Below are 65737 nucleotides of genomic sequence, written 5' to 3' on the forward strand. Positions count from 1 at the left end.
AGATGCATCTCTTGATTGACCTCATACACATACGAAGATGAATCCCCATATCAAATTTTGACAAAATACGAATTTCTCATCAATTTACACTGAGGAATGCGTAAAAAAAGTCTATTAGAAGATGCATTTCTGAATGCTAAAGATAGTTGTGATTTTTCATGTTAGCGTGGAAGCACCAATAAAGATGAGAAAAGTAAGCACCAACGTTTTTTTTTAAAGGTTAACATGTCATGTCTTTTTGCATCTCTTCTCCTACCCAATATTATAAAAGTATACAATATTTTTTTTGAAAAAAATACACTAACCATGTATTAAAATGACATTAACACCCATCTAATTTTAAATTATACAACAACTTTCCCTAAGTAGATATACCACCGCCGGAATGTTTTCAACAGAGTTGAGCGTTGACTTTTATGTACTCTTCATCACCCATCAACAGTATCCTCATTTTCTTCTTTGTTAAAAAGCAGTATGTCTCATCTTCCTTTTGTCGCTCCTCCTTCCTCTCCAAGTTCCGGACCCCAATGGATCTACGACGTTTTCATCAATTTCAGAGGAAAAGACACTCGTGCCAATTTCGTTTCTCATCTCTATGCCGCACTCTCAAACACTGGAATCAACGCTTTTCTTGACGATCACAATCTTCAAAAGGGAAAGAAACTTAGACCAGAATTAGTGCGAGCAATTCAAGGTTCTCAGATATCCATCGTTGTTTTCTCCCAAAACTACGTTAAATCTAATTGGTGTCTTGATGAACTCAAACTAATCATGCAATGCCACGCTATGGGTCATCAGCTTGTTATGCCTGTATTTTGCGGGATTACCCCTTCGGATATACGTCGATATACTGACAAAACTATTGCACGAACACTCACCGACGCTTCTCATTTGGCTGGTTGGGATATGAAAAATTACAGGTATAATAGTATATATATATATATATATATATATATATATATATATATATATATATATATATATATATATATATATATATATATATATATATATATATATATATATATATATATATATATATATATATATATATATATATATATATATGTCTCTGTCTATTTTCGTAATTAGACATATTATGCAACCTCTGTAGCACGGACACATCTGAAATAAAAGTGTCCACCGACACCATATAGCATGGACACATCTGAAATAAAAGTGTGCACCGACACCATACTGATACTTATTGAAGAGTAATTTAATATTTAGAAGATGAGCATCAAAAGTTCTGATGCGGTTGAACTTCGGATGGTTACTCAGAAGATAGTGTTGACCAGAAGTTCTATCTTCCGGGTCCTGGTAGCTTAGCTATTTAGTTAGTAAGGATATTTTAGTATTTCTTAGTATTGTACTGTTTGTACCTTAAACTTGTTCACTAAGTTTACTCTATTAGGGCTGATGTGGCAAAATTTTCTTTTGTATAAATAGCCTTGTAGTAGCTATCATTTAACAACACAAGTAGTAGAATATACAACATTTATTCTCTCATTCTCTTTGCGTCGTTATTCTTTTCGTTTATTCTCTTTGTTATTATCTTTGATTCTTGAGCACCAACAATACTTGTAATTTAGTTCAATTTATTCATTTTTTTCCAAATTATTTTAGCCATTTATGTGTCTGCGTCCTGTCCTTGTCTGTATCCGTGCTTCTTAGTATACAACTTTATCACTTTATTTCAAAAGTTAATATAAGTGTTCTCCTATTATAGATTGTTTATAAGGTTCTTTGCTATACATACACAGTATTTGAACTTGATTACAAATTGAGTCAAATGTCAGTTAATCATTCAAAGTTGGTCAACAAAAGTCCATGTTTGCTTATATTTGAGATCTAAGCAGTATGTTTTAAGCTTTTAATCTTTCATTATTTATGACCATTTTTGTCTTTTGAAAGAGATTTATTGTTGCAGTAATGAAAGCAGTGTTGTGAAGGAAATTGTGGCCCATGTTTTGAGAAAACTAGACAAAAGATACTTACCTGTCCCAGATTTTCCAGTTGGACTAGAATCCCGTGCGGAACAGTTGATTCGGTTTTTAAGACAGAATACAAGAGGAGTTTGTTTAGCAGGGATTTGGGGAATGGGAGGGATTGGGAAAAGCACCATTGCTAAAGTTGTCTACAATAAACTCTATTCTGAATTTGAAGATCAGAGCTTCCTTGCTAGTATTAGAGAAGTTTGGGAGAGAGATAGGGGGCGAATCGATTTACAAGAACAACTTCTTTCAGATATCCTCAAAACAAGAAATATAAAGGTGCATAATATTGAGTGGGGAAAAGCTATGATCAATGAAAGACTTTGCACAAAACAGGTACTTGTTGTACTCGATGATGTGAGTACGCGTGAGCAATTAAATGCACTATGTGGAAGTCGAAATGGGATTGGTCCAGGAAGTATAATAATCATCACAACAAGAGACGTGCGTCTACTTGATTTTCTTGGAGTTGACTTTGTTTATGAAGCGGAAGGATTGAATGCACGGGAGTCCCTTGAGCTTTTCAGTCGGCACGCGTTTAGGGAGGCGAGTCCAACTGAAGGTTTCTTTAGTCTCTCGGGAGATGTAGTTTCCTATTGTGGTGGACTACCATTAGCTCTTGAAGTCCTTGGATCTTATTTGTTCAAGAGGAGAAAACAAGACTGGAAAAGTGTATTATCAAAGCTAGAAAAGATTCCCAATGATGAAATACATGAGAAACTAAAAATAAGCTTCGATGGTTTAGAGGATCGCATGGAAAAGGATATATTTCTTGATGTGTGTTGTTTCTTTATCGGTAAGGACAAAGCTTATGTTACAGAGATACTAAATGGTTGTGGACTTCATGCTGATATTGGAATAACATTGCTGATAGAAAGAAGCCTCATAAAAGTTGAAAAGAATAATAAGCTTGGCATGCATTCTTTGCTACGAGACATGGGTAGAGAAATTGTTCGTGAAAGTTCACCTGAAGAGCCTGAGAAGCGTAGTCGATTGTGGTGTCATGAGGATGTAGTTGATGTATTGACTGACCATACCGTAAGAACTTCATTACATTGCATTTTGAATTTTTTTTATCATCTTTCATAATCTTTAAAGATATAAAAACCAATTAGCTGAAAAATAGTGGGATTCATTATGTCTTTGTTAAAAAGCAATATAAGAACAGTTTATGTGTGTCACTCTTCTCTTCTCCTATATACAGCTTAGGCTTAGGTCTTTCTATCTATTGCTTTGTACATTAGGTTTTCTGTCCATGTTAAAAATCTAATCTAATATACTAAAATTTTCAGTCATGTGTCTTCATGTAACAACTTGTGTTTTTGGAGAAGTTAGTTCATGAGAATCATGTCATTTTACATATGAAACAACTCACGCTGTACTTGTTACTTTTTGGTTACCAAAAATGAAGGTTTCCTTTTTATGTTATTTGTGTCACAGGGAACAAAAGCCATTGAAGGATTGGTTATAAAGTTGCAAATGACCAGTAGCCTTTGCTTCGATACTATTGCTTTTGAGAAAATGAAGAGATTGAGATTGTTGCAACTTGATCATGTACAACTCATTGGAGATTATGAGTGTTTTCCGAAGCACCTGAGATGGCTTTCTTGGCAAGGGTTTCCTTTAAAATACACGCCAGAAAACTTTAATCAGAAAAATCTAGTTGCTATGGACTTAAAACACAGTAATCTCACACAAGTTTGGAAGAAGCCTCAGGTACACATCACTAGAGTTTTTCTTTTCAAATTAATGGATAATGAAAATAGTTATTCTTGCCACTGTTTCATTTTGCATCTTATCCTCTAAATTTTATTCAGAACTTTTATTTTCTTGTAGTTGTTGCAGATGCTAAAAATTATCAATCTCAGTCATTCTAAGTACTTAAAAAGAACCCCTGACTTTTCATTCTTGCCGAACCTAGAAAATCTCATTATGAAGGATTGTCGAAATTTGTCCAAGGTGCACTCATCCATTGGAGATCTCAAGAATCTTCTTTTGATAAACTTGAAGGACTGTACAAGCCTTAGCAATCTCCCTAGAGAGATATATCAACTGACATCAGTGAAAACTCTCATCCTTTCCGGTTGTTCAAAGATTGACAAGTTGGAAGAAGACGTGGGGCAGATGGAATCCTTGACAACACTGATTGCAAAAGATACATCCGTAAAAGAAGTTCCCCATTCAATACTACGATTAAAAAGTATTGGATATATATCCCTATGTGGATACCAAGGATTATCACGTGATGTTTTTCCATCTCTCATTAGGTCTTGGATGTCACCAACAATGGATTCCTTAACTCACGTTCCTCCTTTTGGTGGCTTGTCAATGTCTCTTATTTCCCTGAACTTAGAGACTAGTAATTTGGGTTTGGTCTATCAATCAGAAATACTTAGCAGCTGTTCAAAACTAAGAAGTTTTTCTGTACAATTTGATTCAGAGATTCAACTGAAAGAAGAATTCCGAAAACTTCTTGATGATCTATATGGTGCAGGTCTTACTGAACTGGGAACATCACATGCATCACAAATTTCAGATCTTTCCTTGAGATCTGTTTTGATTGGAATCGGAAGCTGCCACATTGTCATGGATACTCTTGAGAAGAGCTTATCACAGGTTCCTTCTCTGACCTCCCACCTTGTTTGATATTTATCACTACTTACGAGAACATGGAATTACTTTCCATTTTCATTTTCATCTTGAAGTGGTAAAAGATTCCTAAATATACAAATTTATTCAAATATCAAGCTGAGAAACAAACATAAATCTTAAGGCCAGACATTTAACATAGAAGTGAAGTAACTTTTTAGATCCTTATTATATCTCATTGTTCTTTAGCTTTATCTTCATTGCATTTATTTGTTAATATCTATATTTATCACAATTTTTAGCTTATTTATACGCATACCACATGCTTAACTTTAGATGGATAGCTGAATAACTATTGAAGTTATACGCGGGCTTAATCCTTTGGTTATAAATGGAGAAAGAGGAACAGAATAAGAAAATTATATTTAGTTGTGAATGATATAATGGATCTTCTACCTGCACAATACAAACCACTAGCTCAACAATTTTTTTTTAAGATGTTGATACTAGGCCTTATATATCATCAGACGCTCTTCAAAGAAGTGAATACAAGTAATAGTAATGTGCAAGTAGAGCTAGTTAATGAAAACTCTTTCATACAGATTGATAAGGCCATATAACCCACCACCCAGAGAGAATTTGTAGACAAACATATATCTGTTATTATAATTGTTAATGTAATAGATGAGTTGTAGGAAAGTGGTAAGGAGCTATATGAAAGGAACTATATTGCATGTTTTAATTGATCAGTTTCATTTAATATTTTTCTATTACACTATTTTGAGATTTTGACACAATAAATTGCAGGAAATGTCCTTTTGAAGAGCATAATTAGAATTACATAAATAACTAAGTATATGTTCATGATACAGGGATTAGCAACCGATTCTAGTGATTCGTTCCTTCCAAGTGACAATTATCCTTTTTGGTTAACGTATAAAGGTGAAGGATCTTCGGTACTTTTTCAAGTGCCTGGGGATAGTGGTGGTTGTTGCATGAAAGGAATAACTTTGTGTGTTCTTTATTCATCAACACCTGAAAACTTGGGAACCGAATGTCTCATTAGTGTCTTGATCATTAATTACACAAACTTCACTATCCATATTTACAAACAAGACACCGTTATGTCGTTTAATGATGAAGATTGGCAAAGCATGGTATTAAATTTAGGAGTTGGTGACAATGTGGAGATTGTTATAGCTATTGGGAATGGATTGATTGTTAAGGAGACAACTGTCTATCTAATATATGATCCTTCAAATGGTATTGAAATTGAGCCATCAAATATTATGGAGGTCGACCCATTGACCGACACAAAAATAGAGTCATTACAAGAAGTGGAAGTGCAACCATCACCTAATGCGAGAACGGAGCCATCATCTGAAGTGGCACTGCAACTATCACCTAAAATAAAAATGGAACCATTACCGAAAACAAATAGAAAAATCTTTACAAGACTTGCAAAGAAAGTGGGAGAATGTTTATGCTTGAACCAGAATTGAGTTCTCAACAATTTTTTATTGGCAAGCCTATTGTCCTAATATAGAGCTCTCTTGAGATCTCCACAATTCAATTCCATGAATGTGCTTCTTTGAGGAACAACTTGGGAGATGAATTCATAGCTAATTCTAGTCATTTGCGTAATAGTTTCAGTTATGAAATGTATTATATTTAAGCATTAAGAATAGAAAGTATATATTGTCTTCAAGCATCATTGAGTCAATGAGTATTCCTAGTCTAAAGACAAAAGGATTCTTAAACTCAAACATTTAAAGATTAAACTTCCATTCAACCAACTAATCATAAATCATTCTAAAGTTGATCAAGTGATAGAAATCATTAAGCAAAGAGATAAGAACACGACTTATAAAGGTTGATTCAAATAGTTGAATAATATAGAATGATCGATCAGCTTGGATTTTACAATAAAATCGTGCATATTTCAATACTGTTGTGCACCAAATATAGAATGTGTCAGCACACTGTCTATTGATAAACATGGTACTGATGCTATTGTTGAAGGGTGAACTGCGCTTGAAGAAATATGCAATTGTTGAAGTGACAATGTCTAATGTGGTTTCAAAACTTACCAGTACTATGTCACATTGTCACTTAGTTGAAGGATGTTTATGATTCTGATATGATTAAAATGCACCGCTAAGATTGACGCTTTTGAGTCATATAGCTGTTAAGTTGCTAATGTTAAAGTCAATTCTTAGTTTAAGATTGCTTGTATAGTTTACAGATGGGGTGTTTGTATGGTGTTATTGTCATTTTGGATTTTTGAGCTGAAGCCTTACATTGTTATCTAAGGTTCTACATATTTTATGGTTTTTGTGTGATCCACTTTGTTTAGAAACAATATAATACTACCATTTTCCCCTGTATTTTGTCGAACGAATTTGGTAAATCAGCCACTGATTTTTTGAAGGATCTCTCTGATTGGATTTTGAAAATTTGCTTTAGAGTATGAAATTTGTTGTTAAAACGATTTACAACACATAAGTTAATCCTCTTTGGTTGTGCAGATTTTTAACTGGAGAAAAATTATTGCCTCCACCACTTAGTTACTTACCTTCGTGTTTATGTCATGGCAACTATCTAGCTGTTGTGATCTATATATGCATGAATGCTGATGGAAATGTAGCTACAATCAATCTGAAAGGTGTGGCCATAGGTGACTCCTGGATTATTACATGTGTGTATTAATTGGATCATCGAGTAAAGGAATTGAGAGTGTCTCTTGAATTGATTTTTGAATTGGTGATATACGCAGTTTCAAAATGCATGATTTAGTACATGATCTTGCAATTATCCGGAAGTGACTGTTGTTATTTGGATAGTGCAACAAAAGTACATGTACTACGAAGTCCCATGCATGTTATGTTGAAAAGTGATGCTATTAGTTTGCTGGAGTCATTGGATGCAAGTAGGACATGAACTTTAATTTAGCTGTCTAACTTTTCAGAGAGTTGGAATGAGAAGGAATTGTTTGTCATTTCAAAATTCAAAAACTTGCGTGTATTGAAGCTATCACATTGTTCTTTAAGTAAGTTGTGTGATTCAATTGGAAAATTGAAGCACTTAAGATATCTTCATTTTACGGTATTGCGAAGGATTGGAAAGTCTTTTCTGTTCCATAAGTAGTGTTGTTTTCTTACAAACACTGATATTGGAGGGTTGGAGGGGTGTAAAGAAGTTGAATTTTCTACAAAAGATATCTCAAAATTAATCAATTTGAGACATTTCGATATTGAAAATTTTAAAAATTAATCAATTTGACAATTTGAGATATCTAAATTTAGAAAATTGGAGGTGGGGGACAATATAATAGTGCCATTTTTTAAAAATTGGTTTTCTTCACTCACAAATATTGTTCAAGTCTCTCTATGTCAATGTCCATATATGAAGTATCTCCCACCAATGGAGCATCTCCCGTTTCTTAAGTCATTAAGTATATATTACCTTCATGACTTGGAATTCATATATTATGAAGAGCCTCTTTTATCTGAATCATTTTTCCCATCTTTGGTGAAACTCAAATTTGTTGGATATGAAAAGTCGAGGGGATGGAAGAGGATGAGGGATGATGTAAATGATGTTGATAACTCTTCACAGTTATATAATATCTCCTTTCCTTGTCTTTCTCAATTATTATGAAACACAATGATTTCTCTCTCAAAAGACATGAGAAAACCGATAGTGAGTAGACAGGAAAATAAATGCAATTCTGCCAGCAGCTTCGAAGGTGCCAAACAACAATATGAAGAGAAGAGAAAGCAAGAATCAACAAATAAGTAACACCAAATCAAGCAATGATGGGGTTAGGAATATAGAGAACTGAACTTTTAACAAGAGTTTCTGAAGGATATTGATTGAAACAATCAATAACGGCATGAAGTCTCCTCTCGGTATATAAAATAGTACAATTAGTCTCATTCCCAGAAAAATATTGCAAAACACATACAACAAAGATAGTACCATATGAGGACAAATGTATGCCGAATCAAAATTTGTTGAAACTTCTACATTAGTTCAAGCACAAACACTGTCTCGTTCTTTTTGCAAGTTTTGTAAACATATATTTGTTTTTATTTACCTTCTGAGATGGATCCCTTCTCAAATTTGGTGATAGCTCCATTTTTGCATTAGGTGATGGTTGCAAACTTGCAATTTGTCTTCCTGAGATGGCTCCATTTTTGCATTAGGTGATGGTTGCAATCTGTCTTCCTGAGATGGCTCCATATTCATGTTAGTTGGCTCAGTTTCTGTAATAACTGAATGGTTATATATTAGATAGGCAGCTGTCACCTTAACCGACAATCCACGCCCAAAAGCTACAAATATCTGTACATTGTCACCGGACTCTAGATTTGATGTTAAACCCGGTAATAAATAATACCTATTACTTTTTGCTTGCCGCTTTACCGCTTCAGCATATGTGCACGTAAGGAACTCTTTCGTAGATGCATTTACAGAAGTACCTTACATTAAAAAAAAACGAGTTTCTTCCGTAGGTACATCTACGGGACTACGTAACGTTTCATATGTTCCGGAGATGCATCTACGGAACGTTCTGAAAGCTCTAAAACACAAAAATGGCGTCTGGTCACTGTTGCAAAGTGTTAAAAATCCCATTTTGGTGGTTTGATCGTCCGTTTAACACATCAAACAATAACTACATTGTCTCTAAACTATGTTTCTAAAAGTAACTAATGATTTCTATACCTAAAAATCGATTTAAACTCTATTATGGGAAATACTCTAAAATAACTCAAAAATTTACCGATTAAATTGAGTTTTGAAGTTGTTGGAATGTGTTGATCTTTGATGTTGACGTTAACGGTCGAACTCGAGAGAAAAAAAACAAATTCGATGGAAGTTTGATTTTTGAGGTTGAGAGTTTTGAAATGAGAAATGTGAAGAATGGGGAGAAGAAGAGTCTGGCGCGAAGATAACATCAAATGATTCTATAGATGTATCTACGGAAGCTTCCGTATGCGCATCTACGAACAAAACAAAATTTAAGAAAAAAAGTACTTCCGAAGATATATCTACGGAAGCAGGGGACGTTTTAGGCAAAATAATTTATTTAAATAAAAGAGTGAATAAATATTTTTATAATAGTTAAAATTTACAATAAGGACAAAAAATTATGAGTGTGTGGTTCTGGTTCATGATTCTGGTCAAGTCGTTGGCAATGATCATCATGTTGAAAATGAATAATTGAAGGAATCATGTTACTACAAATTAATCTGAACCTGTTACTCTATCTTCACCATTTCTTCTTAATCTCAACTTCATCCACCCTCTCTAATCGAATCAATGGATTATATACACGACGTGTTCATCAACTTTAGAGGGAAAGACACACGTCAAAGTTTCGTTTCTCATCTCAATGCCGGCCTCACAAATGCAGGAATCAAGACCTATATCGACAACCAGCTTCACAAAGGAACCGAGCTTGGACCAGAACTGTCACGAGCAATAAAAAGCTCCCGTATATCTATACTTGTTTTCTCCAAAAACTACACTGAGTCTAGTTGGTGTCTTAATGAACTTCAAAAAGTCATTGAATGCCACTTAACTCGTGCCCAAATTGTTGTTCCTGTATTTTATGATGTTGAACCTTCCGTTGTGCGCCACCAGAAGGGTGCTTTTGGACAAGCTTTGAGAGCTACTGGAAACTAACATTTGAACAGTTAAAATCACTATGTGGGAATCCTAAATTGTTTTGTCCGGGAAGTGTATTAATCGTTACAACCAGAGATATACGCCTACTTAATTTATTTAAGGTTGATTACGTGGGTACAATGAAGGAGATGGACGAAAATGAGTCCCTTGAACTTTTCAGTTGGCATGCTTTTAGGCAACCTGTTCCGATAAAAGACTTCCATGAACTCTCAAGGAACGTAGTTGCTTATTGTGGAGGATTACCAGTTGCTCTTGAAGTCCTTGGTTCTTACTTGTATGAGAGGACAGAAGAAGAATGGATAAGCGTCCTCTCAAAACTAAAGAGGATTCCCAATGATCAAGTGCAAGAGAAACTGAGAATAAGCTATGATGGTTTAAAAGATGATATGGCAAAGGATATATTTCTTGACATATGCTGTTTCTTTGTTGGCAAGGGCAGAGCCGATGTTACAAAGATCCTAAATGGCTGTGGACTTTATGCAGATATTGGAATAGCTGTTCTCGTAGAGCGGAGCCTTGTAAAAATTGAAAAGAATAACAAGCTTGGAATGCACGGTTTAATAAGAGATATGGGAAGAGAGATTGTTCGAGAAAGTTCAACAAAAGAGCCTGGAAAGCGTAGTAGATTGTGGTTTCGTGAGGATGTTCATGATGTTTTGACAAAAAATACTGTGAGTGCTTCCTCTTTATAAATGTGAAACTTTTGATCGTCCTCCATAATCTTATCGAGATCATAGAACCTTTTTTTTTTGAATCGTTTGCTCTTACAAGTCTTGGATTAAAATTCTAGGGTGGTTTATTTTATTGTTTTTGCTCTTATAAGTCTCGTATTAAAATTCTAGGGAATAGAAACTGTAGAAGGATTGGTTTTGAAGGTGCAAAGAACCAGTAGAGTTGTCTTAAGTACTGATTCTTTCAAGGAGATGAAGAAACTGAGACTTTTACAACTTGATCATGCCATCCTCATTGGAGATTATCGGTATCTTTCAAAAGAACTGAGATGGATTCATTGGCAAGGATTTACCTTCAACTATATACCCGATGATTTTTATCAGGGAAGTCTAGTTGCTATTGATGTAAAATACAGCAGTATGAAACAAGTGTGGAATGAAACCAAGGTATGCTATATTGCTATTTTCTTTCCAAACTCAAAGTTTGATGACAGTATTATTTGCTCCCACCTCTCTAATTTTTCTTTTGAACATTTATCATCTTGCAGTTGTTGGATAAACTGAAAATTCTCAATGTTAGTCATTCTAAGTACTTGAAAAGCACTCCTGATTTTTCAAAAGTACCGAATCTAGAAAAGCTCATTATGAAGAATTGTCCAAATTTGTCCGAGATACACAAGTCTATTGGAGATCTTAGGAATCTACTTCTGTTGAATTTGAAGGACTGTACAAGTCTTGGCAATCTCCCAAAGAAGATCTATCAATTGAAATCATTGAAAACTCTTACACTTTCTGGTTGTTCAAAGATTGACAAGTTGGAAGAAGACATTGTGCAGATGGAATCCTTGACAACACTGAACGCAAAAGATACATCAGTGATTGAAGTTCCGCGTTCAATACTAAGATTAAAAAGCATTGGATTTATATCCCTATGTGGATATGAAGGTTTATCACGTGATGTGTTTCCTCGTCTCATTTGGTCTTGGATGACGCCAGCCATGAATTCCCTACCCTGTATATCTCCATTTGGGGACAGTTCTTTGTCACTAGTTTCCTTGGATGTATCAAGTAATAGTATGGGCTATCAACCGCCAATGCTTAGAAACCTTTCAAAACATAGAAGTGTTTGGATTCAATGCCGGTCAGTGATGCAACTGACTCAAGAATTAAGAAATTTTTTAGATGATCTATATGATGTAAGTTTTACCAAGTTGGAAACAGCATCACATGCATCACTTATCTTAGACATTTCGTTGAAATCGCTTTTGATTGAGATGGGAAATTGTGACATGGTCATCAACACTCTTGGCAAGAGCATATCACAGGTTCCTTCTCAATCCTCTATCGTTTTCCGATCTTTAAGCGAACGTCGGTTTTATGATTAGTTAAATGCACTACTAATTATGAAACTAACTAAGCATATGCTCATGGTACAGGGATTTACAACCAATGATTCAAGCAATTTTTGCCTTCCAGATGACAATTATCCTTCTTGGTTAGCCTATACATGTGAAGGACCTTCAGTACTATTTCAAGTTCCTGAGAATAGTCTTAGTCACATAAAGGGAATAGTTTTATGTGTTGTTTATTCATCAACATCTGAAAACACGGCAACTGAATATCTTACTAATGTCTTGATCATAAACTACACAAAATGCACAATCCAAATATACAAGGGAGACACAGTCATGTCTTTTAACAATGAAGATTGGAAGGGTTTAACATCAAATCTAGGACCTGGTGACAATGTGGAGATTTTGGTAGCTTTTAGGCATGGATTGATGGTTAAGGAGACTGTTGTATATCTAATATATAACCATTCAGTTACTGTGGAAACTAGTTCATCAATCAACGTGGAAATGAAGATATCGCCGGAAGTGAACTTGCAGCCATCATCCATTCTGAATATGGAGCCATTAATTGATATGAAAACCGAATCATCACGGAATCCAAATGAGAAAATATTTTCAAGACTTACAAAGAGAATGGGAAAATGTTTGTGCATAAACCAAAATAGAGGCCTCTAACAATTTTTGATTGAGTATGCCTTTGTCATCATAAAATGAGGTTGTTCTAACTGTTATGTAGCATTCTTTGGTTAATGTCTTGTTTCAGTTGATCAGATTCTGAAAGTCTTTGTAAGAATTCATTTCTCATTAGGCTTTGAAGCGTAGTGAATGATTCTGTATTTCTAAGGTTTGGTGTTATTGTGGGGAATTTCAATAACACTATTTTTCAAAGACTTATAAAAAAAAAAAATCCAATTATTGCATTTGGTCATAAAGTCAATCTGTTTTTCGACACCATCAACCTCGACATCATTTTAAATTACAAGTAATATATATCTATATCTATTTTCACTAACTTATATTTTGGTTTTTCTTGTTTTTGTAATATTGATATCATTTGGAAGGAAGCTTTAAGAGTCTTTCAAACACCATCCGGAAGGCCTTCTAAACTAGTGTAAATATTTGCTTGATTATGTTTCGTTTACATGCAATGACTTTATATATGGTGTACTCTGATATTATCAATCCAGAGAAATCAAGTGTTGTTGGTCCAGATGCGAATATACTAGAGGTTGGTGAATTGATTGTTTAAATCCCGATATCGTTAAAATTGATGATGTTGGGAAATATTTTATCACTAAAAAGACGTTTACATTGCATGATAGTATGCTTAAATGAGTTTGTACAAAAATTGTTAAGTTAGGGTTGGATGTAGTTATCGAGAGATCTGATTCTGACTCTAATAAAAAACAACTTTACGTTGTGATGAGTTGTGAAAGATGTGATCACACCAGATCAATGGAATGTAGATGTTCTTTCAGGTTGCTCGAGAACTATAGGACGACAAATGTTTAGAAATTTATGACCAACAAAACTTAAAATTGGAAACGTCCATAAATCACTACGTAAGATATCAAATAGCATCAAAGTTATATTTTGAGAATTAGAAAATGGCAATTTAACTTGTTTGCCTAAAACACAAGACTCAGAAATAACAGAAGAACTAAAAGGTTCGCAACATATAAACTTATTTTTGCAAAGGGAATTCAAAATAGTCACGCCATGATGACCAGGACAGCTGTGTCAAAGACTCAACGTAAGACTGGCAAAACTGGAGGGAGTGGTGACATGATATAGATCGTCACGATTGTCACATCTCATGGGAGGGATCCTCGTCAGAAAATTGAATACAATAAAACCAAAAGGGTCAAAGGAAATAGAGACATTATTGTCAGTGGTGAGCCGTCTCACAGAAATTATATTTTTAATAATTTCCGGGGCATGCACGACATGGTTTAAGTAAAGGGGTGTTTAGCAATGATTTCTGACAAACAACCGCTAGTCCTCCAAAGTGTTTAAACAATCTGGTTACTCGCAGGATCGATTAGATTGATCCTAGGACATAGTCAAACAGTGTTTCAGTGATTTGATTCATATTCACACTAGTACAAAAATGTTAATTTACACCCGTTTTTTATTAAATTTACACCCATTATTTTTAATAAAAATCGGGTGTATATCCATAGGGTGAGACATGTCTAACGAATTTACACCCGTTATTTTTAACAAAAATCGGGTGTAATTGGGCGTAATTACGTTTTTAATTACACCCTGTTTTAATAAAAATTGGGTGTAATTAGGCGTAATTACGTTTTAGTTACACCCTTTTTTAATAAAAATCGGGTGTAATTGGCCGTAATTATGTTTTTAATTACACCCTATTTTAACAAAAATCGGGTGTAATTGGACGTAATTACGTTTTTAATTACACCCTATTTTAATAAAAATCGAGTGTAATTGAGCGTAATTACGTTTTTAATTACACTCTATTTTAATAAAAATCGGGTGTAGATACGTTATTAATTACACCCTATTTTAATAAAAAATCAGGTGTAATTACGTTCTTAATTACACCCAGTTTTAATAAAAATCGGGTGTAGCTACGTTCTTAATTACACCCCATTTTTATAAAAATCGGGTATAGATATGTTCATAATTACACCCTATTTAAATCTATTTACACCCTATTTCATATACACCATTTAGTTATATTTCATTTTCAGTCATAATATTGCAAATACTATAAAATCATACACATAAAAATCATATTTTAACTAAGTCAAAATATTTTTAATATTAACAAAAAAGTATACAAAATCATGTCGAGTCATAATATTTCAAGTATTATAAAATCATACATATAAAAATTATATTTTAACTAAATCATAACACTTTCTTCATATATAATTTTACGCCATGCTTGACGGTTAGCTTCGGTGTTCTCTAGTCCAATTGAATCCAACCGCTTTCCACATGTAGCATTGGATTCATCCATGGCCAAAATACCACGCCCTGAAGAAGCAATTGTTTTCTGTATGCAAAAAAACAAGACACAAGAAATTATTAAAAATATTGAATCTCATTGGAATTAGAAGCCCACCCTTTAAGTATGAACTTAATTAAAAATATTCACACTAGATATGGTTGTAAAGTCTTACATACAATTGTCTTTTTATTTCAAACTTGATTTTATTTTAAAATAAAAATAAATATTGAGTTTTATTTTTATATAAACACATGTCCATGAGTTGAAAATTTTGCTACACTAGTATATAAAATAAAAGAATAAAATGAGAATCATGAGAAGATACAAAAACATGAATCTAGAACAAGGTTAGAAAGCATGATATCAGGAAAAATTTCATATCCTTACAAGACTGTACGTGATAGTTTGCTAGAAAAGTTGCACATCCTGCAGTTCCTGCAGAGAATACATGAGCCTGGAAAATCACCAAGCACGTAGAGAAATTTAGATGGAGAATGTTTCATCCAATAAAGCATAAAAAAAACTTTTAAAAAGAATGTTTTAATATTAAGATACTTAGATAGAGCCCTTCCAAAAAGCAGTGCTGCCTGTGCATAAGCCTAATACCGAAAACTGAAATCAATTGAAGCATGGGAAGCCATGTGTCTCAAGGCCAAAAATTAGATAGGATGAAATTCAATAGTAGGATACTATGTTTGAAGAAATTAGATAGGATGAAATATTACCAGAGCGGTATATTCAATTGAAGCATGACGAGTACTGACTCAGATGATCTACCACCGTCTGAAAGGCTCGTGTGTTCGAAGTTTGTCCATCGCCAACCGCTCCAAACTCCGTCACTGAGGCACTGTAAGCTCTGCAACTCACAACACAGTACTCAACATAGTGCTCCTCAGCCGGTGTTTTTCGGCTCTCAACTACAAGCTTAGGAAAGCAACCAATAGAGAAAGTAACAACAATAACACATCCATAGGAAAGAAAGATGAGAAATCAACAATGTTGAACTATATATATATATATATATATATATATATATATATATATATATATATATATATATATGTGTGTGTGTGTGTGTGTGTGTGTGTGTGTGTGTGTGTGTGTGTGTGATAGTGATTATTAAGCATTATATTTTGCACTTCCTCACTCCACCCACCCAACCACAAATTATATTGCTTATTCTGTCATGTGATAACATTAACAGGAATGTGATAAAGTTGCATTTAATTGGTTAAGATTAAGCAGAATTTACTGGACGAAACTATTGCATTTTGGTTGGAATTTGTTAAGTTGGTTTAGTCTTGACATGCATCTAGTGCTTAAAAGTATATGAACCTTTCCATTCCAGCATATGCATATCTTTTTTAAATTCATTTCCATTTTGGTGGAGCATGGTCATAATTGATACTTCACTTTCAATTAACCATATATGTTAATTCGGAATATGAGTTCAAATGGATAGCTTAGCTAGTATGGCTCATAAAATTGCCACAAAGGCTGAACTTATACAAAGCTTTTACTATTTCCTCAATACCCTGAACTATATCCTCCAATTTCTTGCACTATATCCTCAATATCACTTATTTATCTGTCAAACTTCATTTAATAAAGTCATTATCCTTTGTGCTATATTACAGGAGGTTTATTAAAAAGTGACCTTTCAGAATAACATATAAATTACTTGTAGTACATACGAAGTACATGTTGTAAGGATTGTATGAAGTCAACTGTTAATTGGCAAGACAAAGTCAAAGCTTAGTCCTCATTTTTTCAGCTAATGAACAAATAATTTTAAATGAAACAATCTTAGTCATTACACAGCCAAACTTGATGAAGTAAATAAACAAAAGAATTAAGAGAATCCAAATACTCAACTTGATATTAAAAAAATCATTGTTTAGCTGTAACTGATTTGTCAGATTTAGCTTAGAATTTAAATATAAAAAATGATGGGTTTTGATAAATTCTATTGCAAATAAACATCTTTTGTAGTATTTCTTCCAGAAACAGCCTAAGTTTGCTCACACCTATATTTGTCTTTCTTGATAAAGAAAAATAGACTAACATATTCAATGACTTTTCATCACTCATACTATATTGCTCTTTTTATAAAGCTAGTTTGGAATGAAAACTACAATACCATCTCATATAGACACAAAATGAAAGAAAAACTCTATCAAGAATGAAATCCAGTAATAATAGTGATAAACAACATAGTAGAATGCACCTTTAGAGACATTCAGTGATATTATCATCTCAGTCATTTGAGATTAAAAGACCTGCATTTTCTCTGTATAGAAAACAAAATAAATCACTTTCATTTCTACTAGTGTTTGCCTGCTCTTAGTAAATAATACAAACAGAATAATTTCATTCTTACACAGACACGGACGATCCGGTAATTGTTCCAAACAATCCTGATAACAAAATGCCAACTCCCTAACAAACATAAATAAGATGCATGAGGAATTATACTTAAAATTGAAAGTTCTACTTGATAGCTTGGTGAAAAATCAACATTTATATCAAATCAATTATGAAATTTTACCATTATTACAATTATCATTTATAAAAGCAAGATTTAGTTGTGTCTGTACCTGCCAACCGATACCTCGACTAAGAATAGAAGGCGGTAATGGTGTTGCACTTGCATGCCTATATACGGCAATGAAAGCTCCAGTAGACTGTGAACCGCAAGAAACACGTGAGTATATAACTTAATTTTACTTCAACATAAGTAAGCTTCATTGCACTGATAAAATATCCCATAGTTCCGGAAAATAATAATAACGGAATGTACAATTTAAGAATAATTTCTTCAAGAATAACAATTAAATAGAAACCAAATCTTACACCAATTAAAAAAGAGAATATCTTAAAAAAGAAGTCACCTCTACAAGAGCAACAAAAGATGCCATCATCATGGCAAACGCTTCGCCTGCATCAAATGTAGGTGCTCCCCATTGAAAGGGGTATGGAACTCTGATCCTGCAAAATCAAAATACAAGAGAAATTATTCTCGATAATTATAACTGACAAAACTAAGCCTCTCGAGACTTGGACATGCATCTATCAAGAAATTAAAAGGGTAGGCGGCAATCAGATAAAAACACAAAGTAAGAGATTATGCATTGATGACCGGATAATTCAAGAATGATTATAAATAACAAAGATAGTAAACTAAAATACGGTAAATTGAAAACGGATACATACGCCAGCATCAACAAACTTGGAACCAAGCAATGGCTTCATAACATGAAGAACAAACAGCTGGCTTGCAATTTCATTATCAAAAGATGAAATGAGTTCATCAACATCTTTCCAGAGGTACCGTTCCTGAGCCGTCAAAGCAGAAGGGTTGGTTGAAGTCTCAGTCAGTGAATCATTCCTTGAAGCTTTACGTATACGCATCACTTTCCCTATCTGAAAAAAAAACAACAACACACAATTCATATTTTTCCTTCAATAGTGAAGTTTGTCCACACATGTTATCGCTCAATTGCGGCGAAAATTTGCTTCCATTTTTCAAAGATAGAGCCGTTTTGAGATACTGCATACACATATTGAAAAACATAGGTGACACAGAAGAGGGTATAAATTATATTGCAGAAACAAAGGGATGCATATCTTCTATTGCTGAAATACTTGAGACTGGAAGCAATGAGGAGCAAGAACATGCACTTTTTGTTCTTCTATCTCTATGTTCATGCTCTAAAATTGTGGATTATTGTAAGTTAATTTTGGATGAAGTTATTGCTCCTCTTTTCTATATCTCACAGAATGGAAATGATAAAGGAAAAGAAAGTGCCTTGGATTTACTTCGTCTTTTGAGAGATGCAGAGTATGTTGAGAATGAAAATAACAGGCCCTCTCAACCAATTACCAACAACACTTTTGAAGATTCCAACAGTCACACAGAAGGAAATAGATCATCAAAAAGATCACAATTTCTGAAGAAACTAGGATTGTTCTCATAAACCAAAAGGTGAACATGGATTTCTCAAAATATTTGAAACGTTATCATGTGAGCCTTCAAATAAATTGAAATCTAAAGTATATACCAAGATATAAACTTAGAAAAGAAAAGATATAAATATTATCATGTGATTCTTTCCCTACAAAACCCTCAATCCAAACACATCATAAGAACTTAATTAGCATATATTACGGTATAAATTAGTTTTACCGTGACGTTCCTTCAATTTTTATTGTCAAATTATCATTTCTAAAATAGAGTTATAAAAGTGGGTATTGTGGCAAAAAAAATAGTTTCTGTTTTGTGCAGTCAGCAAGGCCCGCAAAGAAATCTCAATTACAAGCGCCGAAAGGGAAGTCACACCGAACAGGTGAACCCTCACTTCCCCCAAGAACAGGTGATCACACCCTCCATCATATCTCTCACCGTTGATATCTAATCGAACGGTCATCCGCAAAACTCAAAAGGCGTCGGATTACACGAGGACGGTTCTAATGCCCATACTATATAAAGATCGGATCACGCCGTTTTAGGTATTCAATTCGTTCCTACTTGCATATTACTTCTGGCTCAATAACTAACTTAAGGGTTGGAGTGTTAACCTAGCAGGTCTACCCCTCGCCGCCGTACCGAAAGTTTGACCCACCGTACCAAGACCTCATTTCAATACTTCATCACACACTTCTTCCAAACAGAATAATTTCAATGAAAGTAAGTGTACAATTGGTTTAGATTGAAGTGACAGTGCAGATGGTTTAAATCCAATTTGTAACCCAAACAAAATATGCTTAAAGAAGTGCATGAACATGAATGAAGTTGTTGAAGCGTTCTTGATGCAGTCGCATATGTGAATTTAATTCATTATTTACATTACAATCAAACAATGCATATGGTTTAAATCCAATCTGTAACCCAAACACAAGATAACATTCACATACCATGGCTTCGAGATATCGAAGTCGTTCCCTGCACATTTCCTCTCTAGCCTGCAAATCAAACAACACATTTCAGTACCCACCAAACTTTTATTCAATTTATTGGACATTTAACAAAATGGGTCGAGTTTTAATGATAAAATGAAGCACCCATTTTCAAATTATGTGAGGAAATTCAACAAACACATAGAGAGCATTGTTTAGAGAGAGTATTACGAGTTGTAGATCGTTGTAGAGAGGCTTGGAGATGAGAGATCCATCGGAGCCAAGCAGTGGCGCTCTAGCTGATCGACGACATGTGCTACATCGGCGGGGAGGTTTTGGCTGTGCAAACCCTTAACCATTGATCGAAACGGTGTCGTTTTTTGTTACACGATTGTTGCAGTGTTGGTTGGTGGTACCGAGTCGAAGATGAAGAGAATCAGACGGTGGTGGCGGTTCGGGTTGTGACGAGGTGATGGAATCAGAGGGTGGTGGTGTTTCGGGTTGTGAAGAATGATTCAGGGTGGATGTGAAATGGGGATTTGAAACATTTGGAGTTGACACGGTGAAATTAAGAGCATAAAAATGGTGATTAGGGTTCAATGAAAGGAGAAAGAGAAATACAAATATTAACTTTTACTATTTTACAGATAATAAAAATTAAATTTATTTTACTTTTCCTATTTACGCCCGTTATTGAAAAAAAAGGAGTAATAAACACTTGATTATAATATTTTTTTTAATTTACACCCATTTTTTAAAAATAAGGTGTCCATGATTACTTGTCAATACTAAAAATAAGACTTTATTTACAAATTTGCCATCTTATGTCTTATTTACACCCGTTTTTAGTATAATGGGTGTAAATTTATAAATTGTATTGTCATTTTTGCACTAGTGTCAATAATCTTTCTAGTTTGTGAATATATACAACTTTCTAGTGTAAATTGCAACAAGTAAATGACTTTAAAACGAAATAAAGTAAATGCATAAATAACATGACTTTCAACTTTAAATATAACTTTGCATTGAACAAATAACATGAAATGTAAATATGATGTTCTTCACACATACATTGTTTCAGCAAAGACTCTTTTCTCTCACGCTGGTACTTCAAGTATTTTTGTGAACTTTGTATATTGATTCGAACATATCAATCTAAACAATAGCACTCCTATTTATACTATTTCGACCCCAACGGTCTCTACATAGATTTCTGCCACGTTCGACGTTTCGAACGTTTACTTCGCTTCAGATGTTCTCACGCGTCCGCTAGACAAAGCCGTTCCATTTGAATTTCAAATCTTTCCGCTTCAGCATTTCGACTATGTCAGTGCTTCCGTCGAAGGATACTTGTAAAAGATTACAAAAGTTACTCTTGGTCGAATAACATCACTTCCAAAGAGAAAAACCCTTAAATAACCCTATAAGAACTATTTCTTTATTATAATCCAATACTCCAAAGTATTACAATTCTTTAGTCGAAATCTTCAGCTAACAAATTGCCCCCGAGAAATGGCTATTTCGAATTCATGCAGAGATATGCATTTCTTGTGATTTTAGATTTCGACTGCTTTTTTAGTTCTACAGTAATAACTATCAATCAATAGTGGTTTACCTTCTCAAAACGTCTCATCGAAACGTGCGTGCAGTTATTATTCATCATAACTTCCCACTCCCGAGGAAACTAAATAGTCATTTTACAGCTGTCCTTTAAAACGACAGGCACGTGATCCAAGACTTCTGACAAGTGTAACCTACTCTCGCAAGCTAACTCGATAAAAACCCACCATCACTTTCTTCTTCTCTTTTTACGCAAACTTTATCCATTGAAGAGCGGTAGAGTCAAGAGTAATCCACTGTTCATACTCGGAAGTAGAGACATCTGTCGGTGGTTTCTTGTCCGTAGAGGGAACAATATGATATAGAATCCGATGAGAGAGGGCATAGATACGGAAGAGCTCGACCCATTTGCCATATTGATCTTTTTCCATCTCAAGAATAATAGGAATGTGGTTCTAGATGTTTGAAACAACGAGAACGAGATGAAACTCCATCTTTGTGACTGTTGATGAGGGAGGAGAGGTTATATGTGGTGTGGTATGTATTATTTTTTATTTTTCAAGAGGATTAATTATTATAACTATTGTTTTTAGGTGGTATACAGTTGTCACTCTCTTTTTAAGAGGTGCTTTGCTTTGGAAGTGCTTTCTTTGACTTTTCAACACTCTTTTTCCCATTATTTATTAGTTAAATATTTTCTGGCCCCACCACTTCTTCTCATTTTCTTCTTCTCGTGTCATCTTCTTCGTGCTTCTTCTCATCTTCTTCTCTTCTTCATTTTAAAAATTAGGGTTTTTTCTTAAAAATCGAAAAGAAACAGATGCACCACACTTTTAAACCCGGAGCCAGGAAAATCCCGCGATCCGCGACTCGGGAAAGCGCCTGTAGCGTCCCTTACACCATCTCTTCCACCATCCCTGCATCTCGCGTGGGTGGGGGACGCACCGCTCCAGGGCGCCGCTATAGCGGCCGTCGCGGCAGGGAATGATAATTCTGGGGATCAGTTAGTGAGGAAGATGATGACCTTGAATTTGAAAATATGTGGCATGTATTAGATATGGGTGACACTTTAGGGAGATACATCTCTGGAATCTTTCGGAGATGCATTTCCGGACATTCGAGTTAAATAAATAATGTCTCATTTGCAACGTCTTTGTTAGTGTAATTTTAAGTGTGTTCGGAGATGCATCTCCAAATGTTAGGGATATTTTTGGATTTTTAAGGATGTGGCGGTTCAGGAGGCCGCTGAGAAAGGCGGCGATGGCGCAGAGATAAGGGTTTATTTTAGAGAAAGGGATCCGTTAGTGAGGAAGATGATGACCTTGAATTTGAAAAATACGTGGCATGAATCAGATATGGGTGACACTTTAGGTAGATACATCTCCGGAATCTTTCAGAGATGCATCTTTGGACATTTTTTCGAGTAAAATAAAGAATATCTCATTTGCAACGTCTTTGTTAGTGTAATTTTAGGTGTGTCTAGAGATGTATCTGCGAACGCTAGGGATATTTTCGAATCCTGCTAGAGATATTTTCAGATTTTTAAGGATTTGGGATCCCCCCACCCCCAAGGGTTGAAAGAGATATCAACTACCCTAAAATCAATGTTTGGGGCTATTGTTTTCAGATAAAAGGGTCAAAACCAAAGGTTACTCAATTTGTAGAGAGATAAAAAAACAATTATTTTAGCTTTAAAAGGTACAGAAATCAACTTGTGTATCAGGTTTATACTTCCTCAGTTCCATAATGAGTGACCCAGCACACTATTTCACACAGTTTAAGAAAAGTGCATAAAAATAAGAGAAAGAATATTGTTTTTACTGTAGTACCCTTATAATGTATTGGAAATTGTGACATCTTTATTAATTAGAGGGTAGAATTGGAAAAAATGCATTGAAAATTGAAATAGGTCATTCATTTTGGGACATCATTTTCAAATGGGTCGCTCATTGTGGGACGGAGGGAGTATGACATACTAGAAAGATTAAACTTCATTCCCCATTTCTTAATTTTCTATTTGTACAACGTGCCCACTAGTAATTTTTTTAAAGACTAATTACAATTTTGTCCCATCTATTGGTCAACTACAATCATGCACATACCTATGCTTTTACTATAGTTTATTTCAATCTGCATCTTTCTGAAGTTCCACTAATTCGATCTGATTTACTTTGCAACTATAATAATGGTTGAGCAAATTCCATATGGTGTTGCTACTAGCCTCATTAACAGGTGACTTCATTTTCAACTCTTTTTCTGCTATTCCTTCCATTCAAATCGTCACACTCACGGAAAATTCTTATATAGACACAAATATATACATATGATGCATGGTAGCTTATTATTACAGTCAAAGTGAAAACATTTGGCTATTGTTAACAGGTTGGCTTCGGCAGCCTTTCATGAATTTGGAAGGATTTATGGTGTTATGGATGAATTGGAAAGGCTGAAGAATACTGTTGAGGCCATCAGAGCTGTGCTTCTTGACGCCGAGGACAAACAACAACAAAACCGTGCCATACAGATATGGATAAGAAGACTCAAAGATGATGTGCTTCATCCTGCTGATAACTTGCTAGATGAGTTTCTTATTCAAGATATGAGACACAAAATGGAGGAAACTAATAAGAACAAAATGACCAAGGTACTTCATTCCTTATCTCCAACTAGAATTGCTTTTCGCCGCAAAATGGCTCATAAGATTGATAAAATACAAGAGAAATTTGATAATGTTGCGAAAGATATGTCTGGGTTGAATCTGATCCCAAACGTTGTGGTGGTTGAACATAGTAACAGTGTAAAGAGGGAAACTAGTTCATATGTGTTAGAATCTGATATCATTGGAAGAGAAGATGATAAAATCAAGATTATACGCTTGCTAAGAGAACCAAATATGGACCAGAATGTCTCTGTGGTTGCTATTGTTGGGATTGGTGGTTTGGGAAAAACAGCTCTTGCCCAATTGGTATACAATGATGGTCAAGTAGCAAAGATTTTTGAAAAGAGGATGTGGGTATGTATCTCTGATAACTTTGATGTCAAAACTATTGTGAAAAAAATGTTGGAGTTAGTAACCAAAGGCAAAATTGATGATAAGTTAACATTAGAAAACTTGCAAAATATGCTTCGTGACAACTTAACTGATAAGAGATACTTGTTAGTTCTAGATGACATTTGGAACGAGAGTTTTGAAAAATGGACTCAATTGAGGACTTATTTGATGTGTGGGGCTCAAGACAGTAAGGTTGTAGTGACAACTCGTACAAAAACTGTAGCACAGACAATGGGTGTAAGTGTTCCCTATACTCTGAATGGTTTGAATCCAAAAGAATCTTGGAGTTTGTTGAAGAAAATTATTACATTTGGGGATGAGACTAAAGGAGTGAATCAAATTCTTGAACCATTTGGTAAGAAGATAGCAGAAAAGTGTGGGGGTGTTCCACTAGCAATCAGAACGTTGGGGGGCCTATTACAGGGTAAAGGTGAAAAAAAGGAATGGATTGCTATTTTACAAGGTGACTTTTGGAAATCATGTGAAGATGAAGATAGCATCATGCCAGTGTTGAAACTAAGTTACCAAAACTTGTCGCCTCAACTAAGACAATGTTTTGCTTATTGCTCTTTATATCCTAAGGATTGGGAAATACAGAAGGATGAGTTGATTCAATTGTGGATGGCACAAGGTTATCTTGAATTTTCAGATGAAAAGGAGATCTTGGAAGATATTGGTAACCGATTCGTAAATATCTTCTTGATGAAGTCATTTTTCCAAGATGCTCAAGTTCATGCCGGTGATTTATATAGTTTCAAAATGCATGATTTAATACATGATCTTGCAATGCAAGTAGCCGGAAGTGATTGTTGTTACTTGGATAGTGAGACAAAAAGACTTGTTGGAAGTCCCATCCATGTAATGTTGAAAAGTGATGCTATTGGTTTGTTAGAGTCATTGGAAGCAAGCAGAGTGCGAACTTTAATTTTCCAGACCAATAATTCAAAGAGTTGGAATGAAAAGGAATTGTCTGTTATTTCAAAATTCAAATATTTACGCTTTTTGAAGCTTTCAGATTGTTCTATAAGTGAGTTGTGTGATTCAGTTGGAAATTTAGAGCAGTTAAGATATCTTCAGTTATGGTATTGTGTAGGACTAAAAGGCCTTTTCAAATCCATAAGTAACATTGTTTGTCTTCAAACACTTATATTGGATGGGTGTGAAATAGTTGAATTTTCTACAAAAGATGTCTTAAGTTTAATCAATTTGAGAAATCTTCAAATTGAAAATTTAAAAGCATTTAAAGAGAAGAAGAAAACATATGGATTTGGAAAATTAAGCTCGAGGGAGCGGTATAAGGATTTATTTTTTTCTAATTGGCTTTCTTCACTCAAAAACATTGTTCGAATATTTCTTAAGAACTGTGAAGGCGTGCAGCATCTCCAACCAATGGAATGTCTCCCATTCCTAAAGTATCTTTTTATAGGTGACCTACATGAGTTGGAGTACATATATTGTGAAGAGCCTCTTTTATCCGAAGAATTCTTCCCTTCTTTGGAGTACCTCGGAATTTGTGGATGTGAAAAATTGAAAGGATGGTGGAGGGTAAGGGATGATAACTCTTCACAATCATATCATCTCTCCTTTCTGCCTTGTCTCTCTTACTTAACTATCATTGATTGTCCAATGTTAACTCACATGCCCACTTTTCCAAACCTCGACGAGAAATTGGTTTTCTGGGATTGTAATATGAACACATTGGAAGCAACATTAAACATGGTAAAATCAAATTCTTCGCATGAATTCCCTCCACTTTCCATGCTAAAACACTTGTTTCTTGGCGGACATGAGCTGCACGTTAAAACACTTCCAAATGATTGGATGCAAAATCTGACTTCTCTCAAGCATCTTGTTTTTTATTGGCTTCCAAATGAAACATTTCAAGAAATTGAAATTTGGTTTAAGGACAAACTCAACTATCTTCCTTCCTTGCAAAGTATTGAAATATCACATTGTTCCGATCTAGAGGCATTTCCAGCTTGGATTTGCAACCTCTCGTCACTTCAGCATATCACCATTTCAGAATGTCAAGTTTTAGTTTCACTGCCAGATGGAATGCCTCGTCTTACCAACTTACAAACCCTTATAATCATTAGGTGTCCCCTCTTAATTGAAGAGTGCCAGACAGAAACAAGTGCAACATGGCCCAAAATTGCTCACATCCCAAACATAATCTTAAAGTGATCTTCTTATTAAAGGTACCCATATCCTCTTAAAACCACTTGCTAATTTTATTTGGTGTCTGTTGTTTGATTTTCTAGAACTTCAGAAGTAAATAGCTTCCATTATGTAAATGGCTTAGTTAGATATGCATTAATGTCCAACTAGATTGATTTTCTTTGTTAGTATTTCTAATCTGTTGAAAGGTTTTTGAATTACTTGTAGGATTCCACAAACTTCAAGAAGCCGCTTTGACATTCACATGAATGGTGTTGGAAATATAGCAGACTAGCAGCTGCAGTTGATCTAGTTGTTCTGAAATGTGTGGCTAAAATAGGATTGGTGCTCTTTTGGTATTTTATTGGTGTTGTATCTCAAAGTAATTTATGTAATAGTATCTGTTAATGCAAACTATGTTGCTTGCTGCTGTAATGACGGGGTTAGGAATATAGAGAACTGAACTTTTAACAAGAGTTTCTGAAGGATATTGATTGAAACAAACAATAACGGCATGAAGTCTCCTCTCGGTATATAAAATAGTACAATTAGTCTCACTCCCAGAAAAATATTGCAAAACACATACAACAAAGATAGTACCATATGAGGACAAATGTATGCCAAATCAAAATTTGTTGAAACTTCTACATTAGTTCAAGCACAAACACTGTCTCGTTCTTTTTGCAAGTTTTGTAAAGATATCTTTGTTTTTATTTACCTTCTGAGATGGATCCCTTCTCAAATTTGGTGATAGCTCCATTTTTGCATTAGGTGATGGTTGCAATTTGTCTTCCTGAGATGGCTCCATATTCATGTTAGTTGGCTCAGTTTCTGTAATAACTGAATGGTCATATATTAGATAGGCAGCTGTCACCTTAACCGACAATCCACGCCCAAAAGCTACAAATATCTCCACATTGTCACCAGGCTCTAGATTTGATGTTAAGCCCTTCCAATCTTCATCATTAAAAGACATTACCGTGTCTCGCTTGTATATCTTTATGGTGCACTTTGAGTAATTAATAATCAAGACATTGGTAAGACATTCAGCTACTATGTTTTCAATTGTTGATGAATAAACAACACATAAGATTATCCCTTTCATGTGACAATCACTATCCTCGGGAACTTGAAAAAGTACAGAAGTTCCTTCACTTTTATAGGCTAACCAAGAAGGATAATTGTCATCCGGGAGACAAAAGTTACTGGGACAATTTGTTGCCAATCCCTGTATCATGAGCTTATGATTAGTTAATTATGTACATTAAGAAAACAAAGTAAAGGAGGTATGAATGAAGAAAGAAGATAGAACATAGATAAACAGAAAACGGAACTGATATAATAAACTAAAAAAATCTTATCTCACTTCAATGTTACAAGTCTAAACTTATCATTTAATCTAGTCTATTTGATCGATATTCTTGAATAAGTCCACATCTTTAGGGAGTTTTAGCTTCAAAGTAAAAAAAAATGCAAATGAAAAATAGTTCACATTCTTTTAATTATAAACAAAGTGATGAGGAGAATAAGAGAAAAAAAAAACCTGTGATATGCTCTTGCCAAGAGTGTCAATTACTAATTGGAAACTTCCCATTCCAATCAAAAGTGATCTAAAAGAAAGATTTGAGATTTGTGATCCATGTGATGTTGTTTCCAACTCGTTAAATTTTACATCATATAGATCATCAATAAACTTTCTCAATTCTCGAGTTAGTTGAATCTCTGACTGACATTGAACCCAAACACTTCTAAGTTTCGACAAGCTGGTCAGCATTGATGATTGATAGTCCATAATATTACTCTCTACATCCAAGGAAACTAAAGACAATGACTTGCCTCCAAATGGAGAAGTATGGGGGAGGGAGTTTACAGTTGGTGACATCCAAGACCAAATGAGAGAAGGAAATACATCACGTGATAATCCTTCATATCCACACAGAAATATATATCCAATGCTTTTCAATCTTAGTATTGAATAGGGAACTTGCTTTACGGATGTACCTTTTGCAGTCAGCGTCGTCAAGGATTCCATCTGCACTATGTCTTCATCCAATTCGTCAATCTTTGAACAACCAGAAAGTATGAGAGTTTTCAAAGTTTTCAATTGATAAATCTTCCTTGGGAGGTTTCTAAGATCAGTACAGTCCTTCAAATTTATCAGAAGAATATTCTTGAGATCTCCGATGGACGGGTGTACCTCAGATAAACTTGGACAATTCTTCATAATAACCTTTTCCAGATTTGGCAATTTTGAAAAATCAGGGGATTTTTTCAAGTATCTAGAATAGCTGACATTGAGAATTTTTAGTTTATCCAACAACTACATAAAGATAAATGTTCAAAAGAAAAATTAGAGAGACAGGAGCCAATACTACTGTAATAAAATTTGAGTTTGAGAAGAAAATTGTATACCTTGGCTTCCTTCCACACTTGTTTGATACTGCTGTATTTTACGTCAATAACAACTAGATTTCCCTGATAAAATTCGTCAGGTATATAATTGAAAGTAAATCCTTGCCAATAGACCCACCTTAGTTCTTTGGAAAGATACCTATAATCTCCAGTGAGAACAGCACGATCAAGTTCTAAAAGTCTCATTTTCTTCATATCCTTGAAAGAATCAGTACTTAAGATGACTCTATTGGTTCTTTGCACCTTCAAAACCAATCCCTCAACAGTTTCTGTTCCCTACATGTGATGAAAAAGCAAAAGAAAAGAGTAAAAACACCGTTTTTGTTTGCTCAAGAACAATTGTAATGTGCATGCTCAAGCACCTTAGATTTTCCAGACATTACGTATAAGAGCAAAACAATTCAGAAACAAACTCATTCTATGATCTTGAAAGGATTTTGGAGGATGATCAAAAGTTACAAATTTATTTTGAGAAAGTTCTTACAGTATTTTTTGTCAACACGTCATGTACATCCTCACGGAACCACAACCTACTTCGCTTCCCAGGCTCTTTTGCTGAACTTTCCAGAACAATTTCTCTTCCCATGTCTCTAATTAAATCATACATTCCAAGCTTGTTGTTCTTTTCAATTTTTACAAGGCTCTTCTCTGCAAGAACAGTTATTCCAATACCTGCATAAAGTCCACATCCATTTAATATTTCTGTAACATCACCTCTGTCCTTGCCGATAAAGAAACAACATATGTCAAGAAATATATCCTTTGTCATGTCATCCTTTAAACCATCATGACTTATTCTCAACTTCTCTTGCACATGATCATTGGGAATTCTCTTTAGTTTTGACAGTACACTTATCCATTCTTCTTCTGTTCTCTCATATAAGGAGGAACCAAGGACTTCAAGGGCAACCGGTAATCCTCCACAATAAGCAAACGACATCTTACAGGCCAGACTTAGGCTTCAGTTTTTTTGACAGGCCAGACTTAGGCTTGACAAAGCCTAGCTCGGTCCAGCCTATTTCCACCCCTAGCGGCGAACGCCGTCGTGGCGACGCTCATAGTCCAAGGAGGAAAACATCAAAGTAGGGCTAAGATGTGTTACTGACCTAATTGAAGAAACAAAAAATGTCGCTCACATCCAAGAGATCTTTGCTATACAAAGAGCATCCAAAAAACATAACTCTAAGTTAATTCGAATAAAGATACAAGAAGATCTTTATCGTCCTTCGATGTAATTAAATTATTAGACTTCCACATAAAGATTTTTGTCATCCTACGGCGTAATTAAATTGTTGGACTTCCATAAGAAGATTATGCTTGTTCTACGGGATAATTAAATTGATGGACTTTCACGGGAATATCCTTGTCACCCTATTAGATAATTAAAATTGGTGGACTTCCATAAGAAGATCCTTGTTGTCCTACGGGGTAATTAAATTGCTAGACTTTCACATGGAGATCCTTGTCACCATACAGGGTAATTAAACTGTTAGACTTCCACAACAAGTTCTCTACGGCATATAGGTAACTCCACTATGGAGATCTTTTTCAACCTTAGGAAGGCTCAACTAAATCTCGCCCGAATGACTCAACTAAGTCTCATCATTAAGACTCAACTAAGTCTCCCTAGGGGACGCAAAAGTATTGCCAGGAAGACTCAACTAAGTCTCGTATGGAAGTGGAGAATTTTGAAGGAGGACAAAGCCATCTGGAGTAGATTTCTTCTCTTGAGATATCAAAATCCGAAATTCAAAGTGCTAGCTTTTAGCGGGGAGGTTTTAAACCGTGATGATTCTAGTTGGTGGAGAGACATCATCCTTAACGATTTTAAAGAGGAGGATTCCGTTGAAGGCTTCAAAGATTGGGCCAAATGTGATCTCAAAAGAGGTAATAACATTCTTTTTTGGCATAGTTGTTGGTTGGGTCATCAAACTCTTCGCGTTTCCTTCCCGCATTTGTTCGATCTTTCAACCAATAAAATTTCCAAAGTTAGTGATGTCTTCTCTTGGAATGATGGTGCCTTTAATTGAAACATTAACGGTCTCTTCGAAATTGACGATTTCGCTCACTTGAACCCAAATTTCACTCATGACGCCTTAAATGATACTCCTACGACTTTTGTTCTTCAAGTAAGGGAGCTAAAAGTGTTGCTGGAAGGAATAGTTCCGAACAATACGGAAGAAGACAACTTCCATTGGAAGCTAAACCCAAATGGTGTGTTCTCGGTTGCAAGTGTATCTAACTTGGTAGCTAATGCAAAAGACATGGCTTGGTCAACTAATATCATCAATTTGTTGGAAGCTATGTGGAAGGCTAAGATTCCGAAAAAGGTCAAAATATTTTGTTGGAGATTTTTCATAGATATACTTCCTTTAAAAGACCTTTTGGCCTATAGAGGTGTCTCTAACTTCAACTCCATGGATTGTTTATTTTGCTCCAATCATCCGGAATCTTCGGAACACCTCTTCTTTCAATGTCAAGTTTCGAAAGCGGTATGGGAAAATATCTACACTTGGTTGGGAGATGACTTGGAGTTTACCTTGGAGGAGTTCAAAAGTTTTGGTTACATCCAAGAAAAGGAGAGAATATCCAACACTAGAGTTAAACTAAACTCAATTTGGTTAGCTCTAATTTGGTGCATTTGGATATTGATAAATGCCATTATTTTTGATAATGCTTCTTTTAGATTTGAAGTGGTGATCTCCAACATTTTGTTCTTTTCTTGGAGATGGTTGTGTAATAGTGACTCTACTTCTAGGACTATTTTTTATGATTGGTACAAGTTACTTTTAAACTGTTTTAACTCTATTTAGAGTTCTTGTTGTAAGGGTTGCACCCCTAGTACGATATCTTATATCATTGTTTATTAAAAAAAACTAAGTCTCGTATGAGGGACTCAAATTAGTCTCGTCCGAAAGACTCAACTAAGTCTCGCATGAGGGACTCAACTAAGTTTTATCAAGAAGGCTCAACCAAGTCTCGCATGAGATACTCAACTAAATCTCATCAAGAAGACTCAACTAAATCTCACCTGAGGAACTCAACTAAGTATCGTTTGGAAAACTCAACTAAGCCTCATCAGAAGGACTCAACTAACCTCGTCCAGAAGGTTCATCTAAAGCTTCGAGAACTGAATATAGGAATAAAGCTTCAACTAGGCTCCTGTGGAAGGCTCAAAGATGAGTTGAGTAAAAAAGTGACTACAGATATCTTACTAATATCTTTTCAAAGTAACATCAAAGAAAATACTAAATAAACTAACACATGGTTGACGTTGATTGGTCCACCTAAATAAAATAGTAGTAACGGAGTATTTAAGAATTCACCATTTAAGAAAGGATATTATTACTCATTGTTCTGCATTTGTGATCTTGTATAGTCGTTGACTTGATTGAAAATCCATTGAAACAATGTCTTTCTCCTACGATGTGTTCATAAATTTCAGAGGAAATGATACTCGTGACACGTTCGTTTCTCATCTATTTGCTGCACTCTCAAACGCAGGAATCAACACTTTTATTGATGACAAGAATCTTAGAAAGGGAGAGGAGCTTGGACCAGAATTGAAGAGGGCAATAGAAGCCTCTCACATATCTGTTGTTGTTATTTCAGTTTACTACACAGACTCTAGCTGGTGTCTTAATGAACTGGTACATATCATGGAATGCCGCAAAAATTATGGCCGGTTCGTTATACCGGTATTTTACCGTGTTGATCCATCTTCTGTCCGTAGACAGAGTGGTAGTTTTGGAGACTCGTTGAAATTCACTGCAAGAAAAAAAGAACATCTGTTGGACAAGTGGAGGACCGCACTGACTGAAGTTGCTAATCTATCTGGTTGGGATTCCAGCCGATTCAGGTAATCAAGTAATCAACATTTCTGTGAGATTATCATGTCAGTATAATTCATAACTCATGCTCATTCTTTGTCTTTATGACTATTATTATTATTAATACTGAAACAGTGAAGGTGAACTAGTGAAGAAAACTGTTGAGGACATTTTGACAAAAATAGATTTCTCATTGTTGTCTATTACTGAATTTCCGATTGGATTGGAATCCCGTGTGCAAAATATGACCAAGTTTATTGATGATCAATCAAGCAAAGCCTGTATGATAGGGATATGGGGAATGGGTGGTTCGGGCAAAACAACTACGGCCAAAGCTATCTACAACCGAATCCATCGTAAATTTGAGGGTAGAACATGTTTCATTGAAAGTATACGAGAGAGTTGTGAAAATGATACTAGAGGAATTATTCATTTACAAGAACAGCTTCTTTCAGATCTCCTCAAAATAGAGGCCAAGATACGTAACGTTGCGTCGGGGATAGCTAAGATACAGACAAGACTTCGAGGGAAAAAGGCTTTCGTCGTACTCGATGATGTGACCAAGTCGGAGCAATTAAAAGCCCTCTGTGGAAATCGTAAGTTCTTTGGTTCGGGAAGTGTTGTGATTATTACAACTAGAGATGTACGCCTTCTGAAATCACTTAGTGCTGGCCATGTCTTCACAATGACGGAACTGGATGACAATCAGTCCCTTGAACTTTTCAGCTGGCATGCTTTTCGACAACCAACTCCTAGAAAAGATTTTAGCGAACTCTCTAGAAATGTAGTTGCTTATTGTGGGGGATTGCCTCTGGCTCTTGAAGTCCTTGGATCTTACTTGTCTGAGAGGACGGAAGAAGAATGGAAAAGTGCACTATCAAAATTAGAGAAAATTCCCAACGATCAAGTGCAACAGAAATTGAGAATCAGCTACGATGGTTTAGAAGATTATAAGGAAAAGGATATATTTCTTGACATATGCTGCTTCTTCATTGGAAAGAGCAGAGTTGCTGTTACAGATATACTTAATGGCTGTGGACTTCATGCTGATATTGGAATAGCTATCCTCATAGAACGCAGCCTCGTAAAAGTAGAAAAGAATAACAAGCTTCAAATGCATGATTTGCTACGAGACATGGGAAGAGCAATTGTTGGCGAAAGCTCAGAAAAAGAGCCGGCAAAGCATAGTCGATTGTGGTTTCGTGAGGATGTGCTGGATGTTTTGTCAAATAATACTGTAAGAACTTTTGAACATCATCTATAATCTTATTAAGATCATATGACTCTTTGTTTGTTTCTAGACTAGTTTCGATGCATGATTTGCATGAAATTATATGGATGCATGGTTTGCATTCACATTGCAGGGAACACAAACTGTTGAAGGATTGATTTTGAGGGTGCAACAAACAGGAAGAATTCACTTCAGCACTAATGCTTTCCAAGAAATGAAAAAGCTGAGGCTTTTAAAACTTGATGGTGTTGACCTTAAAGGAGATTATGGATTAATTTCCAAACAACTGAGATGGGTTGATTGGAAACAATCTTCCTTTAAATTTATACCGAATGACTTTGATCAGGGAAATCTAGTCGTTTTTGAATTAAAATATAGCAATGTTAAACAAGTTTGGCAGGAGACCAAGGTAAAGTACTACTTTCTTTTAAAGCTCAAAAGTTGATGACAAGAAGATTTCTTGACACTTTTTCATTTCTCATTTTCTTGTAGTTGTTGGAGAAGCTAAAAGTTCTCAATCTGAGTCATTCCAAGTACTTGAAAAGCACGCCTAACTTTTCAAAATTACCAAATCTAGAAAAGCTCATTATGAAGGATTGTCAAAGTTTATCTGAGGTACACCATTCCATTGGGGATCTCAAGAAGATTCATCTCATAAATTTGAAGAATTGTACTAGTCTTGCCAATCTCCCTATAGAGATCTATCAATTGATATCAGTAAAAACTCTCATTCTTTCTGGTTGTTCAAAGATTGACAAATTGGAAGAAGATATATTGCAAATGGAATCCTTGACAACTCTAATTGCAGCAAATACTGGTGTCAAACAAGTCCCTTTTTCAATTGTAAGATCAAAAAGTATCGGATTTATATCGCTATGTGGATATGAAGGATTATCACGTGATGTTTTTCCATGTCTCATTCAGTCTTGGATTTTCCCAAGCAGAAATTCCCTACCCCGTGTTTCTCCATTTGGAAGCAATTCATTGTCTCTTGTTTCCTTGGATGTGAAGAGTAATAATATGGCCTATCACTCACCAATGCTTACCATCCTTTCAAAACTTAGATGTGTTTGGGTTCAATGTCATTCAAAGAATCAACTAACTCAAGAGTTACAAAAGTTTGTCGATGATCTATATGATGTGAATTTTATTAAGATGGAAACAACATCACAGGGATCAAACACCTCAAGTCATTCCTTGAGATCACTTGTGATTAGAATGGGAAGTTCCGAAATAGTCAAAGATACTCTTGAGAAGAGCTTATCACAGGTTCCTTATCTATCCTTTCACTTTTACTAATATTTATACATAATTGACAACAGTACCATTGCTAATACTCTAAAGCGAAAAGCGAAAGTAATTAATTTGAATATACTAAAGGTATTTTCTAAAATGTTGATAAGGTCATTGAACCGAGAGAGAACTTGTAGAAAAACATATATCTGTTACGATTGTGTTGTAATTGTGAAAGCTCACTTGTTGAAGAAAAAAAAATGTAGCCTGGTTTCATTGATTCAGTTTCAATGTGTCCATTTTTATGTGTACTACACTATTTTTGATCCTATTAAAATTGGCACAAAATTTCCATTTGCTTAGCATAATCATATGTTCATGATGCAGGGATTGGCTGCCAATTCTAATGATTCTTTTCTTCCGGGTGACAATTATCCTTCTTGGTTAGCCTATAGAGGTGAAGGACCTTCAGTACAATTTCAAGTTCCCCAGGATGCTGATTGTGGAATGAAGGGAATAACTTTATGTGTTCTTTATTCATCAACACTGGATAACCCGACAACTGAATGTCTCACTAGTATCTTGATTATTAATTACACAAAATTCACTATCCAGATATACAAGCGAGACACGGTAATGTCGTTTAATGACGAAGATTGGCAAGGTGCCATATCAAATTTAGGAGTTGGTGACAATGTGAAGATTTTTGTAGCTATTGAGCATGGATTGATTGTTAAGGAGACGGCTGTCTATCTAATTTATGGTCAGTCAACTGCTATGAAAGTTGAGCCAACAATTGAAGTGGAAGTGCAACCATCGCTTGATGTGAAAACGGAGCCATTACCTAGAGGGAAAACGCAACCATCACCTAATATGATGGCGGAGCCATCACCTAGAGTGGAAGTGGAACCATCACCTAGAGTGGAAGTGCAACCATCACCTGATGTGAAAATGGAGACATTACCAAAGCCAAATGAAAATATCTTTATAAGACTCGCAAAGAGAATAGGGAAATGTCTATTCTTGAACCAAACTTGAGACTCAAGCAATTTTTTATTGGCATGCCTTTGTCCTAACATAGGATTCCCTTGAAAGTTTATTTGTAATATTGTTTTTAGAGGGAGGACGAACTATGCTTATATTTTACGTACACTGATGGGGGATCTTTGAGGCGTTGTTTGATCCAATTAATGTAATTTTGAAAAATTTGTTGACAATATGGTAGGATCTTCATATTTATGTGATAAGATTATTGTAGTGTCATATCATGTAAATGGAGATAATGATTTACATATGCTGCCAGGTATGGGATTCTGTTAAAGTTAGTGTTGTTTCACTGTTTTCAAAAATTCAGCCACAGACAAAATTATCGGATCAAGTCGTGGACTTGGTTACTCCCTTTAAAACGTTTCACAGCACTGTCCAAAATTATACAAAGCAATAAAACTACTGCGTTGCCTCCAAAATAAAACAGTCGAGTTCAATTATACGATCACTACTTGCCCAGTTCTTTAACGACTTTGTAAGAATTTTGAATGAGTTGAATTTGAGGTTTCTAGTAAAAAAAGTCACTAAAAAGTTAGTTTTCACTTCATGTTGTTTATTTATTTTGTTAAAAAAGAAACTCAGATTTGGCAAGACAGAGTAGCTAAAGAAACCTAATCAGGTGACTAGGAACCCACTTGTAGTTTTAAATTATCCTAGTAGTTAGTCAAAATTGCACTACCCATTTCTTTAAGCAATTCTGAACAGTATGGAACATTGACTTTAAATGCTTTAATGATTCATATCCATAGACTGAGTCTTCTGTAATCATTCATCTTCTCTCTTGTCTCATAATAACAAATCCATGTTTTCTTCAACATCTAGACCTCAATGGATCTACGAGGTGTTCATCAATTTCCGGGGAAAAGACACTCGCAGCAATTTCGTTTCTCATCTTTATGCAGCACTCTCAAATGCTGGAGTCAACACTTTTCTCGACGATGAGAATCTTCAAAAGGGAAAGGAACTTGGACCAGAGTTACTGCGAGCAATTCAAGGTTCTCAGATATTCATCATTGTTTTCTCGGAAAACTACATTCACTCAAGTTGGTGTCTTGATGAACTCTCACAAATCATGAAATTTCACACACATAAGGATCGAGTCATTATGCCTGTATTTCACGGTGGTATTACCCCTTCGTATATACGTGACTATGCTAGGGATACTTTTGGAGAAGCTCTCCATGGAAATAGCAACACAAATAACTTGGAAAGTCCACCAAAGATAACACTTAACACTCCTTGGACTTTGTTTAATTGGGGTATGAGTAACAGGTAAATGATAGGTTATATGAATAAGTTTTTATAATGTTTGGTAAAATTAACAATTGAAAGGACGTTAGGAAAATGTTTATTAGTTTTAATTATTTACCTATAATTATTCATTTTTTTTGTTTTTTGAAATATTTTTTGTTGCAATATTCAAAGCAGTGATGTGGATGAAAGTTCTCGAAAGAAAGCACTCATTGATGCTTCGAATTTGGCTGGTTGGGATATGAATAATTATAGGTAAATGTCTTCTTCTTTTTATAACTTTATTTCTAATAGGTTACTTGCAAATTGGAAGTGTACATACAAAATACAAAGTATTTGAACTTGATTAACAGTGTTAGTTTACATGATTGGAAATTGAGTCATATGCCAGTTTTAGCAGTACTATGTTTCAAGCTTCTAATCTTTCATTACTTATATGTCCTTTATTTTTTGAAAAATATTTATTATTGCAGCAATGAAAGCAGTGTTGTGAAGGAAATTGTTGGCCAAGTTTTGATAAAACTAGACAAAAAATGCTTACCTATCCCAGATTTTCCAGTTGGACTAGAATCCCGTGCGGATCAGTTGATTCAATTTTTAAGACAGAATACAAGAGGAGTTTGTTTGGTGGGGATTTGGGGAATGGGGGGGATTGGCAAAAGCACCATTGCCAAAGTCATCTACAATAACCTTTGTTATGAATTTGAAGATCGATGCTTCCTTGCTAATATTAGAGAACGTTGGGAGAAAGATAGGGGCCCAAACAATTTACAAGAACAACTTCTTTCAGATATCTTAACAAGAAAGATAGAGGTGCATAGTGTTGAGTGGGGAAAAGCTATGATCAACGAACGACTCTGCACAAAACAGGCACTTGTTGTACTTGATGATGTGAGCATGCGTGAGCAATTAAATGCACTATGCGGAAATCGAAATGGAATTGGTCCTGGAAGTATAATAATCATCACAACAAGAGATGTGCGTTTACTTAATATCCTTGGAGTTGACTTTATTTATAAAGTAAAGAAATTGAATAACCACGAGTCCCTTGAGCTTTTCAGTTGGCATGCGTTTAAGAAGGCAAGTCCAACTAAAGGATTCCTTAGTCTCTCAGGAGGTGTAGTTTCCTACTGTGGTGGACTGCCACTAGCTCTTGAAGTCCTTGGGTCTTACTTGTTCAATAGAAGAAAACAAGACTGGCAGAGTGTATTATCAAAGCTAGAAAAGATACCCAATGATCAAATTCATGAGAAACTAAAAATAAGCTTCGATGGTTTAGAGGATCGCATGGAAAAGGATATATTTCTCGATGTGTGTTGTTTCTTTATTGGTAAGGATAAAGCTTATGTTACAGATATACTAAATGGTTGTGGACTTCATGCTGATATTGGAATAACCGTGCTGATAGAAAGATGCCTCATAAAAGTTGAAAAGAATAGTAAGCTTGGAATGCATTCCTTGCTACGAGACATGGGAAGAGAAATTGTCCGTGAAAGTTCACCCGAGGAGCCTGAGAAGCGTAGTCGATTGTGGTGTCATGAGGATGTAGTTGATGTATTAACCAACCGTACCGTAAGAATTTCTTTACACTGCATTTTGATTTTTTATCATCTTTCACTATGTTTTTAAATGTTTTTTTTTTTACTTTTCCCATCAATTGACTGAAAATAGTGGGATTCACTATCTCACAAGTGTTTGTCCTTGTTAAGGATGCAATATAAAAAATAATTTTTCTGTAGGTCTCTTCTCCTACAACTTAGGCTTAGGTATTCCTATCTATTTCTTTGTACCTTAGGTTTTTGGTCCACGTTAAAAATCTAATATAAATTTCCATGCATGTATCTTCATGTAGAATCACCTTAGAGAAGTTCGTCAATGAGAACCGCGTCATTTTATATATGATTATATTTAATGCTTCGTGTAACAACTCAAGCTGTACTTGTTGCTTTTTGGTTACCAAACAACAAATTAAGCGTTCCTTTCTATTTTATGGTCTTTTTTTGTGTCACAGGGGACAAAAGCCATTGAAGGATTAGTTATGAAATTGCAAGGGACCAGTAATGTTTGCTTTGATACTATTGCTTTTGAGAAAATGAAGAGGATGAGATTGTTGCAACTTGATAATGTACAATTCATTGGAGATTATGAATGTTTTCCAAAGAACCTGAAATGGCTTTCTTGGCAAGGATTTCCTTTAAAATACGCACCAGAAAACTTTTATCAAAAAAATCTAGTTGTTATGGAATTAAAATGCAGTAATCTTATACAAGTTTGGAAGAAGCCTCAGGTACATTATCACTAGATATTTTCCTTTTATAATCATGGCCAATGGGAATGGTTACTTTTTCCATTGTTCATTTTGCATCTTATCCTCTAATTTTTATTTAAAACATCTATTTTCTTGTTGTAGTTGATAGAGGGACTGAAGATCCGAAATCTTAGTTATTCAATGTACTTGATAAACACTCTTGACTTTTCAATGGTACCAAATCTTGAATATCTAATTTTCTTTTAAACAATTATTTTCTTGCAGTTGTTGCTGAAGCTAAAAGTTATCAATCTCAGTCATTCCAAGTACTTAAAAAGCACCCCTGACTTTTCAAAATTACCAAACCTAGAAAAACTCGTTATGAAGGATTGTCGAAATTTGTCCGAGGTGCACTCATCCATTGGAGATCTCAAGAATCTTCTTCTGATAAATTTGAAGGATTGTACAAGCCTTAGCAATCTTCCAAGAGAGATATATCAATTGACGTCAGTGAAAACTCTCATCCTCTCTGGCTGTTCAAAGATTAACAAGTTGGAAGAAGACATGGGGCAGATGCAATCCTTGACAACACTGATTGCAAAAGATACATCTGTAAAAGAAGTTCCCTATTCAATACTAAGATTAAAAAGTATTGGATATATATCCCTATGTGGATATGAAGGATTATCGCGTGATATTTTTCCATCTCTCATTATGTCTTGGATGTCACCAACAATGAATTCCTTATCACACATTCCTCCTTTTGGTGGTATGTCAATGTCTCTTGTTTCCCTGAACATAGAGACTAATAATTCGGGTTTGGTCTATCAATCAGAGATACTTAGCAGCTGTTCAAAATTAAGAAGTGTTTCGATACAATGTGACTCAGAAATTCAACTGAAACGAGAATTCGTAAGACTTCTTGATGATCTATATGGTGCAGGTCTTACTGAACTGGGAACATCAGATGCATCACAAATTTCAGGTCTTTCCTTGAGATCACTTTTGATTGGAATTGGAAGTTGCGACATTGTCATTGATACTCTTGAAAAGAGCTTTTCACAGGTTCCTTCTCTATCCTCCCACCTTTACTGATCCATTATATTATTTTTTTCTTCTCTGTCTACATACCATTGCTCTTTAACTTTATCTTTATTACATTTTATTTGTTAATATCTACATGTATCACATTTTTTTAGGTTTTCATACCTATCATACATTCTTAACTATAGAAGGACAACTGAATAACAATTTAAGTTATACACGTGTTTAGTCCTTTAGACTTAGATGGAAGAAAATAGGAACAAAATAGACAAATTATTTTAGATAATTGAAAACAATACTATTCATTTCTTAGATGTTGATACTAGGCCATGTATACTATGAGACACTCTTCAATGAAGGATATACAAGTAATAGTAATGTGCAAGTAGAGCTAGTTGATGAAAAATATTTTGTACAGAGAAAGTAGAACCCACCACCCAGAGAGTTTGTTGACAAACTTATATATGTTATTACAATTGTTTCAGTGATAGATGAGTTGTGGGAAAGTGGAAAGGAACTACATAAAAGGAACATTTTGTGCTTGTTTTCATTCGATCAGTTTCCTTGTATATATTTTTCGGTATAGTACACTACTTTGACTCAATAAATGGTAGAAAATGTCCATTGCATAGCATAATTAGAATTACTTAAATAACTAAGCATATGCTCATGATACAGAGATTGGCAACCAATGGCATTTCTTTCTTTCTGGAAGACAATTATCCTTCTTGGTTAGCCTATAGGGGTGAAGGACCTTCGGTAAAATTTCAAGTTCCCGAGGATACTGATTTTGTAATGAAGGGCATAACTCTATGTGTTCTTCATTCATCAACACGAGAAAAACTGACATCTGAATGTTTCACTAGTCTCTTGATTATTAATTACACAAAATTCACTATCCATATTTACAAAGGAGACACAGTAATGTCGTTTAATGATGAAGATTGGCAAAGCATGAAATCAAATTTAGGAGTTGGTGACAATTTGGAGATTTTTGTAGCTATTGGGCATGGATTGGCCGTAAAGGAGACGGCTGTCTATCTAATATATGGTCAGTCAACTACTATGGAAATTGAGCCAACAATTCAAGTGGAAACACAACCATCACCTGATGTGAAAACGGGACCATCAGCTGAAGAGGAACTACAACCATCACCTAATGTGAAAACGGAATCATCACTTTTTGTCAAGAATGAACCATTATCGAAGACAAAAAGAATTTCCTTTATAACAATAGCAATAAAAGTGATAGAATGTTTATTCTCGAACCATAATTGAGATGTTACCAATTATATATTGGACATGCACTCTGTTCTATATGGAACTCTCTTGTATGTTTTGTAATATATTTCAGGGAGAGACTAGGGAGAATGTACAATGCTTGCTTGGCCATTAATGTGATTGATCGCGGGATCCTGATTTTCTTCTCACCTTTGGTCTTGGATGTCATCCACATTAAATCACATGCCATGTATTCACTCATTTTGGAAAATGTCATCTTCATCATCATCTCTACCAATACTTGGTAGCCTTGAAGAGACCCTGCTATAGAACAGTGCTTGCTTTGACCAAGGAAATTAATGAGTCTAGGTCAGATGAATTCAAGTTATTAAATAATACATTTTATAACTAAGACTATTAGTAAGAGGGTGTATTCATGTTAAGAATTACACTCTTAAGATCTATGAAGCATTGACACTAGAAACATGACACAGACATTGAAAATCGACATTGATAATAATTTGAAAAAATAAATAAATTAAATGTAATAACTAGTGTTGATGTCATTTTCGGACACTGACACTACCAGACACGTCTCCTAATTTTTAGCTAAGTTTTGTTTTTCCTAGCATTAAGTCATTAGTTTGTTTCAGTAATCAATCGTGGCCTAAATTATAGGAACATGATCCTAGTGGGCAGTTATCACTCTATTGTGTATTTGTATGTTGGAATTGAATGACATCAATACTCTTCTTCCACATATTCTAGCAACTGCCTTTATTCTTTCACTGCAACTTTACAAAATAACAACAAGTTTTCATTTGAAATCGTTTGACTTAGACATTTAGAACTTTTTATTAAAACAAAAAATCACAGGAAGGTTAAGCTATCACGTATAGCATCATGTTATCAGCTTGTAGTAGACACCACACCATCTTGTAGATTGATTCAGATATGACTCACTCATTAAAGTTGTAGATATTTTGTTTATCTTAACAAGACCAATATTAATGCATTTGGATGTATGTAACTCTATCTATGATCTTAGAGTGCTTCTGCACCAATGTTGGAAATTTTCACTTTGTCCCTAAATCTTATCAAATGTGTTTCATCCATATTTATCCTTACATCTACAATAAAAACACTAACAAAAAAAAGTCAAATTATAAGGAGTGTTTATAGCATCATACATGGTCTAGTTGAATGAGAGAACAGAGACATACTATTGTGAAAATGTGTTTTAACTACATGCTAGAGTCAGTTTAAAAAAAACTGAAGGCAGTAAATTCAATTATTCAAAATAAATATATGAAACATTATCTCCATTTACATTTACATGATATGACACGACAATAATCCTATTAAATAAATATAAAGATCCTACTATATTTTCAACAAAATTTTCAAAGCTACATTAATTGAAACAAACAGAACTTCATAGATCTCATGTGTGTAAATAAAACATAACCATTGTCCGTCCTCCCTCCCATAATAATATTACGAAAAACATACAGGGGAATACTATGTTAGGACAAAGGCATGCCAATAAAATATTCTTGAGATCTCAATTTGGGTTCAAGCATAAACATTTTCCTACTCTTTTGGTGAGTCTTACAAAGATTTTTTCATTTGGCTTTGCTGATGACTCTGTATTCACATCAGGTGATGGTTGCGCTTCCACTCTAGGTGATGACTCTGTTTTCACATTAGGTGATGGTTGTGCTTCCACTCTAGGTAATGATTCTGTTTTCACACCAGGTGATGGTTGCGCTTCCACCCTACGTGATGACTCCGTTTTCACATCAGGTGATGGTTGTGCTTCCACTATAGGTGATGACTCCGTTTTTACATCTGGTGGCTTCCACCCCAGGTGATGGCTCAGTTTTCATATCACGTGATAGTTGCACTTTGTGAGATATTGGATCGAACTCTAGTATGGCCGAAGGGTAGCTTCTTGGTTCGACAGGGTTAAGCATGAATTCGAAGGTTGTTCACATGCTTGTGTCGAAGATGCTAGGGTTGTTAGCATGTTAAATTAGGTTTTAGTGTTTAAACCCTAATTTGTTAAGTTAGCTTGTTTATTAAGTTGGCTTGTGTAATGGGCCTTGTGGAAAAAGCCCATTAGTTAGTATGTTAGGTTTTATTATAAATAGCATACTAGTCTCTCATCATTGCTAAGCTGCAAATCCTAATTCACATTTTTTTTATAATCACGGCATTTGAAACCTCCACAATATTCACATTTAAACGGTCACAATATTCACATTTATGACGGTTTGAACTTCCATTATGTTAACATTTAGACTGCCACAATTTATTGTTTTTTATAATATTTGTCTAGATAGTACTATTTAGACAAATTACTCAATTAATAACCTTGTTTAAAAATTACATTTTTACACCTAAATATTTGTCTAGAAAATACTATACAGATGAGGCGAAATGGTCCCTATAAATTTTAGTTTTATAAAAAGCACAAGTTTAACTTATAATTTCTTAACACTTGTATATCTTAGAAATTCTTAATTCTTAAGAGTCTTTTGTGTTGTATTTTATTTATACCTCTGATTGTATACCAAGTGTAACTCTCAAACAATCTCTCATCTATAAGTTAGATTGTTAGAAGTATCTTGCTTGGCTGCTTGAACATCTGAAGCCTCTTTCTTGTGAGTTTGAGCATTAGAAGTCGATTGCTTGTGTGTTTGAGCATTCGAAGACTCTTGCTTGCGTGCTTGAGCATTTGTAATAAGTTGTGATTATAGTGAAATCCCTTGGAAGTATAAGGGGACTCAACTACTCATGATTTGTGGGAGGAACCATGATATATCACTTGTGTCTCTCTTTCCTTGACTCTCTAACTCTAAACTTATTTTATCCACTTCAAACAATCATATTTGTATCAGATTCTAGACCTTGTATTGAGAATCTGATAAGAGAGTTTTAGAAAAGAAAGAAAAAGCTAACACAATTCAACCTCCATTTTTTCTCACCTTAAGTTGGAATCAGAGCACCTGGTCTATGCTCTAACACTTAACGGTGGTACAGAAAAGATCCTGAGAGAAAAATATATTTGGTGGTGATGAATCTGGTGTTAGTAGTCACCATAATGTAAATCATGATTATAGTGCCTTTGAGAAGAATAACTATATTTATAAACCTCGAACCTTCAGTGGAGATTCTACTGAGTTTGAATGGTAGAAAAGTAAGATGTATACTCATATGATATGTATTGATGATGAGTTATGAGATATTCTTGAAGATGGAATTTCTACTACAGTTGATGGAGTAGGAATAGTTGCTGACAGAAAAACTCTCACACCTGCACAAAAGAATATCTATAAAAAACATCACATAGTGCGTGGCATTGTGGTAGATGTTTTACCTCACTCTGAATACATCAAAATTATTGAAAAATCTACTGCTAAAACTATCTTTGAATCTCTATGTGCTACTTAGGAAGAAAATCAACAAGTTAAAGAAGCAAAGACTAATTATGATTCATTGTTTGAATGGAAGTTTAATCTTTGAATATTTGAGTTTTAGAATTCTTGTGTCTTTAGTCTAGGGATAACTATTGACTCAATGGTGCTTGAAAACATAATATGCTTTCTATTCTTAATTCTTAATGTTTAACTAAAACATTTTATAAAACTCAAACAAATGACTAGAATTAGTTATCAATTTTATCAACCGAGTTTTAACCAAACGACCATATTCATGTGATTGAATTGCGGCCGGGGATCTCAAGAGAGTTACAATTTAGGACAATAGGCTTGCACAATAAAAAATTGCCGAGATCTCAATTCTAGTTCAAGCATAAACATTCTCCCACTCTATTTGCAAGTTTTGTAAAATAATTTCTATTTTTCTTCGGCAATGGTTCATGTTTTACCACACGCGATGGTTCCATTTTCACATCAGGTGGTGTTTGAACTTCCTCTTCAGATGATGGCTCTGACTTCATATTAGGTGATGATGGCTCTGTCTTCATATTAGGTGATGGTTGCACTTCCACTTTAAGTAGCGGCTCGATTTCTGCTTCACTAGATGGTTCAGTTTCCATAGCATTTGACTGGTTATATATTAGATAGACAGCAGTCTTTCTAACAATCCATCCTTTTCCAATAGCTACAAAAATCTCCACATTGTCACCAACTCCTAAATTTGATTTCACGCTTAGCCAATCTTCATCATTAAAAGATATTACTGTGTCTCCTTTGTAAATATGGATGGTGAATTTTGTGTAATTAATAATCAAGACACTAGTGAAACATTCAGTTGTGAGGTTTTCAGGTGTTGATGAATAAAGAACACATAAAGTTATTCCGTTCATCCTACAATCAGCATCCTCGGGAACTTGAAAGTGTACTGAAGGTCCTTCACCTCTATAGGCTAACCAAGTAGGATAATTGTCACCCGGAAGGAATGAATCATTACAATTGGTTGCCAAACTCTGTAACATGAACATATGCTTAGTTATTTATGTAATTCTAATTATGCTATGCAAATGGACATTTTCTTCTGTTTGTTGTGTCAAAATCATCTAGTTACCTGATTTTTGTTAGATTGTAGTTATATACTAAAAATACTTAAACAAGAATTGTTGAGCTAGTAGTTTGCAGTATGTTGTAAGAAGATTCATTATATCATTCACATCAACAAAAGCTATAATTTTACTATTTTGTTTCATTTTCTCCTACAATATCTAAAAGGCTAAACCCGTGTATAATTTTAATAGTTATTCAACTATCCTTCTAAAGTTAAGAATGTTTTATGTGTATGAATAAGCTAAAAACTTGTAATAAATAGATATAGAAGTTAAAGTTAAACAGCAATGATATATAGAACAAGAAGAAGAAAACACTATAATGGATCAGTAAAGGTGGGAGGATAAAGAAGGAACCTGTGATACGCTCTTTTCAAGAGTATCGATGACGATGTCACAACTTCCAATTCGAATCAAAAGAGATCTCAAGGAAAGTTCCGAAATTTGTGATGCATGTGATGTTCCCGGTTCAGTAAGACCTGCACCATATAGATCATCGAGAAGTCTTCTGAATTCTTGTTTGAGTTGAATCTCGGAGTCACATTGTACCGAAACACTTCTTAGTTTTGAAAAGCTGCTAAGTATTTCTGACTGATAGACCAAATCCAAATTACTAGTCTCTATGTTCAAGGAAACAAGAGACATTGACATACCACCAAAAGAAGGAATGTGTGATAAGGAATTCGTTGTTGGTGACATCCAAGACCTAATGAGAGATGGAAAAACATCATGCGATAATCCTTCATATCCACATAGGGATATATATCCAATACTTTTTAATCTTAGTATTGAATAGGGAACTTCTTTTACGGATGTATCTTTTGCAATCAGTGTTGTCAAGGATTCCATCTGCCCCATGTCTTCTTCCAACTTGTCAATCTTTGAACAACCGGAAAGGATGAGAGTTTTAACTGATGTCAATTGATATATCTCTCTTGGGAGATTGCTTAGGCTTGTACAGTCCTTCAAATTTATCAGAAGAAGATTCTTAAGATCTCCAATAGACGAGTGCACCTTGGACAAACTTTGACAATCCTTCATAATGAGCTTTTCAAGGTTCGGTAAATTTGAAAAGTCAGGGGTACTTTTTAAGTACTTCGAATGACTGAGATTTAGGATCTTCAGTCCCTCCATCAACTACAAGAAAATATATTTTTTAAATAAAAATTAGAGGATAAGATGCAAAATGAAACAGTGGCAAAAATAACAATATCCATTAACCATTGATTTTAAAAGGAAAATCTTGGGTGACATGTACCTGAGGATTCTTCCAAACTTGTGTAAGATTACTGTGTTTTAAATCCATCGCAACTAGATTTTTCTGATAAAAGTTTTCTGGCACGTATTTTAAAGGAAATCCTTGCCAAGAAATCCACTTTAGGTGCTTCGGAAAACACTCATAATCTCCTATGAGTTGTACATGATCAAGTTGCAACAATCTCAATCTCTTCATTTTCTCAAAAGCAATAGTATCAAAGCAAACACTACTGGTCCCTTGCAACTTCATAACCAATCCTTCAATGGCTTTTGTTCCCTGCAACACAAAGAAAGACCATAGAAAAATAAATTAAAAAGGAAACCTTAATTTGTTATTAAAAAGGAAACCTTAATTTGTTGTTTGGTAACCAAAAAGCAACAAGTACAACTTGAGTTGTTACATGAAGCAACAAATACAATAATCATATATAAAATGACATGATTCTCATTAACAAACTTTTCCAAAAACTTGAGATGCTACATGAAGACACATGAACATAAATTTGTATTAGATTTTTAACATGGACAAAAAAACCTAATGTTCAAAGAAATAGATAGGAACGCCTAAGCCTATGTTGTTTTTTTAATACTGCATCTTTAACAATGACAAACACTAGTGACATAATGAATCCCACTATTTTTATACAATTGATGGGAAAAGTAAGAAACATTTCAAAAACAAACATAGTTTTTATATCTTTAAAGATTGTCAAAGATGATAAAATAAAATCAAAATGCAGTGTTAAGAAATTCTTACAGTATGGTCAGTTAATACATTAACTACATCTTCATGATACCACAATCGACTACGTTCACCAGGATCTTCAGGTGAACTTTCACGCACAATTTCTCTTCCCATGTCTCGTAGCAATGCATGCATTCCAAGCTTATTATTCTTTTCAACTTTTATGAGGCTTCTTTCTATCAGCACGGTTATTCCTATATCAGCATGAAGTCCACAACCATTTAGTATCTCTGTAACATAAGCTTTGTCTTTACCGATAAAGAAACAACACACATCAAGAAATATATCTTTTTCCATACGATCCTCTAAACCATCAAAGCTTATTTTTAGTTTCTCATGTATTTGATCATTGGGTATCTTTTCTAGCTTTGATAATACACTCCGCCAGTCTTGTTTTCTCCTCTTGCACAAGTATGATCCAAGGACTTCAAGTGCTAGTGGCAGTCCACCGCAATAAGAAACTACATCTCCTGAGAGGCTAAGGAAACCTTCAGTTGGACGCAACTCCCTAAACGCATGCCAACTGAAAAGCTCAAGGGACTCGCGCGCATTCAATTCCTCCACTTCATAAATAAAGTCAACTCCAAGGATATCAAGTAGATGCACATCTCTTGTTGTGATAATTATTATACTTCCTGGACCAATCTCATTTCGATTTCCACATAATGCATTTAGTTGCTTCATAGCACTCACATCATCAAGTACAACAAGTGCCCGTTTCGCGCGAAGTCGTTCATTGATAATAGCTTTTCCCATCTCAACATTAGGCACCTTTATCTTTCTTGTTAGGATATTTGAAAGAAGTTGTTCTTGTAAATCCTTTTGGCCCTTATCTTTTTCCCAAAGTTCTCTAATATTAGCAAGGAAGCTTCGATCTTCAAATTCATAGCAAAGATTATTGTAGATGACTTTGGCAATGGTGCTTTTGCCAATGCCCCCCATTCCCCAAATCCCTACTAAACGTACTCCTCTTGTATTCTGTCTTAAAAACCAAATCAACTGTTCCGCACGGGATTCTAGTCCAACTGGAAAATCTGGGATAGGTAAAAAAATTTTGTCTAGCTTTTTCAAAACATGCTCAACAATTTCCTTCACAACACTGCTTTCATTACTGCAAATATAAATATTTTTCAAAAGACAAAGATCATAAATAATGATAGATTAGAAGCTTAAAACATAGTGCGGCTAATGATGAAGTGTCATTTGACTTAATTGTTAAGAGTCTTACATCGGACAATATATGGTTTGAACATGTCCTCATAAGTGGGGGCAATCATCACCCTACTATCCGGTTTTGTAAGGTTAAGTTAGGCACAACCACATTTTTTAACATGGTATCAAAAGACTCGTTTAAGATTTTGTGGACCACCTATTATTAGGTTTCCACTATTGGGTCACCCACCATTTATTTTCACGTTCCAGATGTATGTCAAGTACTAGGCGTGATAAGGTGTTAAGAGTCTCACCGTGTACAATATATAGGCTAAACATGTTCTTATAAGTGGGGAAATTCTCACCCTACAAGTCGGTTTTGTAGGGTTGAATTAGGTCAACCACATTTCTCAATAATTTCCAATCAAGTATACTAACGCACCCTTAATCAAGTTCAAACACTCTGTATGTATACTTCCAAGTGACCTAATTGAAATCAAGTTATAAAAAAGAAGAGAAAAAGAAGACTTTACCAGTAATTACTCATATCCCAACCAGACAAATTCGAAGCATCAATGAGTGCTTCCTTTCGTGGATTTTCCATCACACCACTCAAATTTGAAGCACTGATGGGTTCTTTCTTTCGTGGATTTTCTTTCACACCACTCAAATTTGAAGCACCGATGGGTGCTTGCTTTCGTGGATTTTCCAAATTATTTGTGCAGCTACTTCTATTGACAGCTTCTCCAAAAGTATCCATAGCATAGCCACGTATATACGAAGGGGTAATACCACCGTAAAATACAGGCATAATAAGTCGATCCTTATCTCTGCGGAATTTCATGATTTGTTCGAGTTCATCAAGACACCAACTTGAATGAACGTAGTGTTCTGAGAACACAACGATGAATATCTGAGAGCCTCGAATTGCTCGAAATAATTCTGGTCCAAGTTCCTTTCCTTTTTCAAGATTCTGATCGTCAAGAAAAGTGTTGATTCCAGCATTTGAGAGTGCAGCATAGAGATGAGAAACGAAATAGCTACGAGTGTCTTTTCCTCGGAAATTGATGAACACCTCGTAGATCCATTGGGGTACAGATGTTGAAGAAAACATGAGTTTGTTATGATGAGAAGAGAGAAGATGAGCCTTGAATTAAAGTGAATGTTAGTTACAGTTCAAAATTGTTAACAGAAACTGGTGGCGCGCAATTTTGATTAATTACTTGTTTAATTTAAAACTAGTATCGGTGATCTCAAGGCTCTCTATCATTGGTTTATTAGCCAGATTAGTAGGTCATTGTACGTGCGCCTGCAACACAATTTTGTATCTACTCCGTTAATTTCTTTATGGACGTAATGTCCATTTTTTCATGCCAAAATATAAAAAATAGAAGGTCCAACATCTTGGGTAATTATGATCATAATGTCCATTACTGCAAGTCCATTTGTCTTGCGCCTATGGTAATTGAGTTGTGAGATCTTTAACAAAGAGTTGTTTTAAAAATACAACTTTAACACTATTATACGAGATAGATTAATGATAGAATAAATGTTTTGTTTAAAGATAGAAGAACATTGAAGTTTTTTTTTTCTGTCTTGTAATTCATCCCAAAGAATGATGCGTACTAGGTTGGGACGCCAACATATATAAGATATGATTAAAATAAAATATGTTTGACCGATGCTTTATAGCAAAATTGGATTATGTTATTCCTCAGTTTTTAAGGAAATCAAAGGGTTAGATCATTTAGTATTCACTTATAAACAAATAAAAACATAAACTAGAATAGTTGGGATTTGAAAGGTGTCCTGATTTGTTTTTTTCCTTGATTTTATTAAAAACCGAGGGAATATGATGTTTTTATTTTTATAAAAAAATAAATATGGTGCGTCTTTGCATATTACCTCTTTTTTTTTCTGACTGAGGTAAAAATTTTGTCATAAAAAATATTATTTGTTGTGGTATCGTATCTTATTTCACTAAATAGACGTCCTTACTAAGAAATGTCGTATAACCTTTCCTACCTGTTTTTTTTTCTTTTAACAAATCAAAACTAACTTTTCTCACTCATAATCAAAAGATTAATACAAAGAGGAATTACATGCATAATACTACGACTAGCCCAAGAATTAGTCGCATTTGCTAACGAGTGAGCAACCATATTCACTTGATGTTTAACAAATTTCACCTCAATTGGAAAAATTATGTAATAGTAACAGAATATATCTTATTATAGTATAAAACTCCGAAATTCATATGGTAACAGAGTGAAAAACTTGCATCACTCTAAGAGAATCACTTTTGAAGGTAATACGATCAATATTTAACGGCATAACAAATTGGATAGCTTCTTTGAGGACGAAAGCTTTTGCTTCAAGAACATAAAAGTTACCAGGATCCCATGTCACTCCAATATCAATGAAATTACCGAGATCATCTTTAAGACACCAATTTCTATTAGTCGTATTAGTATTATTATTATTATTGATCTAAACGATGACATTGATCTACTTATTTCACTAAATAGATGTTCTTTCAAGGAAACTAATAGATTATTTTATTATTTTAGACTAAACACGTTATCCAACTTAGAACTTCACATAAAACACCCTCATAAATAAACCATAGACTTTAGCGACTAAGGATAATGAGGACAATTTTAAGATGATATAATTTATGAGTCAAATTATTCTAATTATAATTAGTTTTAAATAATAGTATTTTATTATTTTTAAATAAAATAAATAGATTAATAATTTATTTTAGTATATTTTAAATAGCTATAATAATTTTTATATAAAAATAAAACATATAATTAAGATAATAGGTTATCGTGACAATTTATTTTAGAAAAAATGTAATTCTATTATGACATTTGAGAAAAATATGAAGTCAAAAATATTTTTTTTGTTAGATCAATTTAGAATATTTAAATGACTATGTATGTCAATTTATTGTTAAATTTCAGCTTTAAAACTTCAATAGATATTGTTTAAACTTCACCCCAAATAATTGTAAAATAGTCATTACTTTTATTATTATTAATATTAAAAAAATCTTATTTATTTTAAAAAGCTTTGAATTTTAGTTTGACGCCAATTTATTTTGATTAAATCTCTCTACTTATGATTTTTAATTAATTAAAAATTCAAATCAACTCAAATTTTAAATTTACTTTTAATTTGATTTAATTTTTAACAAAGAGAAATAATAAATTTAATGGTAATGTAAATCTGCAATACAAACAATTAAATAATATTAACTTATTTTTAAATATAATAAATAGATTAATAACTTATTTTAATAGATTTTGTATTCATTTTAAAATATTAAAAAAAAATTAAGTTTGTTATAAAAGAAAAAAATGACATTTATATATTAGTTTGAAATTATGGTAGGTGAGTTCGAATATGTATATTCAGACAAAGTGTAGTTTTTTCAGCTCAAACACAATATTAATGAAAGCAATGGGGGGATAAAATAAGGAAATTTTACCATAAATTGCAGCTTATGTTGTTCCCTTGGATGTGATAAAATACAAAAAGTCTGGTTTGGAATCGAAAAGTTGGTTGAAAATGATTTTTTTTTTTTTTTAGGTTTTTGGTTATGGAAGGAGTTTGGAGTGTGAGACAGATGATTATGCATGGTGGTCATATATTCAATCATCTGCTGGAGATTTTGAGGGATACATCTCCGAAAATATTACTAAATGGTTAAAAAAATCTTCTGAATGGAATTGTCGGAAAATGACTTCAAGGATATGTTCTGAGATGTATTTCCGAATTAACCTTGGATTTATTTATAAATGTATCTCCGAACTAAATTTTAACAAAAAATTATATTTTGTGCGTTCGGAGATGTATCTCCAAATAAATTTAAGGATATTTTGGGATTTTCAGAGATACACTCCACTGCATATACATAAGGGTGTAACTAGAAATTCTCAAATATCATGAATAAGATCTGAACCATGTTTATTTTAAATAATTAAAACACAATATTCCTTTCTAATTCTCAACAGTGCAGGCAAGAATCCACCTTTAGTTCTAATTGTCAAATAGAAAGGAAGACTGAAAATTAAGCTACCTTAAGACTGCAAATCTTAACATGAATACACCCTCTTACTAATACTCTCAGTTATAAAATATATTATCTATTAACTTGAATTCATCTGGCCTAGATGCACTAATTTTACACTTCCTTGATCAAACCAAGCACTGTTTATAGCAGGGCCTTTTCAAGGCTACCATGTATTGGTAGAGATGATGATGATGAAGATCACATCCAAGACCCAAGCAAGCATTGTACGTCCTCCCTGAAATATATTACAAAACATACAAGAGAGTTCCATACAGAACAAAGTGCGTGTCCAATATAAAATTGGTAAGATCTCAATTCTGGTTCAAGCATAAACATTTTCTCACTCTTTTTACAAATCCTATAAAAGAAATTCTTTTTGTCTTCGGTAATGGTTCATTCTTGACAAAAAGTGATGGTTCCGATTTCACATCAGGTGATGGTTGTGCTTCTACTTGAATTGTTGGCTCAACTTCCGTTCCATATATTAGATAGACAGCCGTCTCCTTAACAGTTAATCGGTGTCCAATAGCTACAAAAATCTCCACATTGTCACCAACTCCTAAATTTGATTTCACGCTTAGCCAATCTTCATCATTAAACGATATTACTGTGTCTCCTTTGTAAATATGGATAGTGAATTTTGTGTAATTAATAATCAAGACACTAGTGAAACATTCAGATGTCGGGTTTTCAGGTCTTGATGAATGAAGAACACACAGAGTTATGCCCTTCATTGCAGAATCAGTATCCTCGGGAACTTGAAATTTTATCGAAGGTCCTTCACCTCTATAGACTAACCAAGAAGGATAATTGTCTTCCGGGAAGAATGAATTGCTACAATTGGTTGCCAATCTCTGTATCATGAGCATTTGCTTAGTTATTTAAATTATTCTAATCATGCTTTGCAATTTGTTGAATAGATTTGTATATTTAAGAGTCTTTTATCTTCCATGTTCTCTAATGATAAATATCGGTAAAGGTGGAAGGATAGAAAAGGAACCTGTGATAAGCTCTTCTCAAGAGTATCGATGACAATGTGGCAACTTCCAATTCCAATCAAAACAGATCTCAAGGAAAGATCTGATTCTGAAACTTGTGATGCATGTGATGTTCCCAGTTCAGTAAGACCTGCACCGTATAGATCATCAAGAAATCTTTTGAATTCTTGTTTCAGTTGAATCTCTGAGTCACATTGAATCGAAACACTTCTTAGTTTTGAACAGCTGCTAAGTATTTCTGATTGATAGACCAAACCGAAATTACTAGTCTCTATGTTCAGGGAAACAAGAGACATTGACATACCACCGAAAGGAGGAATGTGTGATAAGGAATTCGTTGTTGGTGACATCCAAGACCTAATGAGAGATGGAAAAACATCATGCGATAATCCTTCATATCCACATAGGGATATATATCCAATACTTTTTAATCTTAGTATTGAATAGGGAACTTCTTTTACAGATGTATCTTTCGCAATCAGTGTTGTCAAGGATTCCATCTGCCCCATCTCTTCTTCCAACTTGTCAATCTTTGAACAGCCAGAGAGGATGAGAATTTTCACTGATGTCAATTGATATATCTCTCTTGGGAGATTGCTAAGGCTCGTACAATCCTTCAAATTTATCAAAAGAAGATTCTTGAGATCTCCAATGGATGAGTGCACCTCGGACAAACTTTGACAATCCTTCATAACGAGTTTTTCTAGGTTCGGTAATTTTGAAAAGTCAGGGGTGCTTTTTAAGCACTTGGAATGACTGAGATTGATAATTTTCAGCTTCTGCATCAACTGCAAGAAAATAATTGTTTAAAAGAAAAATTAGTGGATAAGATGAAAATGAAACAGTGGCAAAAATAACTATTTCCATTAACCATGATTATAAAAGGAAAATATCTAGTGATATATGTACCTGAGGCTTCTTCCAAACTTGTGTAAGATTACTGTGTTTTAAGTCCATAGCAACTAAATTGTTCTGATAAAAGTTTTCTGGCATGTATTTTAAAGGAAATCCTTGCCAAGAAAGCCATTTCAGGTTACTTGGAAAGCACCCATAATCTCCTATGAATTGTACATGATCAAGTTGCAACAATCTCAATCTCTTCATGTTCTCAAAAGCAATAGTATCGAAGCAAACACTACTGGTCCCTTGCAACTTCATAACCAATCTTCAATGGCATTTGTTCCCTGCAACACAAAGAAAGACCATAGAAAAATAAATTAAAAAGGAAATCTTAATTTGTTGTTTGGTAACCAAAAAGCAACAAGTATAACTTGAGTTGTTACATGAAGCAACAAACACAATCATATATAAAATGACATGATTCCATGAACGAACTTCTCCACAAATTTGAGATGCTACATGAAGACACATGAATGGAAACATGTAAGATTTTTAACATGGACAAAAAAACCTATTGTACAAAGAAATAGATAGGAACACTTGTGAGATAATGAATCCCAATATTTTTCGACAATTGATGGGAAAAGTAAAACACATTTAAAAAACAACCATAGTTTATTAGTCTTTATATCTTTAAAGATCATAAAAGATGATAAAAAAAGTGAAGATTCATTGTAAAGAAATTCTTACGGTGTGGTCAGTTAATACATTAACTACATCCTCATGACACCACAATCGACTACGTTTCTCAGGCTCCTCAGGTGAACTTTCACGAACAATTTCTCTTCCCATGTCTCGTAGCAAAGCATGCATTCCAAGCTTATTATTTGTTTCAACTTTTATGAGGCTTCTTTCTATCAGCACGGTTATTCCAATATCAGCATGAAATCCACAACCATTTAGTATCTCTGTAACATAAGCTTTGTCTTTACCGATAAAGAAACAACACACATCAAGAAATATATCTTTTTCCATACGATCCTCTAAACCATGAAAGCTAATTTTTAGTTTCTCGTGTATTTGATCATTGGGTATCTTTTCTAGCTTTGATAATACACTCCGCCAGTCTTGTTTTCTCCTCTTGCACAAGTAAGATCCAAGGACTTCAAGAGCTAGTGGCAGTCCACCACAATAGGAAACTACATCTCCTGAGAGGCTAAGGAAACCTTCAGCTGGATGCCCCTCCTTAAACGCATGCCAACTGAAAAGCTCAAGGGACTCGATCGCATTCAATTCCTCCGCTTCATAAATAAAGTCAACTCCAAGAATGTCAAGTAGATGCACATCTCTTGTTGTGATGATTATTATACTTCCTGAACCAATCCCATTTCGATTCCCACATAGCGCCTTTAGTTGCTCCAGCGTACTCACATCATCAAGTACAACAAGTGCCCGTTTTGTGGAGAGTCGTTCATTGATCATAGCTTTTCCAACTCAACACTATGCACCTTTATTTTTCTTGTTAGGATATCTGAAAGAAGTTGTTCTTGTAAATCCTTTTGGCCTCTATCTTTCTCCCAAACTTCTCTAATATTAGCAAGGAAGCTTCGATCTTCAAATTCATAACAAAGATTATTGTAGATGACTTTGGCAATGGTACTTTTGCCAATCCCCCCCATTCCCCAAATCCCTACTAAACAAACTTCTTTTGTATTCTGTCTTAAAAACCGAATCAACTGTTCCGCACGGGATTCTAGTCCAACTGGAAAATCAGGGATAGGTAAGCATTTTTTGTCTAGTTTTTTCAAAACTTGGCCAACAACTTCCTTCACAACACTGCTTTCGTTACTGCAATAGTAAAATATTTTTCAAAAGACAAAGAAGGTCATAAACAATGCAAGATTACAAGCTTAAAACATAGTACTGCTAATCATGAACTGACATTTGACTCAATTTCCAATCATCTAAACTAACACCGCTAATAAAGTTCAAATACTATGTACTTTGTATGAACACTTCCAAGTTGCTGCAAGTAACCTATTAGAAATAAAGTTATAAAAAGAAGAAGACATTTACCTGTAATTATTCATATCCCAACCAGCCAAATTCGATGCATCGATGAGTGCTTTCTTTCGTGGATTTTCCTTCACATCACTCCTTTGATTATTTCAACAAAAAATATTTCAAAATACAAAAATGCAATATTTGAAGGCTAAAATCATTAAATCCATTTACCTGTGACTTATATCCCAAGCAGCCCAAGTGGAAGATTTGTTGAGTGTTGTCTTTGGTGAATTTTCCAAATTATTTGTGTTGCTACTTTTATTGACAGCTTCTCCGAAAGTTTGCTTAGCATATTCACGTATATACGAAGGGGTAATACCACCGTGAAATAAAGGAAGAATAACTCGATCCTTATCTCTGTGGAACTTCATGATTTGTTCGAGTTCATCAAGACACCAACTAGAATGAACGTAGTTTTCTGAGAAAACAACTATGAATATCCGAGAACCTCCAATTGCTCTCAGTAACTCCGGTCCAAGTTCCTTTCCCTTTTCAAGATTCTCATCGTCAAGAAAAGTGTTGATTCCAGCATTTGAGAGTGCTGCATAGAGATGAGAAACGAAATTGCTGCGAGTGTCTTTTCCTCGGAAATTGATGAACACCTCGTAGATCCATTGGGGTCTGGATGTTGAAGAAAACATGAGTTTGTTATGATGAAAAGAGAGAAGATGAGTGATTACAGAGAGACTCACTTTATGGAAATGAATCAATAAAGTAAGGTCAACGTTCGTCACAGATTGTTTACAAAAATGGTTAGAGCGGTTAATTTAAAACTTACTAGCCACCAGATAAGTTCACTCAGTTAACATCTATTATAAATATATAAATATATTACTATAAAAACTAAAGTACATGAAAAATTCAGTGTATATCTTTCTGACTTCATTTATAACTTTTCAACTTTTCTGATTTCAAGGTTAAAATTATCTAATTACCATCTTGCTTCAATTATATGGATTTGGTATTTAATGTATCTGACGTGTCGCTTCAACAATTCTTTTTACTATTTTTATTTTATTTAAATGTCCTAATCAAATTCAAATATTCAAACGAATCATTGATTTTTATCTTGGCTCAATGATGTGTTGACTAAGAGAGTCATAAAGGATGTGTTTAAGGTTGAAGATGAGCATTGACATGGATAACTTGGAGCACTTGAATTAAGGTGGTTTGTTGGATGAAAATTCAATAATTCAAGTACTGTAATCGGTTAACACTGGTGTGTAACTGGTTACAGTCGAAGGAAAAACACTTCTAAGATAATGAAAAAGTTGTTTTGCATTGTGGTAACTAGTTATGCAAACGCCTTAATTAACCGATTACAACTGTGTTGTATTGTTTTTGTTGTTTTAGTGGTAACTGGTTAACCATTTGTGTTAACTGGTTACACACGCGAACTTTCAGCTTTTCTTGTTGTTTAAGGTTTTGTTTTAGGTCCTAATTATTATAATACTCTTGTATAAATGTCTTGGAGGCATCTCATCTCAAGTTTAATGTCATTATTGATTTTCACCCTCAATTACTCTTTATCTCTCTAATTTTGTTCTTCTCCACAAGCACTAAACCTCCTTTAATTTACCCATTATGAGATTCTATGTTCTAACATTTGGCATAAATAGCTTGATTCTGATCCATAATAAAGAGAGACTAACTGGTAAAGAGGGAGATCATTCGAGATGAACATGATAATGTATGTGCATTGATAGACAAGGAGAAGTCAAAAGTTACAGCAACTCCAATGGAAACTGTGACTGCAATATCCACTCTTAGATATTTTGAATGATGTCAAAACTAGGTAATATTTAGTATTTGTACATTAGACATATTATCTCTTTATGTCTGAGTTGCATTTTCATCTTAGGATACTTAAGGATCGAGTCAAAATGTTTTTGACATGTTAAGATCTTCAAAAATGTGCATTTTTATGAAAAATCATTTTTAGAGTCGACTCATTCGTGTTAGGAGCCGACTCCCACTGAAAAAAATCTGAAAAGGAAACTCTTTAGTCTAAAGGAGTCTACCCCTAGGGTATTGGAGTCGATACAAAGCACGAAGGAATCGACTCCCACGAGCTATGTATCGACTCCCACTGAAGCAACTTTTCAAAATTCTTTTCGGTCCAACAGAAGTCGACTCCCAGGCTGTATGGGTCGACTCCCTTGCCTTTGGAGTCAACTCCCACTATTCAAAATGTCCAATTTTATAATTTTACAACCCTATTTTTTATGTTTCAGACAGACACACATATATATTCATTCATGCATCATTTCTCTTTATTGAAACTAAAAATATACGCAAAATTGTTCATCATATAATTCAAGTTCATTCCCTTAATGCATACACACAACAACCACACATAATCATTTTTGTTGTGTGATCTTGAGATAGTTTGATAATGTTCAATTGGGATTCGTTTTGTAATCAATTGGGTTGGAAATTCTGTGGAAGTTTCAAGATAGATCCATTGGGGTTTTCTTCCAAGATCAAGGATTAACTTGGGAGTTTTTCATAAGATTGTGCAATTTGAATTCAGTCGAGTGAAAGCTTTGAAGAACGGGGATATCTGTCAATGGAGTATGGTAACTGGAGGATCAATTTGGTAATCTTGGGTCACGATATGTTTGCAATTTGGATTCATCTAAGTGAAAACTTCGAAGAAAGGGTTTTGTTGAAGGAGTAACGGTAACCGAAGGATCAAATTGAAACTATTCGGTTAGGATCAACATTAATTCCTTTGAGGGTTGAATGGTTAATTTTCTCTTGTAAAACTATATTTACAAAGATTAATTTTCATTATCTCAATTCCTTTCAAATTGAAAACAGACATTCCCATAGCAAAGCCGATTAGAAAATTGCCTAAAAAAAATCCTTGTGTCTCTATTTTATTTTCAACTCTCTCTACCAATTACCACCATCCCACCACTAATTTTTATTTTATTGTCAACTCTCTCTCTCTATCAATTACCACCATCACCAATCTTTTTTTTTATATATTTTAAATTCATCTTTTTTTCATGTGATACTATAATACAATCAGTATATCATATCATAATCCTAATCCTAGAATGTCTCTAATTTTTTGTCTAATATTCTACAATGTCTCTATTATTTTTTTACATGTATAAATATTAAAATAGTAAGATGTGTGTAGAGCTATTACAATAAAATTTTATGCATATTTATTATCTCACTTGTTTATTTATTAACTATCATTTTAAGATTTTACACCTATTATATTTTATAATCATCTTATTTTTCTAGAATATTTGTTTCTTTAATTATTCTCTTTCTTAATCTATAAATGGTTTTATTCTATTTCTTTAGGGAGTTATATTGCTCTTTGTATTAAAGTTAATTTAATTCATTTAAATAATAAAGTATTTATTATTGAAAAATATAAATATGAGACACTCTTTAAAAGTTTAAAAGGATATCTTCTTGTTTAGAAATACTTGTATTTAATGTATTCGAAATTGAAATAATTGACGGTTTCAAGAAATAAATAGTACACCATGTTTTTGTTTAAAAATACTTGTATTCAATGATTTAGAGATTGAATAATTGATTTATTTAAATAATATTTTTATAATCGGAATCTTTATTAAGTGCATGTAAGATACTAGTTAACGTGATATTTTATTATTATTATATGATTAATATATTTAATTAAAATAAATCCTGAAATATATGATATATAATATTTTTATTTTTGAGATCATATAATATTTATGAACTGTTTATAATACCATACTATTTTAATACGATTTAACTCATACAACACTTATTTATCTAACAATCACATATCATACATTTTATATCTATTCTTTTAAATATCACCATTTAAATATGGCATGATATTTTATATAATGTATTATTACTCCGTTTGGTTTAGTTTTATTAATTTTTGCTTTAAAATGTTTTAGACATACTATATTTTATATATTCATACAATTTCCTTATATTGTAACATTTGAATTTACATCTCTTATTTTCGCTTCTATTCTTATACTTTAATTTCATAGTTTAGATACATATGGCACTCTTTTATAATATAAAATTTTATGTGATATTTCTTATGCTCTATTTTATATTAATTAATGATTTCACACAAATTCATACATATTTTATTTTGATGGAATTATTTATATTTATTCTACTTTACCCTTAATCACTATATCTCATTATATTTATTTTTCTCTTTGCAATAAAATTTAAAGAGTATTATTGAAAAAAAATTAATATTACAGTGAGTTAAAAAATAGGATCAAACTTTATAGATATAAAATAAATAGGAATACCACTTTTATTACAAAAATGATAGTGGTAAACCAAACAAAAACAAACATAAAAACAAATGAATTGGTGGAGTAATAACTTTGTTCAACATCATTTATGGATTTATTTTTGCCTTAGATTGCTTGAATGTTTATTTAAATCATATATACTCTAAGGAATTTTTAATATTTAAAAAATAAATTTTATCATAATATTTAATTTCAAAACAATGAACATATATCTTAATGTTTAATCTTAATATATATTAAAATAATGCAACTTCAACAAAAATTAATTTTATTCTAATTTCCAATTATATGATAATATAAGTTGATTAATTTGATAAAAAAAACATTTATAAAATAGACCTATCTTCAACAAGTTTTTATTAACCATTGTGTAAAATAACTTTAAACCATCACTATGGCCATTAAATTTATATATTTTATCTTTATTACATAATTTTAAACCACCACTCTGAAATATATGTTTAATTATAATACTATGTATTTTATTATAATATTTATTTAAATATATATTAAATTATTTAAAAAATTAAAATTATATAAAAACAATCCTATAAAATTGATCTTATCAAGGAACATCAGGTGCAATGGAGATGTCTAGTAAATTATTAATTACAACTGGTTATAGATGTTTTTCTTTTGACAAATTTCTATTTGCATGTTACAGAAAGCTTTTGGATAGTGTCCACCATGCAGGTTACACTGTCCTATGATAAAAGAAAGAAACACGTGGGTATGGTCGTAGTGTATTGGAGACATGCATAATCAATGGCTCAAAAGTCACCATCCTAAATTTTCATTCGTTAACCACGGATGCATTTGTTAACCACACATGCATGTGTATCATTTAATTTAATTGGTGCTATTTATTCATTAATTTTGTTCAATTAATTAATTAAGTCAATTTTAATTATTTTGAACAAATTAACTATGTGAAATTAATGGTTAAAAGTGAATCGAAGATAAAATTTTATAGTTAAATATAGCACAGTCATGCACTAGAATAGTTCTATAAATTGGAATGATTTGAACTCAATTTTATTCATACAAAACACTAAAGAAAACAAAAAAAATACTCATTTATATACACTATGAGCAAAACCACTACTTCACTTGTTCTATTTCTTCTTCTTGTAGCAATATTTTTGAATGGTTATAATGCTGTGGAAATAGGAAGAGCTAATCAACCGAAGAAAGAGGATGGTATTTATAAATCTCGAAAATATGGAAAGTGCGTAGATTGTATGATTTTGTATAGCATGTGCTTGAGTACTCCTTACTTTTGGCCAGTCTATGGTAAGTTTTGTACCGATGCCACAAACGTCGCACTTAATAGAAGCGACACTCCTAAGCTTGAAAGTGATCTTCTTCCATGATGATAAGAAATATCGTAGCCATGTCTAACTTGTGTGTTATTGATATGTATATCTATGTAGTATTTAAAATATGTTGTTTATTATCTGAGTGAGTTTTGCATCAAGATGTTATAGCTATGTACTCTTTATTTTTGTGCTATGAAGTTTGTATTAAGTTGCTATGCTAAATTTTTATAAATAAAAGTAAGGAGTGTTTGTCAAATACATTGAAAGACTGAGATTTAGGATCTTCTTTAGTTTTTCATTCCACTCAATATTGTCCTAATCGCTTCATAACACCACATATTATCTAGTTAAACAATCATGAGGCTCACATCAATGAGAAAGAAGTATGATACCATTAGTTGGAATTATTTAAGGTTTATTTTGACCAAAATGGGATTCGGAGGTAAGTGGATGAAGTGAAAAGGTAGACATCTCTCCATGGGAGGGAGAGTTGTTCTGTTAAATGTTGTTTTGAATGCTATTTCTATTTACTCTTTGTCCTTCTATAAAGCTCTGGTCAAGGTTTTGAAAGAGATTCGGAGTATTCAAAGCAATTTTTTATGGAAAGGTTGTGAGAATAAATAGTATATTCGTTGGGTCAGCTGGGACTCGACTTATAGACCAGTGGAAAGCGTAGGTCTGGGTATCAAAAATATAGAACTGTTTAATAAAGCTTTACTGATGAAGTGGAAATGGAGGATCGTAAAGGAAAAAGAGGCCAATTTGAGTGGGCTATTGCCGCATAGGTACGGGAATCCGGAGGTGAAAATGTTCCTTAGTAACAATAATTTAATCAATAGTGGGGATTCTATATGGTGGAAGGATCTTATTCTTGTGGATATGATGATCGAAGATGATATAAATTATTTTTCTACTAACATTTCTTGTAGGTTGCACAATGGTAGGAGTGTTTCTTTCTAGCATAGTCATTGTTAGGCAATCAAATTTGAAGGAAGCCTTTCCAAAAGTTTACTTTTATGCATAAAATCCTTTTTGTCCTGAAGGTGGTTAGGTGTTTCTTGTAAAACCACTTTAGGTTGTTCCTTTTTTGATGGATTTACCTCTCCCTTAGACTGTTTTGGGTAGAGTTGGTATCCTAGCTTGTTGGGTTTGAGAACCCCTTGTACTCAGTTCAATAATAGTTTTTATTGAATATTAAAAAAATTTATGACTATCCAAAAGTATGTCACCAAGATGAAGTTTGAGATGAGGAAACCTGTTCAGAAATATGATTCTGGCTCTGAAGCTGATGAACAATGGTTTACCTTCATGAATTTGCGTGCTTGTCCTGAAGATCAAGTCTAAAGACGTGTCCTGATTTTGTTTTGATCATTTGGCCCTTGTATTTAGGTATGTTTTTATTTTGTTTTGGATATGTAATGGCTTCATAGCCTCTTGTTTTTGTATGTTGACAATAACTAAGTATTGATTCTCTAGCATCGGGTTCAACATTCATGCTTTTGGTTACTTACTCTTGATATGATGTATGTGCTAACCTACTGACCTCTTAGCTGACTGGCTAATTTATGAGGAACACCTTTTCCAAATCATGGCAACGAGAAGGAGTAATGGTCTGTGTAGTGAAGTTTTGATATCTATTAACTCTGCTATTAATTGCATGGTGTATGATTTCAACTGATATACTTCTGATTATGCTTAGTACCATGTAGTACTAACTGATGTGATTGGGACTAACTGGTGATTGATCTGATCCTGATCTGATTATATGTGCATATATGCTGAAGCAACTGGAATGACATATGGCCCTCAACATTATTACCGTGTGTGTTAGTAGTAGCTTTTGATTTTCAATCTACTAACTCTAACTGTGTTTACATGCATGAATAACCCATCTTGAATGATTGCATGTTGATTATGGAGCTTTATATGTAGCATTCTCATGTGTGTGTAACTACCTCATGATTCA

At 33.9% G+C, this 65737-nt stretch overlaps 6 protein-coding genes and 1 pseudogene across 8 annotated transcripts; 4 read left to right on the forward strand and 3 right to left on the reverse strand.

Annotated features, from left to right (window-relative positions):
• Positions 1–374: 374 nt before the first annotated feature.
• Positions 375–7693, forward strand: LOC131616215 (disease resistance protein RUN1-like). Its single transcript, XM_058887484.1, has 5 exons — positions 375–920; positions 1931–3032; positions 3435–3710; positions 3831–4610; positions 5456–7693. The coding sequence occupies exons 1-5, from the start codon at positions 475–477 to the stop codon at positions 6083–6085; spliced, it is 3234 nt and encodes a 1077-aa protein (XP_058743467.1). The 5' UTR covers positions 375–474; the 3' UTR covers positions 6086–7693.
• Positions 7694–9908: 2215 nt separating this feature from the next.
• On the forward strand, positions 9909–13156 carry LOC131619859 (disease resistance protein RUN1-like). The gene is made up of 5 exons (XM_058890906.1): positions 9909–10125; positions 10209–10948; positions 11120–11395; positions 11497–12273; positions 12385–13156. Exons 1-5 carry the CDS (start codon positions 9909–9911, stop codon positions 12973–12975), a joined length of 2601 nt encoding a protein of 866 aa, XP_058746889.1. The 3' UTR covers positions 12976–13156.
• Positions 13157–15122: 1966 nt separating this feature from the next.
• LOC131616224 (nucleobase-ascorbate transporter 6-like) lies at positions 15123–20700 on the reverse strand. Of its 3 annotated transcripts, XR_009288069.1 has the most exons (10): positions 20411–20700; positions 20198–20245; positions 18497–18706; positions 18175–18271; positions 17881–17967; positions 17664–17722; positions 17511–17573; positions 16009–16139; positions 15671–15737; positions 15123–15328 (listed from the first exon to the last, which is right to left on the reverse strand). XR_009288069.1 is itself a non-coding variant. In XM_058887497.1 (7 exons), exons 3-7 carry the CDS (start codon positions 18502–18504, stop codon positions 17540–17542), a joined length of 285 nt encoding a protein of 94 aa, XP_058743480.1. In that variant the 5' UTR covers positions 18505–18706; positions 20198–20245; positions 20411–20695; the 3' UTR covers positions 16355–17539. The 3 variants fall into 3 exon arrangements, 1 of the variants encoding a protein (XP_058743480.1); XR_009288068.1 differs by having other exon boundaries at positions 15671–16139; XM_058887497.1 differs by lacking the exons at positions 15123–15328; positions 15671–15737; positions 16009–16139 and having other exon boundaries at positions 16355–17573; positions 20411–20695.
• A 3224-nt stretch (positions 20701–23924) lies between these two features.
• On the forward strand, positions 23925–27384 carry LOC131616218 (disease resistance protein RGA2-like). Its single transcript, XM_058887490.1, has 3 exons — positions 23925–23971; positions 24122–26989; positions 27177–27384. Exons 1-2 carry the CDS (start codon positions 23925–23927, stop codon positions 26973–26975), a joined length of 2901 nt encoding a protein of 966 aa, XP_058743473.1. The 3' UTR covers positions 26976–26989; positions 27177–27384.
• A 15-nt stretch (positions 27385–27399) lies between these two features.
• LOC131619860 (disease resistance protein RUN1-like) lies at positions 27400–30300 on the reverse strand. The gene is made up of 4 exons (XM_058890907.1): positions 29845–30300; positions 29361–29636; positions 28492–29268; positions 27400–28176 (listed from the first exon to the last, which is right to left on the reverse strand). Exons 1-4 carry the CDS (start codon positions 30298–30300, stop codon positions 27598–27600), a joined length of 2088 nt encoding a protein of 695 aa, XP_058746890.1. The 3' UTR covers positions 27400–27597.
• Positions 30301–32729: 2429 nt separating this feature from the next.
• On the forward strand, positions 32730–42674 carry LOC131619861 (uncharacterized). The gene is made up of 12 exons (XM_058890908.1): positions 32730–33219; positions 33326–34427; positions 34555–34830; positions 34914–35690; positions 36042–36683; positions 36958–37044; positions 37456–37973; positions 38127–38207; positions 38426–39524; positions 39964–40239; positions 40486–41265; positions 41923–42674. Exons 1-12 carry the CDS (start codon positions 32771–32773, stop codon positions 42520–42522), a joined length of 6687 nt encoding a protein of 2228 aa, XP_058746891.1. The 5' UTR covers positions 32730–32770; the 3' UTR covers positions 42523–42674.
• An 835-nt stretch (positions 42675–43509) lies between these two features.
• LOC131619863 (uncharacterized) lies at positions 43510–58884 on the reverse strand (annotated as a pseudogene).
• Between the last annotated feature and the right edge of the window lie 6853 nt (positions 58885–65737).

The sequence above is a fragment of the Vicia villosa genome, linkage group LG7 (genome assembly GCF_029867415.1).
Source record: "Vicia villosa cultivar HV-30 ecotype Madison, WI linkage group LG7, Vvil1.0, whole genome shotgun sequence".
NCBI classification, from domain to species: Eukaryota; Viridiplantae; Streptophyta; class Magnoliopsida; order Fabales; family Fabaceae; genus Vicia; species Vicia villosa.

What these genes read in the sequence shown, in the direction of transcription:
- LOC131616215 (XM_058887484.1), top strand. Translation starts at nt 475, where the DNA reads ATGTCTCATCTTCCTTTTGTCGCTCCTCCTTCCTCTCCAAGTTCCGGA. An exon ending in TGGGATATGAAAAATTACAG is followed by an intron (nt 921 to 1,930) that starts GTATAATAGTAT and finishes TTATTGTTGCAG; the next exon opens with TAATGAAAGCAGTGTTGTGA. An exon ending in AAGTTTGGAAGAAGCCTCAG is followed by an intron (nt 3,711 to 3,830) that starts GTACACATCACT and finishes ATTTTCTTGTAG; the next exon opens with TTGTTGCAGATGCTAAAAAT.
- LOC131619859 (XM_058890906.1), top strand. Translation starts at nt 9,909, where the DNA reads ATGGATTATATACACGACGTGTTCATCAACTTTAGAGGGAAAGACACA. An exon ending in CAAAAACTACACTGAGTCTA is followed by an intron (nt 10,126 to 10,208) that starts GTTGGTGTCTTA and finishes TTTTATGATGTT; the next exon opens with GAACCTTCCGTTGTGCGCCA. An exon ending in ATGTTTTGACAAAAAATACT is followed by an intron (nt 10,949 to 11,119) that starts GTGAGTGCTTCC and finishes TTAAAATTCTAG; the next exon opens with GGAATAGAAACTGTAGAAGG.
- LOC131616224 (XM_058887497.1), bottom strand. An exon ending in CTTTTGTTGCTCTTGTAGAG is followed by an intron (nt 17,968 to 18,174) that starts GTGACTTCTTTT and finishes TGCGGTTCACAG; the next exon opens with TCTACTGGAGCTTTCATTGC. An exon ending in ACCGGATCGTCCGTGTCTGT is followed by an intron (nt 17,574 to 17,663) that starts GTAAGAATGAAA and finishes TTTTCTATACAG; the next exon opens with AGAAAATGCAGGTCTTTTAA.
- LOC131616218 (XM_058887490.1), top strand. Translation starts at nt 23,925, where the DNA reads ATGGTTGAGCAAATTCCATATGGTGTTGCTACTAGCCTCATTAACAG. An exon ending in GCTACTAGCCTCATTAACAG is followed by an intron (nt 23,972 to 24,121) that starts GTGACTTCATTT and finishes TATTGTTAACAG; the next exon opens with GTTGGCTTCGGCAGCCTTTC.
- LOC131619860 (XM_058890907.1), bottom strand. Translation starts at nt 30,300, where the DNA reads ATGTCGTTTGCTTATTGTGGAGGATTACCGGTTGCCCTTGAAGTCCTT. An exon ending in ACGTGTTGACAAAAAATACT is followed by an intron (nt 29,637 to 29,844) that starts GTAAGAACTTTC and finishes CATCACATGTAG; the next exon opens with GGAACAGAAACTGTTGAGGG. An exon ending in AAGTGTGGAAGGAAGCCAAG is followed by an intron (nt 29,269 to 29,360) that starts GTATACAATTTT and finishes ATCTTTATGTAG; the next exon opens with TTGTTGGATAAACTAAAAAT.
- LOC131619861 (XM_058890908.1), top strand. Translation starts at nt 32,771, where the DNA reads ATGTCTTTCTCCTACGATGTGTTCATAAATTTCAGAGGAAATGATACT. An exon ending in AAGTTTGGCAGGAGACCAAG is followed by an intron (nt 34,831 to 34,913) that starts GTAAAGTACTAC and finishes ATTTTCTTGTAG; the next exon opens with TTGTTGGAGAAGCTAAAAGT. An exon ending in GGAAATGTCTATTCTTGAAC is followed by an intron (nt 36,684 to 36,957) that starts CAAACTTGAGAC and finishes ATATGCTGCCAG; the next exon opens with GTATGGGATTCTGTTAAAGT.